The 65,923-nt window shown below is 61.4% G+C and overlaps 6 protein-coding genes across 8 annotated transcripts in view; 4 read left to right on the top strand and 2 right to left on the bottom strand.

Moving 5' to 3' along the window:
* The window catches only part of C1QTNF12 (C1q and TNF related 12), a 3,746-nt gene extending 925 nt beyond the window's left edge, over nt 1–2,821 (top strand). The window contains exons 2-8 of the mRNA XM_063107057.1: nt 779–895; nt 1,016–1,127; nt 1,218–1,369; nt 1,817–1,925; nt 2,215–2,305; nt 2,425–2,503; nt 2,682–2,821. Coding sequence (XP_062963127.1) covers nt 779–895; nt 1,016–1,127; nt 1,218–1,369; nt 1,817–1,925; nt 2,215–2,305; nt 2,425–2,503; nt 2,682–2,780 — 759 coding nt within the window. The 3' untranslated portion in view covers nt 2,781–2,821. The remainder of the gene's footprint in view (nt 1–778; nt 896–1,015; nt 1,128–1,217; nt 1,370–1,816; nt 1,926–2,214; nt 2,306–2,424; nt 2,504–2,681) is intronic.
* Nucleotides 2,822–11,266: 8,445 nt separating this feature from the next.
* On the bottom strand, nt 11,267–12,995 carry B3GALT6 (beta-1,3-galactosyltransferase 6). Its single transcript, XM_063106403.1, has one exon. It carries the CDS (start codon nt 12,960–12,962, stop codon nt 11,988–11,990), a length of 975 nt encoding a protein of 324 aa, XP_062962473.1. The 5' UTR covers nt 12,963–12,995; the 3' UTR covers nt 11,267–11,987.
* A 106-nt stretch (nt 12,996–13,101) lies between these two features.
* Nucleotides 13,102–23,223, top strand: SDF4 (stromal cell derived factor 4). Of its 2 annotated transcripts, XM_063104842.1 has the most exons (7): nt 13,102–13,260; nt 15,003–15,357; nt 17,727–17,863; nt 18,365–18,478; nt 21,018–21,176; nt 21,337–21,512; nt 22,660–23,223. In XM_063104842.1, the coding sequence occupies exons 2-7, from the start codon at nt 15,053–15,055 to the stop codon at nt 22,834–22,836; spliced, it is 1,068 nt and encodes a 355-aa protein (XP_062960912.1). In that variant the 5' UTR covers nt 13,102–13,260; nt 15,003–15,052; the 3' UTR covers nt 22,837–23,223. The 2 variants fall into 2 exon arrangements, with proteins under 2 accessions (XP_062960912.1, XP_062960913.1); XM_063104843.1 differs by lacking the exon at nt 18,365–18,478.
* Nucleotides 23,224–26,492: 3,269 nt separating this feature from the next.
* On the top strand, nt 26,493–29,179 carry TNFRSF4 (TNF receptor superfamily member 4). Of its 2 annotated transcripts, none has more exons than XM_063107159.1 (7): nt 26,493–26,631; nt 26,808–26,930; nt 27,504–27,605; nt 27,970–28,036; nt 28,564–28,760; nt 28,898–29,026; nt 29,109–29,179. In XM_063107159.1, exons 1-7 carry the CDS (start codon nt 26,493–26,495, stop codon nt 29,177–29,179), a joined length of 828 nt encoding a protein of 275 aa, XP_062963229.1. The 2 variants fall into 2 exon arrangements, with proteins under 2 accessions (XP_062963229.1, XP_062963230.1); XM_063107160.1 differs by lacking the exon at nt 29,109–29,179 and adding an exon at nt 29,070–29,074 and having other exon boundaries at nt 28,898–29,038.
* Nucleotides 29,180–32,389: 3,210 nt separating this feature from the next.
* On the top strand, nt 32,390–35,219 carry TNFRSF18 (TNF receptor superfamily member 18). The gene is made up of 5 exons (XM_063106771.1): nt 32,390–32,537; nt 33,251–33,373; nt 34,325–34,412; nt 34,592–34,791; nt 34,858–35,219. Exons 1-5 carry the CDS (start codon nt 32,390–32,392, stop codon nt 34,983–34,985), a joined length of 687 nt encoding a protein of 228 aa, XP_062962841.1. The 3' UTR covers nt 34,986–35,219.
* Nucleotides 35,220–40,224: 5,005 nt separating this feature from the next.
* On the bottom strand, nt 40,225–52,667 carry TTLL10 (tubulin tyrosine ligase like 10). The gene is made up of 12 exons (XM_063104253.1): nt 52,106–52,667; nt 51,325–51,405; nt 51,053–51,200; nt 50,796–50,914; nt 50,487–50,616; nt 49,298–49,383; nt 48,985–49,156; nt 47,943–48,114; nt 47,182–47,322; nt 41,158–41,274; nt 40,715–40,808; nt 40,225–40,484 (listed from the first exon to the last, which is right to left on the bottom strand). The coding sequence occupies exons 1-12, from the start codon at nt 52,665–52,667 to the stop codon at nt 40,225–40,227; spliced, it is 2,082 nt and encodes a 693-aa protein (XP_062960323.1).
* Nucleotides 52,668–65,923: the final 13,256 nt, after the last annotated feature.

Genomic DNA, 65,923 nt, shown 5'->3' with positions numbered 1-65,923 from the left:
AGCCCAGCAGCCACCAGGGGAGGGTAGGGGAGGGGAAGGCCGCCCCTCCAGAGAATGGGCAGGGGGCAGTCTGGGGACCAACAGGCCGGGGAGGGGCCTCTGTCAGGAGGCTGTGGCTGTGATGCTCCAGGCTAGCCCTCCCCAGCTGCCTGAGACCCTGCTCTTCCTGCGGGGGTGGGCTCTCCTCCACCCACTCCCCCTGCCCAGGTAGGAGGCTGAGTCTGTCCCTGGAACCTGGCTGGCCCACCCGGGGAAGAGGCTCCCCAGCAGTGGCCCTCTCCCAGCCAGGCCAGCATTTGCTTGCCCATCTGTGCACTTCAGGCCCAGCTCTCGCGGGCCACATGCTCCAGCCCACACCCTTCTGTCCCCCACTGCCCGGCTGCATTGACCCTCAGAGAGGCCCCGGAAGACTTGCCCCTGCTCTTCCCCACCGCCCCCACCCCTGCCTCAGCCAGGAAGTCCCTTTGCCCCTTGTGCACATGGCTGCGCCCATCCGTATGGGAAGAGGCGCCAGGCCAAGCCCCCGAGGCGGGAGGGTCAGGGCTGCTCTGACAAAGACAGCCCAGTTCCACAGGCGCCCTGGGGCCTTGCCCTGCCCATCAGGATGTCCAGGCTCTGAGGCCCCCACGGTGGCCTGCAATCCTCCTGGCTGCGGTGACCCCACAGCATCTCCCTGTGTCTGCCCCGAGTCCCACCTGCTGCCCTGAGGTTCCCAGCTCTCTGTCAGGACAACGTGCCTGGTAGTCAGCATGCTAGCCCTGTCCACCTGGCCCTTCAGCCGCCTGAAGCCTTGGGGCCTGAACCTTCAGACGCCCACATGACGTGGCTGAACTTTGTCCGTCGGCCAGATGCCAGCGCCTCGAAGAAACGATGCCGAGGCCGGGACAAGAAGTCGGTGAGCCCTGGGCTGCCACGGGGCCAAGATCTCCAGGACACTTTCTGGGGCCTGAGCCCAGGGTAGGGGGTGGCTGTGCACCCACCAGGACCCTCATTTTCTCCTCTTGCCTCCCCCCAGCGAGGCCTCTCGGGTCCCCCAGGGCCTCCTGGGCCGCCTGGCCCCCCAGGGCCTCCTGGTGCAGAAGTTACCCCGGAGGCCCTGCTGCGGGAGTTTCAGGACATGCTGAGAGGTAAGGCTGCGCCCACTGCCTGCCGGGGCCAGGAGGTGCCTAACCCTGTGCTGACCCCTGAGCTGGCCGCCCGTGCCCTCTTCTCCACAGAGGCCACTGAGCGTCGGTTCCCAAGGCTGCTGGACCCACTGCTGCCCCACGGGGTGGGCCTGCGGCTGGTGGCTGAGGCTTTCCACTGCCGGCTGAAGGGCCCCATGCCAGTGGACAAGAAGACGCTGGTGGAGCTGCACAGTTTCCAGGCCGTGAGTAGGGGTCAGAGGCCTGGGCAGGGCATGGGGGCCGGTCGGGGGCAGGATGCTGGGCAGGGCCTCCACAGGCGAGATGGACCTACAGACATCCTAGGATGGGTGTGGGGAGTCGGCACGGAGGCTGAGGGCTGGCCTCAGGTCAGGGTTGGGAGACCCAGTGTGTCCAAACTGGGGCTGGGGTCCAGGGTGGCCAGGAGGCAGGCAGACCCTCCCCTGTGGGGGCTCTTGGGGCCTTGTCCACCCCTTGGGGCTCAAAGCTTGCATCCCGGGGCCCAGGTAGGTGTGGACATAGGGGTAAGTCCTGCCCACCATGAGAGTGTGCACCCCCTGAGAGACCTGCTGGGGTCCAGGGCCATCAGTTGTGGGCACCTTCCCGGGGCTGGGTGTGCAGGGTGAGGGTCCAAGCCCTGCAGCCAGCTGCTCACCCACTGCGCCTTACAGCCCACTGCCCAAGGCACCTTCCTGCGGGGGTCCGGCCTGAGCCTGGCCTCGGGCCGATTCACAGCCCCAGTGTCCGGCATCTTCCAGTTCTCCGCCAGCCTGCACGTGGGTGAGCTGGCCGGGCTTTGGTGTGCGCAGTGAGGAGGTGGGGTTAGCCCCCCACCCCCGGGTGGGTGCCCAATATGGCTTAGCCCCGGGCTGGGTCCCAGCAGAGAGATTCTGCCTGCTCCACTTGGGCTCTGGACCAGGTGGGGGTCAGTGCTGTGCTCTAGGCCTCACACCCACCCTCCCCCAATCCCATCAGCCCCTTCTGGGCCTGTTCTGGGCAGTGTGCCCTGAAGTCCCCTTTAGGACCCCCCCATCCTGTATGCATTGTCTTCCTGAGGCTGTTTCCACAGACCACAGCGAGCTGCAGGGCAGGGCCCGGCTGCGAGCCCGGGACACTGTGCGTGTGCTCATCTGTATCGAGTCCCTGTGCCACGGCCACGCGTGAGTGAGCACCTCCTGTCGGCTCTAGGCGGCAGCCTCTGGGGACCACCCTTGTTGCTGGGTTGGTTGGCCCATGGGAGCTAGCTGCACCCTCAGCTTGCCTATGGTGCTGTGTCCAGGTCCCTGGAGGCCATATCGGGCCTGGAGAGCAACAGCAGGGTCTTCACAGTGCAGGTGCAGGGGCTGCTGCAGCTACAGGTGAGGCCAGGCAGGCAGAGCGCAGGGCAGGAGGGGCCTGGACGCTCGCTTGGGGCGCAGACCACATCATGGGTGGGCTTTGGCTGGGTGTTGCCTAGGGGGCTTGTCCTTAGAGTCAAGTGGGGCATCACCCACCACGTCACCACGGGTGGTGATGTCCACTGTGGGGCGCCTGCAGGCTGGACAGTATGCCTCCGTGTTCGTGGACAACGGCTCCGGGGCAGTCCTCACCATCCACAGTGGCTCCAGCTTTTCCGGGCTGCTCCTGGGCACTTGAGGGCACCAAGGGCGGTCTGGGGAGGACCCCCTCACCTTGTGAATACCTGTCAATAAAGAGCCCCCTGCCCTGTCTGTTGCCCTCGGGCTCTGCCTGGTCATTGTGTTGGTGGATGTGGGGGCCGGGACGCCGAGGTCTGGGCAGGGGGTGGGCAGTGGGGAGAAGTGGGTTGTCCACATGCATCCTCTAGTCTCAGAGTGTGGCCATGAAGGGACCGTGAGCAGAAGTCCCTCACACAGAGGACCTCAGGACAGACTTGTCCAACTGGGTGGGGAGGTGGGAGGGCCTTGTCTAGCCTGAGGACAAGGACAGACGGCCAGTGGGTGCCTGCCCATGGCCTGTGACCTGCCCTCCCGTTGCCCAGAGCCTGTCCAGCATTGGAGGGCAGCAGGCTGTGGATACCCCAGCCTTTTTGTCCTCGGGGCACTGCAAGCCTCAGGCTGGTGAGCAGGATGGTGGCCAGATAGAGGTAGAGGGGCCCGCACCCTGGGGGGGCGGGGTTAACACATGGATGGGGGTGCAGGAAGGTGTGCGGGCCATGAGCCCACGTGGGGAGCTGGACGGCACCCCTGCAGGCCCAGTGTGCTCGGAGCTTCTGGGTGTCATTGGGGTGAGGCTGCCCTGGCTGAGGTGGGGGTGGGGGCCAGCTGGCAGGACCCCCCTTCTTACCACCTTTTCCGGAGATGGGGCCTTCTGGGCCAGAGCTGTACCCTGGAGGGTGGGGTGGGCTATACATCTAACCCACTGCAGCCACCCCTAGAGGCCGAGGCCCTGGCTTCAGGTCCTATGGATTTGGGTACCCCCTCCCTCACCCCGCTTTTGGTTCCAGCAAACCCAGACTGAAGAATGTAAATTGGCCCAACAGGATGTCCCAGCCTCTGCAGAGCTGCCGAGATACCATCTCTGTTTGGCACCCGGGGCCCTTGCAGGTGGTAGCAGCTTCAGGCCTCTTAACTCCTCTGCAGATGCCCCAGGGAGGGGGAGGGGCGTGGAGATCCTGTTTCCAAGGCTGAGCCGGGGGAGGCTTCCCCTTGCTCTGGGGTCATCTCCCAGAGGGAAGGATGGGGGCAGGTGGAGTCTGGAAGAGGCTGTTACCCCTCCCCTAAGACCTTGACCCACCCAGGGTGGGGGGCAATGGGAGGGCCCCATCCCAGGCCCACTGGGCACTGAGGCAGGCTGGCCCAGCCGTCTATGGAACAGTGGGCTTGGCCACTGACCCGTCCCCACCTCTCTCCCTGGTCCCCCCAGGGTGGCGTCAGGGGCTGGAGCTGTCTGGAGGAGTCTCCGCTTCACCATGGGTGTAGTGCTGGCCTGGTCTGATCCGGTCCCCATCAAGGAAGGTGGGAGGGGAGGGGCACGCAGGGGAGGCCTGAGCTTGGGAAGGGGTGACTGCCCCCCACCTCCCAATTCCTGAGGTCCTGATGTGGGGCTGACACGAAAGTCTTGGCTTGGGGAGACTCCTCTGCTCCCTGCTCTAAGCACCCCCCCCTTGTTGGGCACGGCCTGCCTCTTGGGACCGAGGTCTGGAGCTCAGGGGTCTCCCTGTTGCACCCCAGCTTCTCTAGGCCTCCAGCTGATGCACCTTGAGAGGGAGCGGGGCCACTGCCCTATTGTGCAGGGGGGTAGGCTTCGCCCTGGAGGAGCTAACCAGGGCCCGGTCAGTGGGGATGCTGAGGGTCAGGGGCTCGAGAGGGGGCACAGCAGGACCTGGGCAGGGGGGCCGGGGCCGGGGCATGGCCTGCAGAGCCTCCAGGAGCATGACCCCCAGCCGGGTTTCCAGAGGCTCCTTCCTCTGCCTGGCCCAGTCCTGGCTCACAAGCAGCGGCCCCACCCTGTGCGAGACCCTTCAAGCCTGCACGGGGTGGGGGGCTCTCCTGCCGGTCCTTCCCCACAGCAAATTCCTGCACCCTGCCAGCCCAGCATGGGGAGTTCCCGCCTCGTCCTGCTGCTGCCAGGGCTGTGGTGAATGAGATGGAGACCCAGAGAACGGGACCCAGGGCCATGTGGAAAGACAGACAGAGACGAGATGAGAGATGAGAGACAGAACGAGTGGTCCGCCCCAGCCCTCCACGTGGCGTCGGCGCCGCTCCACCTGCCTCCGTCTGTCTCCTCTTCCTCCTGTCTCTGCCCCCTAATCGGAGTCATTAGCCACTTAGCTGTAATTCCCCTGGAATGTGCTGTCTCCATCCGAGCTCCCATGGCGGGGGGCCCAGGAGCAGAAGAGCCGGCAGGCAGGACAGGGTGGGTGGCTGCCCCCAGAGGTCCAGGCCCCAGGCCCAGACCAGCCCTATGCACTGAACCCACCGAGGGCCCAGGCTGGCCCCCCTACCAGCTGGGACCCACTCTCGGCCTCACTGCCCGGAGCCTTGCCGCAAGGGGCAGTGCTAGCCTTTGGGGGAGCCCGGAGCCCCCGAGGGGCCCTGGGCTCCTGGTGTGTGGGAGACACCTATGGTGTTACCCAGCCGAAGCGTGGTGTCCTGTGGGTGGGATGCAGGCCAGGCCAGGGCTGCCGCTCAGGGCAGGCTGGCAGGGGGGTCCCACAGGTGGGGGGATGGTGCTTCTCTCCTGGGCTTTGGGGTGGCTCAAGCATCTGGCTGCTTCCCCGGCCCTGGCTGGGTCCAGAGACAGAGTGGCCAGTGAAATGCTGGATGGCCTTGGATCGACCCCTGACCCTGAGCCTGCCAGAGAGCAGTGGGCGGTGCTGGCTGGCCTCGCTGACCTCTCCCCTGGGCTGACTTCCCAGAACCTTGGTCTGAGCCTGCCGCCTGCCAGGCCAGGGCTGGGGGTGGTGAGAGAGCTCCTGGCCATCCTGGGAGGGGATGCACCCCGCAGCCTCCTGCACAAATGGGATGAATCCTTCCTGAGCCCTGGTCTTGGGGCTGCAGCCTGGCTGGACTGGACCAACCCCTTCTGGCACCGAGGCCTGGCCCTGGGTGCTGGGGGCTGCCTCGCTGTTGGGTCAGAGCCGGCCTCTCCACTGCCCTTGGCGCACTGTCCTGGGCTTGAGTGCAGACAGGAATGTGGACGTCAGGCTCAGGGTGGCTGGAAAGTCCTCTCAGGGGCAAGGAGCAGTGGGCAGCTCAGCGGGAAGCCACCCAGGCCATAGCAGGAGCCACAGCAGGGAGGGCTGGGCGGGGCTGGGGGCTCGAGGCTGGTCCTACCTATTGTGGGTAGACATCTTTGCCAGCGCCACGCCCCATCCCTGTCCACCTGTGGTCCCCTCTGGGACTTGGGTGAGTGGAAGAAGCCTGCCCATGCTGGTCTGGACCCTGGGGGTACCTGCGTGGGGGCCCTGGGGCACAGCCAGACAGGCTGGCCCTTTGAGGCCAGGGCCCAGTTTTAGCATCTGGGGTTTGGTAGTGAAGTCTGCTCCAGGAGCCCCCTGGCTGCCTGTCCCTTGCTAGGCCACTATGAAGGAAGCTCACTTCGAGCTTTCCCAGGTATGGTTATGGGTCCCAGACCCAGACCACCCGTCCTGACTCCTGTTCCCTGGGCCAAGGACCGAGAGTGGCCTGGGGTGTGTGGGGGTGTCTGGGGGCCTGAACAGACCTGTCTGTACTCCTCTGTCTAGGTCTGCATGTACCAGGCGCCCTGTGTTGACCATGTGTTGATGGCTGTGTCCATGTGGGTGGCATGTCTGCTACCTGGCCTTGGGAGCCTGTGGGTGTGTCCTGCCATGTGGCAGTGTGGGGAGCATCCTCACACAGGTGCCCTGAGTGTCTGAGTGTCTCTGTAGGTGGCATGTGTGGGTGGGTCTCTGCCCAGGGACCAGGGCCTACTTTGCAGAGTTATAATCACCAGCTCTCTCTCCCCCAGAGAAACCACAGGGCAGGTGTCCAGGGTGCAGTGGCTGGAGCTGTTGGCTGGCCAGTCAAGGAGCTCAGGAATGGCCGTGGTTGGGTCCTTGGTGTTGGGGGCCCAGTCATGCTGGACAGGGTCAGCTGGTGGGCCAGGGGGCTGGTGCTGCTGCCCAAGGCCTGCAGCTGGACTCCCTGGGGTGACTGCCCAGGCCCTTTGGGCTCCCTGGGCTGGGGAGAAACTCTCTGGGGGGCAGCAGGGGAGCCTCATGTCATCTGTGGCCAGCGTCCTGCCTGCACAGCTGTGGCTGGGCAGCCTTCCTAGGTCGGAGCCAGGCCCCCCACTCTCTGACTGGGTGTGGCACAGCTCAGCTCCATGTGACCTAAGGGCCCTGCACCAGGCAGGACCTCCACAGCTTGGGGTCTCCAGCAGCCTGGTCCTTGGAGTTGGGTCGAAGTGAGCTGGGGAGCATGTCTGGGTGCTGGGAACACGTCCCGACCCTGTCTGTGCCTGCTGCTGCCATCGGCAAGCCTGCCCGCCCTCATGTCTGATGGTTGCACAGGTGGGCCTGGGACAGGAGGGCTTGGGGACAAAGGGTCTTTGTTTGGGAGGATTTGGGGTGCAGCCCTGCTCTGGGGCAGTGACTCACAGGTTCCTCCAGTGCGATAACATCAGTCTTGCAATAGCAGGCATGTCAAACGTATGACCCGGCCTGATGGAGCCTCCTGTCCCGCCCGCATCGCGGCCCCTCGAGTGGGCAAGTAGAGGAGCAGGTTTCTGCACTGGAGCTGCTCCAAATGCAGCTGCTCGACCCCACCGCTGCCAGCCTGTGCCTGCCTCCCGGCCCCTGCTGGACCCCTCCCTGCAGGCCCCCTGCCCCGCTGGCCCCCGCGGGCTGCAGGGCGCCCTCAGCAGCAGGAGATGCTGGCCTCGGCCTCCCAGGCTCTTCCGGCAATCGCTTTGGAGCCGTGTGGATTTTTCCTCTGTGGCTGGAAGGGCCGGTGGGGGGCTGCCTGCTCCTGCCGGCAGGGGCTTGAGCCTGGCTCTGGCCATCCGTCCAACCTCTCGGAACCAGAGGGGGGCGGCTGGGGGGTGTGGGGCCCCTCGGGGGAGGCCAGGCCAGCCGAGACCATCAGACGCCACCAGAGGGAGGGGCTGGGGCTTGGGTTTCCTTCTCCGGCTCGGGTCGCCGGGCCGGGTCAGGCCCTGGGTCAGTGGGGGGCGGAGCTGGACATAGGCCCTACCTGGGCTCCTGTTCTGCCTACTCGTGCGCCCCGGCCTGCGGTGTCACTGTCATCCTGCAGGGACCCCGCTTCTCCCCAGCCTCCATCATCCTTCAGCGGCAGGCCAGCGGAGCTGAGGGGACACTGCCGAGGCCAGCTTCAGATCCTGCCGCTCCACCAGAGCAGGGGCCTGAGGCGGCCAGAGGACCAGGAGAGGCAGACTCAGGTGGGCCTGGGGCCTTCTGGGTTCTTCACCTCCCCGCAGCCCCCTGGGCTCCGGCCCCTCCCAACCACGGTGCTACCTTGGGTGGGACCCCAGGGTGGGAGGGCTCAAGATCCTCGGGGAGGAAGGGGCGAGGTGGGCTCGGGGGACCCGCTGGAGGAGGGACACCAGGGCCCAGCAGGAGCGGCTGGCAGGCCCAGGGATGGGGCTGAGGGGATGAGAGAGAGTGGCTGTGAGCACTGTGGGGCCGGAGCTGAGGGTGGGCCCCCAGGGGCCTCACGCTGGCCATGAGACCATCCTGGGCCCAAAGGAAAGGGGACTGGGTGCCCACAGAGGCCGGGTTGATGGGTGAGGAGGGTCCTCTGGGTAGGGTTTCGGAGAAGTCTCCAAGGGAAGAGACAGCCGTGCAGTTGCTGGGGCTGGGGGTTCCCGGGAACATGAAGAACCTCAGGGGCTCGGGCTGTGACCCCAAAAGCCCTGCATTTGCTTGAGGAGCCCAGAGATGGGCCCAGCCTGGGGACAGGCATATGGGCAGGCACAGCCTTGGGACAGACAGGGAGGACTTTCACCTGCTCCCTCGAGGAAGACAGCAGCCCGAGAGCATTCCCCTAGAAGAAAACAGCAGGAACAAAACCCCTGCCAAGCCCCAGAACCAGAGAGCAGGCTCCCAGGAGCAAGCTGGGTGTCACCGGGGAGCTGGGAGCGGGCCTGGAACGAGGGCCTTGAATGAAGGCTTCCTCTCTCCTGTTCCCGGAGACCCCGCTCTGGCCAGCTTCGGTGGCCAGCCGTGGCCAGGGTGCCTGGTGACTCCTAAGAATGTCAGCGGGCCTTGCCATGCGGTCAGGGTGCCTGTGACAGGCAGGGCCGTGGGAGGAGGCTGGCTGCCCCCATCAGACCCTGTGCCTTCTGACTTGTGAGTCAGCCGGGAGGAGGGGGAAGGGCCAGGGGTGACTCGGGCAGCGGGTCGTTGGCCGGCAGCCCAGAGAGGCCAGTGTGTCCCTGGGACAGTGGTGTCTGCTGAGCACTGGCAGGTGGGAAGGTTTGGGCCCCGTTGGTGGCTGAGTGGTCTGTGATGCCCCAGGGCTGGGGAAGCCAGAGCCCCCTGCCCATGTCTCCAGCCAGTGCCCATGTGGCGTCTAGGATTGGAAAGGACAAAAGGCAAGTGGGCACAAGATGCTGCTGGAGCAAAGTGCCACACGCAAGGCAGCTTAAACAACAGAAATGCATTCTCTCAGTTGCAGAGGCCAGAAGGCTGAGGTCAAGGTCTCAGCAGGGCCACGCTCCATCCTTGCGTCCCCAGTGTGCCTCAGCTTATAGAGGAACCTCATCTCTGCCTCTGCCACACGCTGCTTTCTCCCTGTCTCTGTTTCCTCTTCTTGTAGGGATGCCACCCCAGTGACCTCACCTTAACATGATGACCCCCCAAAGACACTAATTCCAAATGAGGTCACGCTCACAATACAGGGTTAGGACTCATACATACCTGTTTGGGGACACAATTCAGCCCACAATAGGAGCCTTGAGAAGGTCTGAGGGGATGGAGGGTACACCGTATGAGGACCCTGCAAGGCTATGCGCCTGTCTGCAGGTCCCCACAGCTGCCCAGAGAGCCAGAGCCGACTCCAGGTGCCTCCACGCTGGTCTGGGGGTCAGGACAGAGGAGGACAAGTTTGGGGTGACAGGAGAGACCCAGAGCTCATCTCCTCAAAGTCAAGGACCTGTGGCTGCCCATGGGCTCAGGCCCACGGATAAGCAGGTGGCTGTAGCCACTCCACAGAAGGTCCAGGCAGTAGCTCTGACATGTCTCCCGAATCCCAATATCATATTAAGCACAATGTGGATGTGGACTTCAGCCCAGGGTAGGCGTTGTTGTTTTAAAATTTAATGTTTTAGGTTGGATAGTACAAAACTTCCATTTCTGTAAGTTAAACTGGTTGCATGTTGGGACTCTTCTGCCGTCAACCACATCCTGAAGCTTGCAAGCCCCGGCCTGAGGCACACTTCACCAGGCCAAGGACACACCCGATGGGTCTTCTTCGTTAACTGTAAGTTTAAAATTTTCCATAAACAATTGCAAACATGTGCATGGACTTCTAGACCTTCCACCAGAGGAGGTGGGCATTTGTGCTGCATTTTCCATGAGGGATGACCCTCGAGTAATGCAGAACTGGGCGGTGCCAGGTAGACTGGGGAGTCTAGCCCCTGGTTCAAATCCTGGCTCTGCCTCTGGTCATGTGGTCCTTAACAAGCTGTTCCGCCTCTCTAAGCACGTTTTCCTCATCTGAAAAAATGGATACACACATGCCAATTCCTCAAACAATCCTGAGATTCAGAGGGGACATTCCAGGTAGCAATGGTTAGCAGGAAACTGGGGTCCTGGTGCTATCAGCATCCCTCAGGTACCTGTCTCTGCCCACGTTGGCTGCTCAAGGCTGCATCTTCTCAGGAATCCCTGTCTGTGAACAATATGTACACGGGGCAGGGAGTCCTGGCTTCCAGGCGGCAGCCAAAAAGCCCACACCTCGCAATCAGAACTTATCGGACCTCTGGTCCCACCACTACCTTCTGTAGGTGGGAGAATGGCAGCTCAGGTCACTGAGCACAAGACACCCCCACCCTCCTTTCTGGTCTAGGGCTTTACCCTCCAGACCCCAAGTCCTCGATGTTCTTCTACCTTTAAACAAAGACAACCCAAACCTGCCCCTAAAGCTCACAGCCTGAGAACTCAAAAGAATAGTGTGGAAAGGCACACCAGAGCTTGTGCCGTCACACTGGCCCAGAGAGGGACAACAGGACTGGAAGGAACACAACACAGGTTACTCACACAGGAAGCCCCAGTCGGACCCCAGAAGAAGAGTGCACAGCCTCTGCACACAGCTGGGGCGACAAGGGCTCGTGGTCGCTGGAGTGTGCTGGAGCCACTACGCAGCTTTTGCAATGACCAGTGTTCACTTTTCACATTAAATGGGGGTACAGGAAAGCAAACCCCCAGCATGGGGGTGTGTGTCAAGATACAGGAGAGGCCTCCTGCCTGCCAGCAAATCCTGCGTCCTTAAGGCAGAATTTGGGAAACCTCGTCAACACTTCCGAGGGCTTAGATTCCTGGAACTTGGACCCAGCATCTGAAATAATGGGAGCACTGCACCAAGAAGCCTTAAAAGGAAAGTCTTTTCAGAAAGAGACAATGGGGCTGACTTATGTGTAAACTAAAAAGAGAAATGGACAGTTTTAAAATTCTTCCATGTTTAAACACAAATGCAGCAGCGGCGTGAATGACTCAAGTTGCACAAACAGATTAACCGGCACATTCCAAGTTATGATATAAAAATCTTTCCTTAAATAATTTTAAAAACACCAGGACCTGCACACTGCCAACTTAAACTCTTTTCTACACAGATTTACAGTATTTGTAAATAAGTCACAGGCTCACATTCGTTATATTTATCACGAATTCTCTCTAGGGAGACACAGACTGATACCATCAAAGCTAATTAACGTGAACCCAAGTTAAATCTCACTCACACGTGACAAATGATACCAGCAAGACACAAAAAAGACTAATCTATGTGAGCCAGCGATGGTAAATTCTTGGCAATTCTGGTAAAAGCGGATTGGATGAAAACACTTGATTTGCAACATCCGTGCCTGCGGGTCAGTCCGGTTCGCAGCTGTCCAGAGCTCGGTGCAGAGCGGTCTTCCGGCGCACGGTGAGCCCCAGGACGAGTCTCCGAGGGGCGCGGGGTGGGGCTTGTTCCGCCTGCGCACCCAAAGCCTATCTCCGGGCTGGGCACACAGGTCTCCCAAACCCAGAACGAGACACGAGCCGCCGAGGTGCCAGCCCTGGGCACAGCGTGGTGTCGGCATCTGCCCCAAAGCCCCGCATGCCACTGGGTCCACCAGGTCCCCCTCCCGGCCTGGCCTCCCGTGTCCCGCGCCCCCGTGCAGCAGGACGGCGCGGCGGGCTCAGGGGATGCCCTCCCTCCGCTGGCAGCACTGCGAGGGCGGCGCGGACCAGTCGTAGACGTAGGAGAGGCGCAGCTGCACCTCCTTCTGGCACAGGCGGCCCTCGCGCGCCAGCGTCCGGTGCTTCTCCAGCATGTCCTCCGGGCTCTGCTTGTGCGTCACCAAGTACTGGTTGCTGCAGCCGCGCGACCTGTACTCGGTGTCGAAGCGTGGGTCGTGCTCGCGCTGCACGTCCACGGGCGCCAGCCAGGCGCCCAGCGACACGTCCTCGCTGTGCCAGGCGCGCAGGTAGTCGCGGCTGAGGCGCAGGTAGCGCACCAGGTCGGCCGAGAGCACGTAGCCGCCGCCCAGCGCGTAGGGCAGGTAGTAGTCGCAGAGCTGCCAGGCGGCCTCGCGCCAGCGGCCCCCGGGCTTTACGCGCCCGCGGCCCGAGAAGAAGCCCCAGTAAAGGCGGCGGCGACGTGCGGGGTCGCGGGCGCGCAGTTCGGCCAGCAGCGCGTCCAGCCGCACGAACGAGTCGTCGTCCGCCTTGAGCACGAACTCGAAGGCCACGTGCTCGTCCAGCCAGGCCAGCATGGCCAGCACCTTGGCCGTGAGGTTCTCGTAGGCGTCGCGTAGCGCGGGCAGCAGCAGCAGGTCCCCGTGCCGCGCCTGCTCGCGCTCCAGGGCGCGCCGCTGCTCGGGGCCCAAGCCGCCCGTGCCCACCGCGAAGCGCGCCCACACGTCGCCGGGGCCTCCGCGCCGCGACAGCCACGTGCTACGCACCACGCTGCGGCGCTCGGCGGCGCGGGGCGCGCTGGCCACCAGCACGGTCAGGAAGGCTGCGGGGCGTGGGGCCGGGGCGCTGCGGCCGGGCGCGTCGCGCGGACCCTCGGGGCCGCAGCGCGCCAGGAGGAGCACCGCGGCGCCGCACAGAGCCAGGCCGCCCAGGCCCAGCACCGCCCGCCGCCGCCAGACGCGCCGCGGCAGCTTCATGGCGGGCCGGCCGGCGGCGGGTGCGCAGGCGCGTGGCGGGCCGGGCCGGGCCGGGGCGCGGCGGCGCGCGTGCGCACGGAGGCCGGGGCCGCTCGTCACGTGGCCCCGTGCGCCCTTCGCACTGGCCGCCCCCGCCCGGAGGAAAGATGGCGGCGCCGGCACCCGCGCGCTGAGGCCGAGCCGCTCGCGCCTCCCGGCCCGCCCCTTCCCGGAAGAAAGATGGCGGCGGCCTGAGGCGCGTTCCGGCGGCCTCTCGGCGCTCGGCCCAGCTCTCGGACCCCGCGCGGAGGAGGCGGCGGTGAGTGGGGCGGCCGCAGCCGGGCGGGGCTGGCGCGTCTTCCGCCGCCGCGCTCGGGCCGCCCCGCGGCTATGCCCCCAGAGGCCGCCTCGTCGAGGCGAAGCCGGCGCGGGCAGCCAAGGATTTCGGGGCGTCGGGCGGGCTCGGCCACCGCGAGGTGACCTTGGACGCGTCGCCGGACTCCGGTACCTCGGTGTCCCTCGGGAAGGCCGGACGTCTTCGCCGTGGCGCCGGTGTCTGGCGGCCGCTGTCCACTGCGGCGGCACAGCCGGGCGTCCTCAGATTCGCCCTGCTGTGGAGCGCGGAGCGGGTTTCCCTGGGAGGACTCCCGGGGCTCGCGCGGTCCTTTTCGGCCGCCTCTGGCCTGAGGCTTCTCCGAGGTTCTGTCCCACGGGGTTCCCGGGCAGGTGGAGCCGGTGCGCTCCCGCGAGGAGCGAGTGCGGTCTGTCTGTGCACGACGCGTGGTCACGACCCGCCTTAGCGCAGTCGGCGGCGGGAGGGGGCTGTCGAGGGGTCTACGCAGACTGTCCCCAGAGCTGGGACGGCGGGGAGAGGATCACACCCCAGCAAGGACAGAAGCCCTCAGCCGTGCTGGAGAACCAGGCGCACGCCCTGCGCCGGGGCTCCTCCGGGCCCGCCTGCCAGGCCGCCCCCCAGGTGCTGGCTGGGATCCTCCTGAGGCAACCCCTGTGCGGTGCCCACTGTGTGCAGATGAGATGGTAGGCGCTGGGTGGTTAAGGTCCCTGCCCGCCTAGATCCACGGGGCCGCAGAACAGGAGTTTTGGTCAATGTATATTCAGGGAATGGCCGCAACACACACAGGTGGGGCTTCAGCTGCACCTGGAAGACCAGCAGGTGTTTGCCAGGTGGACAGACGACAAGAAGTAGCGGGAAGGGACCAGAGCTCCCTTTGGTATATGTGAGGTTTGAGGCTGCGCGAGCCCCCAGGATGCCGAGACAGGCGTCCCAGGGCACTCCAGCCTTCCTGGTGATCCGGTGGGAGTGTGAGCGTGTGTGTGAGCGTGTGTGTGAGCGTGTGTGTGTGCGTGTGTGTGTGCGTGTGTGTGTGTGTGTGTGTGTGTGGTCATCATGGTGGGAGGGGCGGGTGCCCTGCTGGGCAGTGGGTGTGAGTGTTTGCTGACACCAGCCCTGTACACACTCTGCACTGGAGTCCCCAGTCCTCGTAAAGCCTCGGGGTGGGAGGTGGGGGGCTTCCTGTTTCTTAGGGAGAAACTGAGGACAGGGTGGTCAGGCTACTTAGCCAGGGTCACAGGGCTCGCAAGTGCTTGAGTGGAGATCTGGAGATCAAGTGACCGTAACCCCACAGGTCAGTGCCAGGAGCGGCAGAATCAGGCCGTGCTGGGAGGCTGCACTGTGGGCACTGGGGCGAGGCAGGTCAGGCCCTTGAGGGGGCGACTGCTTTGAATAGGAGAGAGGGAGCTGGAAATCCAGAGCTTTAAAAAAGGAAAAAAGTATTGCCTGGTTTGGCTCTTATAAACCAAGGGCTTCTGTTTCCTCTTACAAAGTAAACATGTTTAGTTAAGTACTTGCTGGGTCCCGCTACCCAATCAGTCTGTGTCTTCTTTGTAGACCATTAACTGCTTCTCTGGGTCCAGAGTCTGTGGCCAACATTGCTTTTGGCCCTTACGGCTGTCCCGGGGACAAAGAGCCCTCTGCAGAGCCTGGGGCTATGATTGGAGCCATGACCACACTTTCTCCTATGCCCTCTCCTCTCTCCGCAGCTCCCAGCACACACCTTGCAGGTTGTCCCACGGCCTGCACCTGGGTGGCGATGGCATCCAGGCAGGCTCCCCTTGGTGGCCTGGCTCCGCACTGCCTCTGTCTCCTGGGGGTTGTCCTTCTGATGGATGCATCTGCGCGACCTGCTAACCACTCATCCACTCGAGAGAGAGTGGCCAACAGGGAAGAGAGTGAGATCCTGCCCCCAGACCATCTGAATGGGGTGAAGCTGGAAATGGATGGGCACCTCAACAAGGACTTCCACCAGGAGGTCTTCCTGGGGAAGGACACGGGTGGGTTTGACGAGGATGTGGAGCCGCGCAGGAGCCGCAGGAAGCTGATGGTCATCTTCTCCAAGTAGGTGCCCCATGCACTCCAGCTGAGGGGCCACTGCCTCTGCTGACCCGTGTGGTCCAATCCTGGCTTTGCACAGTGTGTGTGATGGCCAGGGGGCTGCCCTTCAGGACTTGCTGTGGGGCAGTTGCTGCAGACATGTGCTCTTGACCAGCAGCCTTTGGGAAATTTGCTGCGGTGGAGCTGAGCTTGTGCTAACAGCCCCAAGTTGGTCATTCAGTGCCTGGGTCAGCAGGGGACCCTGAGGGCTGGTGGGGGGTGGTGGGGTGGGACGTGGGTTGTGCTGCCTGGCCGTCCCTAGGACCTTGTAGTAGGGTGGGCTTCAAGACAGCCTGGAGGATGTGTACTGCCTGAGGGCTGTGTGCGTGGCGGCTCCATGCCTGAAGGTTTTTGTTTCTAAAAGGCCTCCAGCCAGGATCTTCTGTGGTGAAGGGCAAACAGTTGGTCACAAGAGTGGCAGAGGGAGTGGCGTGTGAGGTAGGGGCCATCTAGGTGTGGGCACACAGTCGCGGTGAGGACGAGGGAGTTGGTGAAGGGTACAGGGCGCCTTCCATCTCCTTCTTGTGTGTATCTGTTGTGCGTGTCCCTGGGATACATCATTGGAGGGCTGTGTTGTGCGTGTCCATAGACAGAGCACACTGCACTGCTGCCCTGCTGGCTTGCAGCCGTGACGCTTGTGCTTGCTCTCCCTGTCTGTTGAAAGCAGGGCCACATGCGGTGCTGGACAGGCAAGTCCTCGGCAGGTCCCATTCCTGTCTCTGTTCTAGTAACAAGCTCCAACCCTCAACTCTGCCTTGGAAGCCTGGTTTTAGGGTTACGGAATGGGCTGTCCAGGTCATGCAGGCTGGGGGAGCAGGTCCTGCGGTGGTCACCTCATTCCTTAGGGCGCAGCTGTAGGACCCCGGCAGTGTGGCCATTGTCCCTGGAGGCTACCTGGCCGTGGAGCAAGGTTAGGAAGCGCCACGTGTCCTCCAGGGAGCTCATTTCTGCAGCACGGGGAGGGGACCTGTGGGCCCCAGACCCTCTGGGACCTTGCTCAGTGACCTGGGCATGTAGTGGCCCCCGGCCACAACCCCACTGCAGGCTTCACCTTTCCCAACGCTGTCCACGTCGATATGCAGGGAGAGAGGTGGGACCCAGTGGAGGAGCAGGAGATGGGCTGACGGGGCTGCCCTGGTGGATGGTGGGGGGAGGTATGAGGATCAGAATTTAATGAGCTGCTTGTCTAGCGTTTACTGAGTATGCAGCGCATGCAGGCTCTGCTCGCCTGGTTTGGGCTGAGCAGGACACAGCGTGTACTCAGGGCCGCAGGTTGTGGCGGGGGCGGGGGCCATTGCCTCAAGGGCTGACTCGGAAGTGGGGAGCGCAGCACAGCCTGGTGGGTTCCAGGCTCTCGGGTTTGGCGACATGGGGACCTTCCAGGTCCTGGCTGGGTGGACACTGGAGCAGGGGACTCAGTGGTCTGATTCTTGTCCTTGCTGCTGGAGGGGAACATGCCGGAGCTGTGACCCTGGAGGGGCCAGGGCTGTGAGGGAAAAGCGCCACAGGTGATGGCCCGAGTATCTGTACGTTCTGGCACAATAAGATACTCCAGGCCCATCTCATAGGCAGTTTTAACCTGCCGGCCCTGGGATTGGCCACTGCCACGAGGAGCCCTGGTCCCTGTGCTTGGAGCACGGTCTTAGAGACTGAGATCTGGGCCCGGGGTGTCATTGCTTGTGGTTCTCTCAGTGGACAGGGGTGGATGTGGATGGCATATGTGTGTGTGCTGACACGTGTATGTACATGGTGTGCACTAGTCTGTGTATGCACATATGCATGTACGCATGTGTATTTGCTGCTATGTCTCCACTTAGCTGTCTGCATCTGTGTGTGTCCCTCAGGTCTCTGAGTCTCTGTCCCGCAGGTTCCTGGGTCGGTTTCTTCCTTTGACACAATGTTAGGTCCCCCAGTGGTCTTTTTCCTACGTCCTGTAACTTTAGGCTTATGTGGTTTTGTATGCTCATGCTATGGCCTATGAGATAAATTGTGGAGGACGTGCTTGTGAAGCTGTTGTTGGAGGGAGTGGGGTTGGTGGTGACTCTGCCTGTTGTTCTGGGCGGCTTGTCTGCTTTCCTGGTGTTGGGTTGTGACCCCACTACAGCTGCACAAAGAGCCGCCCACCTTCGCTTCCATCCCTGACGGCTCCTCATGTTTTCTGCTGGCCTAGTGAGCCCCTGCGTCCCCCAGCGTTTCTGGTGTCACTATTGGGTGGAGTGTGTCAATGTTCGTGGTGGGTTCCCATTGCCTGTGGAGCCCTCGGGCTGGCATCTGTCTGTCTGTACAGGGTCCTGGGGGTTGTGTCTGATGCCTGCCCATCTGCCTGCCCACAGGGTGGACGTGAACACTGACCGGAGGATCAGTGCCAAAGAGATGCAGCGCTGGATCATGGAGAAGACGGCCGAGCACTTCCAGGAGGCCGTCGAGGAGAACAAGATGCACTTCCGTGCTGTGGACCCAGACGGCGATGGTGCGGGGCTGGGCTGTGGGCCCGCAGGGCATGGAGGGCAGGATGGGCAGGGACCCTGACCCTGCTGATGTGTGGGGGGTGGACCAGGATCCAGGCTGAGGGACGGAGAAGGGAGAAAGCCAGAGCCAGATGGCCTGAGGCATAGGGGCACGTGGGCGATCTTTCCCATTATGGCCGAGGTTTATCAAAGATATATGACATGCAGGGCACATGCTGAGCGTGACCCAAGATTCTAACTGAAAAAATAATAACAGCTCACTAGAAGTTTGTTGCTCCTCTGGCATTGCCTGCTGCGCCTCTCGGTGGCCCCGAGGGACAGATGTCCTGGCTGGCTTCTCGGGTGAGGGGCCAGGCGGGGTGTGGCCTGGAGGACGTGTGGAACTGGGGCCTCTGTGGCTGCTGCGGCACAGGGAGCTCAGCAGTGCCCAAAGGTCCCTGGGATTCGTCTGTTTAGAAAGCGTTCACTGTTGCATGTTCTAGCGGTGTGGTCTGCCCTTCCAGGCCGTGTGTCGTGGGATGAATACAAGGTGAAGTTTCTAGCGAGCAAAGGCCACAACGAGAGAGAGGTCGCCGAGGCCATCAGGAGCAACCAGGAGATCAAGGCGGACGAGGAGGGTGGGTGCTGGGCCCCCCTGGCCAGCGTCTCAGTGCCCCGTTCTGTCCTGCCCTAGCCCTGCACAGTGGATGTCGCCGTTCTCTTCCCAGAGCGTGTGCGTGTGCCTTTTCCCTACTTCTTTCCATCTTGTGTTTCCACAACTTGCCCTGTATTTCACGCTGTCCTCTGAAGGTGTCCTTCAGGGCTGGCAGCCTTGGCAATCCAGGAGCCACCTTTCCTGGCGGAGGTGGATTCAGCACTCACACTGTGGCCTGGGGGTCCCTGCGCCCCTGAGGTACCAGTCCTGGCTCAGCGTGTCTGACCTTGACCTGAACACGCTGAGGGGTCCTGTGGGTTTCTCAGTTTGGGGATCAGAAGCAAAGGGCAGCTGTGGGCGTTGTGCAGGGGGCTGAAGGTCCCCGGCGGGTGCCGCTCCCGTGATCTCTGTTCTCTCTGTGGCTCCTGCGAGGGACGTGCTCAGCACATGGCGTGGGTCTTGGGGCTGCCACTGACCCGCCACAGACTCTGCTCTGGAGGCCGAGAGGGAGGTGAGGGCAGGGCGGGCTCCGCCAGGGTCTCTAAGGAGGAATCACCTCATGTCCCTCTCCAGCTTCTGGTGGCTGCGGGCCCCGCCCTCGCTGTCATGTGGCTCTGCTCTCGTGCCTCTTCTTACAGGCACGCCAGTCGGGGGTAGGCCCAGCCTCATCAAGGATGATCTTCCGAACCAGGTCCAGTTCACAGGTTCCAGGTGGATGTGTTTTGGAGGTTGGGGGCTGGGAAATGGAGAATCTCCCCAGGTCTCAGCACAGCTGGGCATGCGATTGGTGTGCAGGGCTAGGCGGCGCCATCTCCCGAAATGATCCTGCCCAGAGAAAGGGCCTTGGGGCTGGCCTGTCCCAGCGAGTCTGTGCTTATCCTGGTTAGGCCTCAGGGTGGACCCTGTCCCTTTGTCCCTGGGGGGAAAGACAGCCCGTGGTCCCCAAGCCCCATCTCTCTCGTCTTCCTTTAACGAAATCGTCATGTGGAAGTTGTGGCTGTGGGCCCATCTGTGGGTTGGGGAGCAGCAGCAGGCAGAGGCAGCTCAGCTGTGCTGTTGTGACTGGGAGGCTGGGAGGGCTCACAGCAGAGCCGGGGGGTGCCCTGCAGGTTTCTTGGGGCATCTGGGGCTGAGCAACCTGCTTTCTGGTAGAGGCCTTGACACTAGGACTTGATCGATCACTGACCCTAGTGAGTGGCAAGATGGGATGGGTGAGACTTTGTGTTTCTAGCCTGGGGACTCAGACAGGCCTGGGCTCTGTGTTGAGACATGCGGGGATGTCAGGGGACATGCAGAGACATAGGGGGACACAGGGACATCGAGAGCCACGCAGGGGTGTTGGGGGACATGTGGGGACATGCGGGGACATGGGTGGATATGTGGGGGTGTTGGGGGACATGAGGATGTCAGGGGACATGGGGATGTCAGGGGACATGCGGGGGCATTGGGGGCACAGGGGGACACACGGGGATGTGGGGGGACACATGGGGGCATCGGAGGATATGTGGGGGCATCAGGGGATACAGGGATGTTGGGGGACACGCAAGGATGTCAGGACATGGGGATGTTGGGAGACACGGGGATATTGGGGGACATGGGGATGTTGAGGGACATGTGGGGTCATCTGGGGACACACGGGTGCACTGGGGGGACATGGGGACATTAGGAGACATAGGGGTATTGGACACACAGGGATGGGGTACACACAGTGATGTCGGGACATGGGAATGTCAGGGACATAGGGATGTCGGGTATGTTCAGGGATGTTGGGGCACATGGGGACGTCCAGGGACACTTGGGGACTTGCGGGAAGCTGCAGCTCTGGACCTTCCTGTGGGGGAGCATGAGGACCACATGCCCCAAGGCTTGGCTCTGTCAGAGCGAGGATCGTGGGAAGCTCTGCCCAGTCACAACCTCAGTCATATCTGGAAACCGGGTTTTCCTTCAGCATTGTCCTCCGTGTGATGTTGCACGTGAAAGACACGGATAGGAATGAGGTGACGCCTTTGTTCCTACAGACTCTTCTGGTGTAGGATGAGTCACCCACAGCGTGATTTCCATTGCTCCTGAGGGACAGACAGCCTCTAGTGCAGCCAGGGCGGGGTGCCTGAGATGGGGTGGGGGAGTCTGGAGCTGTGTCTGGGGGGGGCACCTGAGATAGGAGGGTCTGGGGCCGTGACTGGGGGGGACATGGACCCTGTCTGGGGGGGCACCTGTGATGGGATTGGGGAGTCCGGGGCCGTGTCTAGGTCTGTGTCCTGTCTGGGGGGATGTGAGATGGGGTGGCGGGGTCTGGGCCTGTGTCTGGGGGGGACACCTGAGATGGGGTGGGGGGATCTGGGTCTTGTCTGGGTGGGTCTTAGCCTGTCTTTGGGGGAGGTCTGTGCATCGCCTCCTTAGGGCTGTGCTCTCCTGGGGTGGCCTGTGCTGGCCCTCTGAGTTGACAGCAGCTCTCGGAACTTTCCGGGCTTGTACGTGGGCGTTCTATCTGCCAATGTGCTTGTGGACGGTACCTCTTTCAGCGCAGGAAGTCCTGGAGAACCTCAAAGACCGCTGGTATCAGGCGGACAGCCCCCCTGCGGACCTGCTGCTGACCGAGGACGAGTTCCTGTCCTTTCTCCACCCTGAGCACAGCCGGGGCATGCTCAAGTTCATGGTCAAGGAGATTGTCCGGGACCTGGGTGAGGCCTGTCTCTCAGTGCAGAGGGACCTCGGGCACCCATGGGCCAGGTGTCTGCAGCTCATGAGCAGGCGGGGGCATCACCTGCAGGTCGGGGTGGGAGGGTGGGCTTTGTGAGAGGCCCGATCTGTGCAGGCATCTGATGCCCCGGTGCCTCACAGACCAGGATGGTGACAAGCAGTTGTCTCTGCCTGAATTCATCTCCCTGCCCGTGGGCACCGTCGAAAACCAGCAGGGCCAGGATGTTGATGACAACTGGGTGAAGGACAGAAAGAAAGAGTTTGAGGAGCTGATAGACTCCAACCACGATGGGATTGTGACCATGGAGGAGCTAGAGGTGAGGGGAGGGCCTGGGGGATGCAGCGTGTCCTTGAGGATGGGGCCAGACCCTGAGGACTCTGGCTGAGCCCCGGAGAGGGCTGCCACGGGAAGGGGAGCCTGCAAGGTGGGCCTGGGCCAGGAAAGCCTCCTGCTCTGACTCAACAGCTTGGCCGTGGTGTCGGCCAAGGCTGGTCACTTGGTCACTTACCTCGCAGCATTTGATTGCATGGATTTTCCTGGGAGGGCCCACCGGGCCAGCATGGGCATCACTGGTGATTATGTTCAGAAAGATGAGGGAGATGGGAAAACCCAGCAAGGTGCTAGTCCCTGTATGGTCGCTTGGCCTCTCCCTGCTCTGAGAAGCTGCTCTAGGCCAGCCCTGCACACGGCAGCTCTGTCCACGGGAGGGGTCGGGTTCTTACAGCTCTTTTTTACGGGACCAGAAGGGAAAGCGTCTCAAGGTGGGGTTGCTTTCTGCCCCATGGACTGGAGCCTGGCTGGCTTCTGCCACCTTCCTCTGAAGTGTTGTCACTGTGTCGCAAGTGACAAGTGTGTTTGGGGCTTGTTTCTTTCCCACTGCCGAATGAGTCATTTTGTTTTATGCCATAGTCCTCTGACCCTTGCTGATTGCCTGGTGGGACACACCCGGGCTTGGGGATCCTGGGCCCAACTCACTCCCGCCGGGTCCTGTGCTTGTGCCCCACTGCAGGCCCCGACAGGCGCTCTGGGGTCCCGGCTTCTCCCTACCCTACGTCCTTCCCATCTGTGGTATCTCCACAAATGTTACAGAAGGTGCCCCCATCCCCGTCCTGTGGCCAATGGGGTGTTTTAAACAAGGACCCGCCTTCTGTGGGCGTTAGAGCTTTGAGGCTTCTCTCCTGAGGAAGAGGCGTGACCTCATGCTGCTCACGCTGACTCGAGTCCACGTGGGGTCTCACCGGGTACAGGCCTGGGCCCTTTTATCTCACAGCTGTGTCTCCAAGTGTGGGGTCAAGCTGGGTAGACCACACGAGGGCCTCCGTATTTGCAGGGTGCAGGTTGGGGGCCTGGCGAGGGGATGGGGACAAAGTGTCCCTTGGATGGACAGACCCCAGCAGGCCCCGGGAGGCCGAAGGGGGTGGGAGGGAGGCTGCCGACCACTGACTGCCCGGCGCCTGTTGCAGAACTACATGGACCCCATGAACGAGTACAGTGCCCTCAACGAGGCCAAGCAGATGATCGCCATTGCTGACGAGAACCAGAACCACCACCTGGAGCCTGAGGAGGTTCTCAAGTACAGCGAGTTCTTCACGGGCAGCAAGCTGGTGGACTATGCCCGCAATGTGCACGAGGAGTTCTGAGCCGCCCGCGGGCACGGCCGCCCGTCCCCCTGCCGCGTGCTGGCCTAGAACCTTCCTCCGTCCTGCTGCCCACAGTCGGGTGCATTAAAGATGTGCTTTAACGGGCCGCGCGTCCCTGTGCAGTGCGTCCTGGGCCGGGCTCGTGTGACGTGCGCTAGGCTGGCAGGGCTGCAGCTGCGGCGCTTGGCCACTTCTCCTGCAGTTCCCCAAACTGCTGCGTCTGGCTTCTGAGAACTGCTGGAGTCGTTCTGCCAGAGGCGCTGACCACATCAGGGCGTGAGGTGCGGGCTGGGCCCCTTCACGGGCACCGTGGGAAATTACCCCACTCCCGCTGTTTCTTTGAAAACTGAAAGATTGAGACAAAATTAAAATGTACTTCGCTGGAAATGAGTAGCCAGGAAGTTCAGGGGAGGGTGTCTGCTCCTTCCTGGGGGTGGCTGAGCCTGGTCGAGGGGTCGGGGGTCATTGGGGTGGGGTCCTCCCCGAGCATATGGTGTGCAGTCCCTGAGACAACGCAGGCATTTCTGTGACGAGAGCCACATTGATTTACTTTAGAAGATGTCACCTCTTCCTCTCAGCTTCATCCTTTTGGTGAAAAACACACACACCCAAAGTGACAATTTGAACAGTTATGGCCAGGGCTTCCAGAGGCAGCTTTCGAGGTGGGCCATTTGGTTGACATACGAATCTGATCTGACAGGCACTGGCTGGGGCAAGGCAGGAGGTGTGAGGCGGCCGGCCCGGGTGGGGGGCTACATGGGGCCAGGGGGCTCCCATAGCTGTGTCGAGTTTGCTGAGTTGGCAGCAGGCGTGCTGTAAAGTTTGGGGTCTGAGCGGGATGTTTAAAAGGGTGTGCTAGGATGGCTGGTGTGTGTCCTCTGTGGCACGTGGGGTCTGTGTCCCAGCTGTCCAGACAGGAACAAGGGGGCTCCTGGGCACACCTCCCACCCATCCTCAGCCTGCCCTGAGCTACCTGTGTAACCTGGCTTTTGCCACAGAGACCCACTTCCAAGCAGTGGGGGGAGGGGGTTCCCGCCAGCCCGCGAAGGCGGGTTGGCACTTGGGCTGGTTTCCAGACAAACAAGAACCGAGCCTGGGGCATGTGCGGGAGGGAGGTCTCCAGCGAGCAGTACCCGCCTGGGCTGTGGGGGTGTAAGTCAGCTTGAGGCCAGCCTGCAGCCTGTTCCCGCCCAGCCCGCGCAGCTGGACATCCCATCACGGCTGCTGTCCCCCTGGACTCTCCCTCCCCCACCTGTGGCCTGAGTCAGGGGGTCACAGTAGCAACAGCCTTAAACTTCCCTGTCCCAGTGCTGCCCCCACCGAGGCTGGGCCGAGCTAGACGCACAGATGATCGCTGGCTCCCTCAGGGCCCACCCCCTTGAGCCCAGTCGGTACCCAGGGGGCAGCAGCCTCTGTCAGCTGCTCTCGGCCACCCCTTGATGCCGCTGTGTCGAGCGGTGAGCTGGGCCCCACCCAGCTCAGTGGATGCAGCGAGGCAGGCTCTCCCTGGCAACTGCCCCGCACGGCCCCACTGGTGCAACTGTGCACCTGGGTTACCTGTGGGTGGATGTGGGCCACTGGTCCAGCTGTGGGTGGCCATGGGTAGTGGGGATGAGCAAGCCCTGGGAAGGAGAGCACCCAGTGTTGCCTGCCAGGATCCCGAGTCCACCTGGACCTCAGAAGAGACCCGCTGGCAAATATAAGTTTTCCTCAGTGAGGGGCAGGGTGTGAAGGCTGGGCCAAGCCTTCCAGAAGATGCCAGAGTGTCGTCCTTTGCATGCCTGTGTCGAGGTGCACACGCTCACACACACCCTGCCTGGGGTGCCTCAAGCCCCTCAGGTCCCTCTCTCTGCACTTTGGAGGCTGGGGAGGGGAACCGTGTTGAGGCCCCTCAGGCACGGGCAGCGGGGGGCCAGAGCTCCCCTGCACTCCACGAGCCTCCAAGGCTTGGAATTTCCCCAAAGGTGGGCCCAGGGGAGCTCAGCTCTTACCTGTGCTCCTGGGGAGGAGGGGAATTTCCAGCCCCCTCCCTGCTCCTCCCTCCTGGGAGGCCCCTCTCCACTTGCAGCTTTTAAGATTAACTTCTGAATAGGTGATCCTGTCATGGTCACAGTTAAAATGTACAAAAGGGACACAGTGAGGTCTCCCCAGCTGCCTCCTCAGGGCGGCCAGTGGTGCCAGAGAGGTGTTTGCGTACAAGGAAAGAGACTGTGCCTGCGCGTGCATCTGTGCATGTGTGTATGTGTGCTCAGGCACGTGCACGCGCGTGTTCTTTCTCCCTTTACATGCCCCAGGGGCCTGGCATGCGTGCTCTGCCTCAGTCGGTCCTGGGACTGCCCAGGTCCGTGCTGCGGGGAGTTCTCCAGGGGTTGTGTCCGTCTTTTCTATTCCTGCAGAAATACCCTAAACCCAGATAGTGGTGGCCTCAGAGGTTGGCCGTCACCTGGGGAGGCAGGGTCGCCTGGCTGTCAGAAGGGACGCAGGCCTCCTTCAGCCCCAGGCCACGGCTGGAATCGGGCCAGGATAGTCATGGCACAGCCCAGGCACTCGTACAGGTAGCCGCACACATAGGTCCTGCAGGCAAGGCAGGACCACAGGACCCGCACACTCATGGACACAGGCACACGCCACACCCAGGAGACATGCAAGGGCCAGTGCCTACCCAGCAGGGCCTGTGCTCCGGGCTGCCACCGCTGAGCACATGTGACAAGCGTGTTTCCTCATAGCCCTGGAGGCTGGAAGCTCGGGATGAAGGGGCCCGCAGGGGTGAAGAGAGTCCTCCAGAGGCCTCTCCCCCCAGCTTGCGGAGGTGGCCTCTCCCTGTGTCCTCACGTCCTCCCTGGGCCATCCCTAGACTCTTCCTTTATCTAAGAGGACACAGATTGGAACAGGAACCACCTAATGACCTCCTTGAACCTCTGTGACCTCCTAAAAAGCCCCATCTCCAAACACAGCCATGTTCGGGGTTAGGGCTTCCACATAGGAGTTTTGGGGGATGCACTTTAGTCCACAGCACCTGCCCTGCTCAGCTGCTCACACACTGGTGCGCGCACACACACACGTGTGCATATCCCATACGTACATGCATATCCGATGTGGGCGTTGGTCACGGGGCGTCTATCTCTTGGTCTGAGCCAGTTTTGGACACTGGGTGGGTGACTGTGTTCTGGTGCCAAACAGCGCCACTGCCCCTAGAAGGTCCAGACTGAGGGTCCCCTCCTGCCCCTGCATCCTGTCTCTGTTTGCCTTTTGCTGAGGTGGTGAAGATGGGCATGAACGTGACCTGCTGGGGGTGGCAGGCACAACCCCAGCTCCTCCCGAGGGGTCCACCTGGTGCAGGGAGAGTTAAGTGCCTGGAGGAGCTCCCAAGACCACCCTGGCCCAGGCATCTTGGCAGGGGCAGCTGGGGCACCCAGCTGGACAAGCTCCACTTCCCAGCCCATGCCAAGGCAGGGAGGGGTTTGTGCTGCTGGCTGGGGGCACCATGCAGAAGAGAAGCCCAAAGCCTGGGGTCAGAGGCAGACAAGCTGCCTTCCTGCCTCCAGCCTGGGTCGGGGTCCCCTCCTCCTCCTGCCACTCTCCGCCCCTCCCCACAGCTCTTATAGCCACATCCTGCAAGGAAAAACCCCAGAGCCCTGTGGCTGGCAGAGGTGAGGATGTGCGTGGGGCCTTGGCGGCTGGGGCCCTGCTCAGCCCTCCTATTCCTGGGGCTTGTGCTCAGCACCACGGCCCAGCTGGACTGTGTCGGCGACACCTACCCCTACGGCGGTAGGTGCTGTCGTGAGTGCCAGCCAGGTGAGTGGCATGGCCTTGGTATGGGGGGAGGCAGGTGGGGGACACCCCAAGGACCCGGTCCCAGGCCTGAGACAGAGAAGCCAGGCAGGAGGCTGGTGCTGGGGAGGGGCAGGCAAGGGGCCTGGCCTGTCAGGACGGGAGTGCCCGGCTGCTGCCTGACCCCTGCCCTGCTGCAGGCAGCGGGATGGTGAGCCGCTGCGACCACACCCGGGACACTGAGTGCCAACCGTGTGAGCCTGGCTTCTACAATGAGGCAGTCAACTACCAGACCTGCAAGCAGTGCACGCAGTGCAACCAGAGTGAGCCCCCACCCTTGACCCCTGCCCCGCCCAGCATGGAGGGTGGCTGTCAGTGGTGCCCAAGTTCTCGTGACGCTGCACAGGCCCCCCACAGCTGCAGACAAAAACCCCAAACTACAGTGGGGCTTGCTATGTCCTGGGGGTCCCTTGAGGAGTCAAGGTATACTGTGGGGCCCCTCCCTCCTCCTGGTGGGCCGAGGCCCAGCCAGGGTCATGTGCTGTCGTCATGGAACACATGTTGGCCACGTGGCCTTCCCAGCCGGCCTGTGCAATGAGGCTCCCCACAGAGGGTCCTGCCTCAGGTGGGCTAAAGGCAGGTGGAGTTGGGCAGGGCCGTCCTGAGGCCAGGTGACCAGGAGGGACAGAGTGTCCAGGGTGAGGATCTCAGGAAGGGAGGGCAAGAACCAGGGGCCTCGGCCCTGCAGAGGGGCCTCAGGGCTGCCAGGGGGCTCCCCATCTGTGGTCCCTCTGCACCTGTACTGTGGGGAAGCGAACCCATCCCTCGAGTCACCCACCTTTCCTGGGGGCCCTGTCCCCCCACCTGATGACCTCCACTCCTGGCCCCCTCACCAGGAAGTGGGAGTGAACCCAAGCAGACATGCACAGCCACACAGGACACCGTCTGCCACTGCAGGCCAGGCACCCAGCCGCTGGACGGCTATAAGCGTGGAGTTGGTGAGCCTCAGGGTGGACCCCGCCTGGGTGGGTACAGCAGGAGGTGGGGAGCTCAAAGGGCTGTGCACGTGCTCGGCCCTCAGAGAGTGGGCCTCAGTAACGGTGTCGCCTCCTTCAGCACCCCCACCCAAGTCAGGTCAGGAGTCCCTTCCACAACAGGTCACAAAGACTGGGGCTGGGGGTCAGCTCCCTGGTTATGGCCAGGGGGTGGGGAATGTGGGCAGGGAGGGGCTTCCAAGGCCAAGCCCCTCCACCCAGCCACCTACCATGGGGGGTGAATGCCCAGCCCGACAGGCCCCACCTCCAGCAGCCTCAGTGTCCAGGGCCTGCCCGGGTGGCTGAGTGCCCTGTGTCTCTGTTGCAGACTGTGCCCCCTGCCCTCCAGGCCACTTCTCTCTGGGCAGCAACCAGTCCTGCAAGCCCTGGACCAAGTGAGTGTCACAGCCCAATGGGGGCCCAGGGCTGGGGGCAGAGGGAGCTCTGGGGCCCTGCCCCAAACAGTGGCCCCTGCCCAGCTCAGCCCAGGCCTAGCCTCTTCCCACTGGCTTCCTGCCCAGCCCTGCTGGCTATGGTGCCAGCCCCTCCCCGTGGGTGGAGTGGTGGCTAGGAGACCTCTGCCCAGGCCTGGGAGTGTGTGTGACCCGTGGGACCCTCACTCATCCCAAGCAGGGGCTGCCAACCTCATGGGGTTTCTGTTCTGGGGGTTTTGGAAGCTCAGAAGCCCCAGGTGCAGGCAGCACAGGGAAGGTGAGGTCATGGAGGTGGGGCAGGCACGTGGCCTCGGAGGACCCTGCAGGGTGGGGATGGGTGGGGGGCTGGGCAGGGATCTTCAGCTGCCTTTGGTCTGGAGTCTGAGGAGGTTGCTGCTGGGGGTGACCCCGTGTAGACCCCGCTCGCTCCCCACAACTCCCTGTCCCTGGGGTCTCTGGCCTGACCAGCAGCCCTGCCCCTCCCTCAGCTGCTCCTTGGCTGGGAAGCGCACCCTGCGACCCGCCAGCAACAGCTCTGATGCTGTCTGTGAGGACACGATCCCCCCGGCCACACAGCTCTGGGAGACCCAGGCCCCCTCCACCAGGCCTGCCATGGCCCAGCCCACTACAACCAGGCCCAGGACTTCACAAGGGCCCTCCATACCCCCCTCGGAGGCCCCCAGAGGTAAGGGGGCCTGGCCTCACCCCAGCAGGGCCCCCCAAGCCCAAATTGGGGGAGGGAGGGAGAAGTGGGGGGAGCTGCCCTCTGGCCTCGTTGGCCTCCCCCTCCCCAGACTTCACTCAGCAGGCTGCTCCCCGCAGGCCCTGCAGTCGCTGCAGCCCTGGGCCTGGGCCTGGGCCTGGGCCTGCTGGCCCCGCTGGCCACCCTGCTGGCTCTGTACCTCTATCGAAGGGCCTGGAGGCCGCCCACCCACATCCCCAAGCCCCCCGGTGAGTGCCCCTGTATGCCGCAGCCTAGACCACCTCCTGGAAGGGTGAGACCCCCCACCTCACCTCTCCCTGTTCTCCCCAGGGGGAAACAGCTTCCGGACCCCCATCCAAGAGGAGCAGCCGGATGCGCACTGCGCCCTGGCGAAGATCTGAGCGGTGTCCATGGGTGGGAGCTGCACCTCCTCCCCAGGCTGGAGCCCTAGAGGTCCGCTGACTGCAGGAGGCAGTGGGGGTGCCCCCAGTTGCAGGCCGCACCCCACTGCCCTCCCGCACCCATCTGCGCCGTTTTAGGTGCCCCTGGGCTGTCTCCTGGGCTCTGCTACGTATGCTGTGCATACTCCCTGCCTGGGCAGCGCCCCAATAAACACGCTGGCAAATCTGGATCTCTCGTTGGGCACAGTGGGCTGGTGGGGCTGCACACCCACGGTGGGGGCTGGCTGGGGAGGGGTCTCGGGCCAAGTTAGGAGTGGGGGATGGGGGCTCTTGGAGACTCGTCTGTGGACACAGTGCGTTCCAGTTTGAGTGGGAGTCGGGATGACTGAAAAGGCCAGAATCCATGTACTGGGGACTCGGGCCCTGAAGCCTGTTGAGTGAGTCCAGAGGGAGGGGCTTTGGCCAGGTGCTGACAGCAGGGACAGCCCTGAGCACCTTGTCGCCAAAGGGGGCCTCTGTGTACCTTGGCGATAGAACCTACCTGCTCCTTCCTTCTCTCCAGCTCCCAGACCCCCAACCCTACTACCCTGAGTGGGCGGTGGCCCCGGGACTCTCCCCCCAAGTGCCACCCCAGAGTCCCTGGTGGTGGACGACCCATAGTCCCCGCATCTCTGCAGTGGGGGCATCCAATGGGCAGCCACTTTGGATAACTGGAGGTTTCTGACTGAGCTGACCTTTCGTCCACCCTGAAACTGGCCATTCCAGTCCTGGGCACTTGCCCCACAGAATCAAGTGGCCCTGGGTGGGGACAAGAGTATCTACAGCAACTTCACATACAAGAAGCCCAAGGTGGGAAACGCAAACGTCGCCGACAGCAGAGTGGACAGATGAACGCAGCGTGTTCAGACGGGCTCGCCGGCTGGCACCGATTAGTGCTGAGGGAAGAGGAGTGGGCAATGACCCCACCCCGAGGTCCCAGGGTCCCAGAGCTGCCCTCGGACACGTGGGGGTCCTCTAGGGTCAGGGTCTGGGAGGAGGAGTGTCCCTCAGAAAGCTGTCCAGTCCCACTGACGGGGACTTGCCTCTCAGAGCCGAGAGATGCCTTCTCTGCCCCGGTGACCCCCTCTGGCTCGGCCGGGACATCGTGCCCAACCACAAGCACCTCCTGTTACCTGCAGCCAAAGGCACCGCGGCCGACAGGAGGCGGCGAGCACGAATGCCACCTCCTGTTTCTGCCACGGCTTCCTGCCCCTTCTCTCCTCAAACCGCTGACTCCCCCTGCCCACCCCCTTCTCTGTTGACCATGAACCGCCTCTTGCCGCACGTTTGTTCCCGTGGGGGACTTGCCCATGGACAAGATAGTGGGCAGTTCCTGCCCCCGTGAGCCTGCGGCATGGGCAGCAGGCAGGAACCAGCACCAGGGAGGTGGCCCCCAGGATGGGCAGGGAAGGCCGGACCTGGAGGAGGGGCTGGGCCAGGAGGCCACGGGGAGGGTGCAGGTGGCCAGGGCCAGGTGGGGCCAGATCCTGTAGGGCCCAGGGGCTTCCTCTCCAAACCTCGCAGCTCACACCCACCACCTCCTCCCTCTGGGCACGGCCCTCCACCCCTTGGATTCCCCCTGCCCACTTCAGGCCAACTCGTGCCTCCCCCAGCCAGGACAACCCTGCTACATATGCTGTCCCTGAGCACACTCCCCACACCTGGCCCCCCAACGCCATCTCTGCTGCCAACTCCAAACTGTCCAGTTTGCCCAGGCCCTGCTGAGCTCCAGGCCTGGTGTCCGGCTCTGCCCTCCCCTGGGCCCCCACTTCACCTCCCATCCAGTCCTGCTGGGTGCACTGAATGGCTGCCAGGCCCTGTCCCTCCACCCCCATGGCCCTCCTAGATAATGTCTGGATTACCCTCTGCTGCCCCGGCCCTGCAGCTCCTCTGCTGTGAACATGCATGACTCACGTCACCTGAGACAGAGATATGACGTCCTGTTCATAAGACGCTGGAAAATACACATGAGACAAAAGTCGTTTTTTGCTCAACTGCCGAACTACAGAAATCACTCACTCGCTGGATCCCACAGCAGAGCAGGGTGCACAGGAGGGGCCTTCTGGAGGGCAGGAAAGGAAGGGTGTGACACCTGCCAGCGTCACTAAGTCCTTCTTCCCGGGCGCATGACCTGTGTCCTCTGGTTTCCCAAAGGGCCAACAGACACAGGACGTGTTCTGATAAGCATCATTTGTAGGATGTCCGGATTTGTATGGAGCAGTGAATAAAAATGGCTCCAGAAAGAGGGAGAGTCAGGGAGGTCTGGGTCAGGAAGCCCCTCTGCCCTGGGTGCAGGTGCTTGCTGGGGGGGTTGATGGTGACCCTCATTTGCTTAGAGCTCAGCCTTGTAACACGAAGGTCAGGGGTTTGCTTTCCACACCGGCCAGGCCAGTGGCTGGGGAAAAAAAAAAAAAGACCTTTGCGAGCAGGGTCAACACGTGCCACGCTCTGCGTCCTCCCGGCCCTTCCTCGGGCCCCCTCCCAAGCCCAGAGGACAGAGGCGCCCCCTGGGCTGGGAGCTGCGAAGAGCGTCCCCTGGGGCTTTAAGCAACAGCGAGGATGCTCACGGGGAAGCGGGGGCTGCATCCAGAGCCTGGTCAGGCTGCGGGGCCAGTGGGACGCTGTACCCTAATTCCCCAGACAGGTCCCCAGGCTCCTCAGAGCTGGGGCTCCTGGGCTGAGATTCTCTGGGCGTGGCCACAGCCCTGCCAAGGTTTCTGCAGACTTTCCGGAGGGTGAGCGACTTCATTCCACTCCTTGGAGCCGTGGAGATCTTTAAAGCCTGTGGGGCACCCCTGGGAAAGCTGGAGGCAGAAAAGGGGCTCCTCCGGGGACAGCCCCCTGCCGCGCTCTGCCCTCAAGGGGTGGCCCCCAGGGGACAAGCCTGGGGGCCCCCCAAAGCCCACCCCGAATCCCAGGCCCACCAGGCCACAGGTTTTGCATAGAAACATTTCTGATGCCTGGGCCGGCGACGTCGCCAAGGATGCAGGTTGTGTCCGCAGCGTTTCCACCCCCGCCCACACACGTTTCGGGGGCATGTGCAGCGCTGGCTTTGGAACCCCGGCTCGGCTCGGAGGCCGCGCTGTAGGAGTGGCCGGGGCGGGGCGGGGCGGGGCGGGGCGAGTCGGGGCGCGTCCGGGCGCGCGCGGGCTCCTGAAATCCTGGGGCGCGATGGGCGCGCGCGGGGCCTTGTGCGGGGTCGCGCTGCTCTGCGCGCTGGGCCTGGGTCAGGGCCCCGCCGGGGGCTCCAGCTGCGGCCCCGGCCGCTTCCTGCGCGGGACCGGGACGGACGCGCGCTGCTGCCGCCTGTGCGCCCCGGGTAAGGCGCGGCGCGGGGGCTCCTCCCCGTGCCCAGGCGGGCCGCTGTCGCCTAAGGAGGGTGGCACTGGGCAGCAGCGGCCGGTGCGTTTCCAGTCTCGGAGGCTCCAGTCTAGGCGCGACCCCGGAGGGAGGCTGAGGCGTCCACTGGGGCCACTGGCTCGACGGGACGGGGTGGAAGGAGTGGGGCCGAGGGGTGCGGGAGCCGCCTCCAAGAGGGGTCTGGGGTCCCGAGCTGGAGGAAGGCTGTCTCAGGTCCTGCTGGGTGGGCCGAAGTGAGCCCTTGGCCAGCTGCCAGGCCACGTCCTGCCCAGTGTGGGGTCCCAGCACCCCCTTCCTCCCATGCCCGGCAGCTGCGGCCGAGGCAGTTGAAATGTGAGTCTGGGGATGGAGATGGCCTGGGAGACACCTCAGAGCTTCACCCTGGGTCCTCGGGAAGCCCAGATGGCTCCCACGTCCAGCAGAGACAGCTCCTGGTCACGTGCAAAGTCACAGCCTCCCTGTGTGGGAGCAGCTTCTGGGGGGAGGTGTTGCAGCCAGGCCATGTGGGCTGAGGAGCTGGACCCCCGGGAGGGACAGATGAGCTGGACAAAGCCCTCTAGGGCTGGCTGGGGCTGGGCGCCTGTCACCACTATTCCCCTGGAGGGCCGGGAGCAGCTCTGAAGAGGGAGGGCCTCAGCCCAGCTGCTGAGAGCCTGCCTTGTCTGCACCCAGATGAGAAGCTCTGTTCTGAGACGGACTGCGTGTGTGTCCAGCCTGAATTCCACTGCGGAGACCCTCAGTGCGACAGCTGTGAGCACCACCCCTGCCCGCCAGGCCAGGGCGTGCGGGCTCAAGGTGAGTCCCGGGGGGTCTCTGGAGGCAGCAACGAAGCCTGAGCAGGCCGGGGGTTTGACCGGGGGAGCAGGTTTTGTACGGATGCGTGCGCGTGCGTGCGTGTGCGTGCGCGTGCGCGTGTGCATGCGCGTGTGGGGGGTGCAGGCACCTTCTCAGGCTAGTAGCACTAGTGTCCCGGGCACCGCAGGGCCTGGTGGGCCGGGCCATCCTCAAGGGCACCCATTGGCTCTGCTGCTCTGAGGGAGTCCTTCCCTCTCTCCATCCAGAACCATGGCACTGATGACCCCTCAGGGCTGGTCAGTAGGGCCAGTGGGGGGTGTCCGGGGCTGTCTGACTCTCAGGCTGTAGCTCTGACTGTGGCCCAGGTCCTAGCAGCTACCTGCATGGGGACAGGTGGATAGAGCCAGCCCTACGTCCCCAGGAGTCTGGGGTCTGGACCCCTTTTCCGGAAAGCACAGCTCAAGTCCCCTTGGAAGTCTGTTGGCCTGAAGGGAGGGGTCAGGTTGAGCAGCAGGGGCTAGGGAGGGAGAACTGAGAGGGGTGTGTGGGGTTGGGCAGTGCCCGGGCTCCGCTGGGACCCAGCCCCACCATCTCTCCAGGACCCTCTGCCCTTCAGTCTCGGACCCAGGCTCGGCCTCGCTTGCTCCCGGCCTCCCCCAGCCTCCAGTGGGCAGCTCCTCCCATCTTCTCCCCCATGGCCCCCAGGGAACCTCCACCCACCCCAGGCCTCGCAGCCTCTAGGTCCCCCTAACTCTGCCAACTCCCAGATGCCCATCCTGGAACGGGCACCCTTGGGCAACTAGTTATCCTGGAGACCTCTGTTGAATGGACGACGTCGGGGGAGGTGTCATTCTGCTGCAGACCCTGACCCCAGACAGACCTCTGCACTGGCTCGACTCCATCATTGCCACCACAGGAACCTCCACAGCCTGTCTGTCTGTCTGTCCCCAGGGAAGATCAGTTTTGGCTTCGAGTGCATTGACTGTGCCTGGGGAACCTTCTCTGCGGACCGCAAGGGCCACTGCAAACCTTGGGCAGAGTGAGTCCTGGTTGGGCCTTCTGGTGGCTGGGCAGTCCAGGCATGCCTTGAGGGAGGCCTCTCCGGTACCTCCCAGTGTGGCAACCCCTGAGGGTCCCCTACCACCCCCAAACAGCTCAGAGGACAGTGGGGCCGCTTTGGTGGCCGAGGGCTGATGCCTCTGTGTCCATGTGTCCCAGCTGCCCCCAGTTTGGGTTTCTCACCATGTTCCCTGGGAACAAGACCCACAACGCCGTGTGCATCCCGGGTCTGCTGCCCGCTGAGCCGCAGGGCTGGCTGACCATCGTCCTCCTGGCCGTGGCCACCTGCATCCTTGTCCTGACCACAGCCCAGCTTGGCCTGCACATCTGGCAACTGAGGAGACAGCACGTGTGGCCCCGAGATCAGCTGTGTCCTGGGGGTGGAGAGGTGGGTCCTTGGCCTCCTGCGGACCATGGCCCTCCTGCAGAGACCCAGCTGCTCCTGGAGGTGCCGCCCGTGGTCGATGATGCCTGCAGCTGCCAGTTCCCTGAGGAGGAGCGGGGGGATCCAGTGGCCGAGGAGAAGGGCCAGCTGGGGGACCCATGGGTGTGAGGCCTGGCCATCCTCGGGGACAGCCAGACCCTGAGCCAGACCCTCCACAGGAGCTCACCCAGGCCGATCCTCAGGAGCAAGGGCTCTGCATGCTGCCCTGGGCCCGGCCCTGCTCCCCTCGACGGTGGAAGTGGGTTTAGGGTGATGACATTGCAGAGTCCCCCAGACCATGCAGAGGGGCAAGAACAGACGGAGCTGTGGCTGCCTCCTTTGCCGGCCCTGCCAGGGTGGGGTGTGTGGGCCCCTCATCCCCAGGACTGGAAGCAGGTGGCGTTCAATAAACACTTGTCCAGTGATCTGAGTGGATGTATACTGAGGACAGGGGCGAAGGACAGGGAGTACGGGGCTGGACTTTGGGCAGCTCCATGACCTGCGCCCACGGTCTCCTCCATAGGGTGCAAAGGGGAGGGGGCAGCCAAGGCCTGTCCTCTGAGTGCCCAGCCTGGGTGGGGGTGGGGCACAAGTTGGGGGCCATTGCAGTCCTGGGCACAAGTGCTTGGCACGGACCACCAGGCTCAGAAGTCTTCCTGAAGGAGGCAAGCTGTGCCAGACATCCATCCCCTGGGCCTCTGTATCCAACCACCCCTCGACTGTCTGCCTGGCATGTGTCCTGGGCCTGTGGTCTCTGGGCCACCGCTGCTCTGGATGCCTGTGGGGACTCTGGGGTCTGGCCGCACAGCCTGCTGGTCTCTTGGAGCACCTGCCCTTGCCTCGCTCTGTCCCATGCCCAGGCTTGGTCAATTTCCACGTTATCCAGTGGGAGCAGGGCAGCTCAGAGTGGCCTGGCTTCAGTCCCCGGCCCTCTCTCCTGGCCCAGTCCTGCTGCCTGTCTTCCTGGGTCCTGCCCAGCTGCAGCGCTGGCTCTTGGTGAGATCTGATAGGACTCCTTGGCACAGCGTCCAGGGAGTGGCAGCCAGGCAGGCCAGTGGAGACCAGTCTGCCGCAGAACCCTGGAGCACCGCACCCCTGGTCACCGCCCAGGGGCCCAGAGCTCCAGTCCCCCACGATGATCCCCCATCTCAGCTGCCTTCACACAGGTCAGCTGCGGACGGGCAGTGGGTGGTGAGCTCACAGCAAGCAGACGGAGGAGAGAGATCTGTTGCCCCCACTGCCCCCCAGCCCCCAGGCTCGTATGGGAGAGACTGGAGAGGGCGCATCTAGTCTGATGGGGGTGGAGGACGTTGGGATCCCAGAATTTGAAGAGCCCAAAGGCCACCTGGGAACGGGCTGGACGGTGGACAGCCAACTTCCACCCCTGCAAGGAGGGGACTCCGCCATGCTCATGACTTTACAGAGCGCCCTCTGTGTGCCCGCTGGGGCCCGGGGCCCGGGCTCCGGGAGGCACCGAAGTTCGCTGGCTCTGGGCGGGCTGGACCCAAAGGAGGGGACAGCAGCCAGGGCGCGGGAACGCGTCTCGGCGGCACACCGGCGTGCCCGCAGCCGCCCCGGACTTTCCCCAGAAAGCACCCGTGGGCGCCCAGGCGCAGGCCGGCGGGCTGACTCAGCGCGGAAACTTCTCGTGGGCGGCCCGCGTGGGGCGCGGCGCAGAGACGTCAGCGCGGGGGCGAGGGGCCGGGCGGAGGGTGGGGGGACGCCCGCGGAGCGCGGGGCTTCGGGCGGGGTCGGGAGCCGCTGGACGCCACCCCGCGGTCCCCCGTCCCTCCCTCCCCGCGGCCGCCCCAGCCCCCCCAGCCATTTGGTTTGAGCGGGACCCCCTGCGCCTGCCCCACCGCACCCCAGGGCCCGGCCAGCGCCGGGAGCGCCTGTGCTGAGCCCGGGGTCACAGGGGCCCAGGCTGGAGGCGGGGCGGGGACCCCAGGCGCGGCGTGCAAGAGGCTCCCACCGGCTCCCACCAGGGGTTTCAGGCAGGGAAGGGGCCACGCGGTGGAAGTGGGGGGTGGGGACGCAGGGGACACAGAAGTGCTGGGCTGTGGGGGAAGGGGATGGGGGCCGGGTGCCAAAAACAGCCGCTGTGGAGGCCCCAGACCCCCTCCCACTCAGCACAGACCCGCTGCAGGCCTCAGCTTGCTGGGGTGGGCGCAGGTGCAGGGAGTCCCGCCTGTAGAGCCTGGCAGCCGAGACACCAAAGTGAGACCCTGCCTTACCCAGGCCAGCTCCAGCCCCTCACTGCCCTCCCTGGAAACCCCACAGGAGCGGCTCTTCAGCTGCTCCGGAAAACCACAGCCCCTGCCCCTCCTTCTGGGGTCAGAGTTCAGCCTCAGATAAGAGCCCAGAGGCCACCTTTGTTCCCAGAAGCGCTTCCGGCTGCAGCAGTGGTCCCCACCCCCTCACTCTGCTGGAAAAGACTCCTCCCTTCACGGAGAAATGGACTCAGCCAGGGTGGGAACCCCCCCCACTGGCTATGGTGGGGGCAGGGACCTATGGTGGGGGCAGGGAAGGGGTTTCTTCCCAGACAGAGCTGGACACCAGCCCCTCCCAGCCCAAGTCCCAGGACAGCTGCAGGGGGACCTTGCGGGGCAGGTAGTCCCTGGCTGCCTTCAGCTGCTGGGATGTGGCTCCGCTGACCGGGTAGGCACAGATGCTAGGCCTGGCCACTCAGGGCTCCTGACCGGGACCTGGGCCATCTCTCCTGTCCGCCTTCCCTGGGGACAGGAAAGGGCCCCCTCCTGGAGGGGCTGCCCCTCAGCCGGTCCCCAACCCCCATGGAAATCAGCTGGGTCTGGAGTGAAGAGGAAGTAGACAAGCAAGCCCACATAGCTCATCTGCCCAGGAAGCTTCGGGACGGGGAGCTTTCCAGAGATGCTAATTCAGGCCAGAGGCTGTTCCCCGGCCCCTTCTCAGAGACGCGTACCAAGGGGAAAAGGGAGCCCCACGAAGCCTCACCCTCCGAATCCTCAGGGCTCCATGGGCTCTTTGTTCGAAACAAAAGCTGCCGAAGGCGTTCCCCAGACCCCAGGCCCTGGCTGGTGAGGGTCTGTGCCCCAAAGATGGAGGCTGCGGGGACGAGGGGGTGGGGGTGCCTGGGTCTGAGCTGGGGCAGGTGGCAGGCACCGCTGAGTCCGCCGCCAGCAGCCGTCCCCCAATCCTCCCCTGAGGGAGAGAGAAGGAGAGAAATGGGGAGAGGCAGAGGATGGAGGCTCTCAGCTCCCGGGATGTCCATTCACCCTGATCACAAACTGTGAAGCCATCCCTGGCCCCACTGCTGGCTCCTCGAGCCCCCCCGAGGGTCCTGACCCTTTGCTGTGGTCACATTGTGTGAATATTGGGGAGCACCTTGTATTTGCAGGATACCCAGGGCCCCAGGTATTCCAGGTACCAGGTGCCCCGCAGCCCGCTTCCCCCAGTGGTCCATGCTGTTCTGGCCTCGTGGACGCGGGCACCTCAGATGGAGCCTGCATGTGGATGGGTGGGTCCGGGGAGGACCCAGATGGGGGTGGGGATATCGCTGGGGGGTGAGTGAACAGCCATGGATTTCGGGGAAACCTTCTTTAATCATTGCTATTCGGGCTCTTGGAGGACACCTGGGAACTGAGCAGCAGATACGGGCCAGGCTCTGGGGCGCCCCGGGTTGGGGCAGGCTGTCAGGACAGCGCAGGCCACTGCCAACAGGCACTTCTCATGCTGCAGAACCCCAGCGGTCATCACATCCACTCGGAGCCCAGTGTGGAGGCTCCATGGTCCCCAAGGCAGCAGGGAGGCATGTCCCCCGGCACTCATGTCACCTCTGCTGGTGCAGCTCCACCATAGGGGGTGAGGAGACCTGGAATGTGCCATGACATTACTGATGGCTCCATGAGTCACAGCCCTGAGCAGGGCCACAGGGTGACAGCTAGAGCCATGAGGCACCTGAGTAGGGCAGGGCACCTGGGGGGAGGCCCATGGAACACAGAGGGCCTGGGGGGTGGCAGGAGCAGAGGGAGATACTGGGAGGTGACCCAAGGTGACATGGCTGTGTAGCAGCATTAGATGCAGCAGGAAATGTGGCCCTGACCCCGAAGGGTGGGTGTGAATTTACCAAGACCTGGGTTGTTGGCCCACCCAGGAGGCTGGTGGTCACCCCTCCTTGGCCTCAGTGGGATACAGACCAAGCAGTGGCTGAGCCTGGCCCTCCACAGAGGGACCAGCACACCTGCTGGGAGGGGACTCAGGGCTCCTGGGCCTTGTTGCATAGTGACAGGGACCCCACACTTCAGGCCACAGCAGCAGAATGAGGGGGTGGGAGGGCTGTCCTTGGCCCCAGGCTGGGCTCCTCACTGGCTCTGTGACCTGGGAGGTGGGGGGGCTGGCACTTCGCTACCTCTTTGAGCCCCATTTCCTCTCCAGCCGTCCCCTTCTCCAAATGCTGCGGTGGACTGCGCCCTCTAGTGGCGCCAGGGCCATCGCAGCACTAACAGTGCAGCGGTGGGGTGGCCATGTGGCCCAGGACAGGGTCCCTTGGCCCCTTCAGGTCCCACCATTGCTCCAAGTCAGAGTGGGCACAGGGTCCCACCAACTCTTCCCATCTGCGGTGGAGCCGACTTTGATGTCTGGGACAATGAGGATCAGGAGGAGCTTGTGACTTGGTGGGGACTGTTTGGAGAGTTAGGGACAGGGCACGAGGGAGGAGAGTGGGCAAGCTGGGGTGAGCCTAGGGTTGCGTGCGTGTGTGTCGCGCGGGGGAGGGGTAGGTCTCAGAGGCCCTGAGGTGTCAGAGCTCCCGTCCCAACCCCAGGCCCACAGGGAGCAGGCGCACCAGAGGCCCCCTGGGGGTTGGTGACGGCCCAGCCAGTGCCCGTTCAGCAGGTCCTTCGCGGGAGTGTCCTGTCAGGCCAGCAGCACTGTACCCCTCGCCCCTGGCCAAAGTCCTGGGGCTTGTGCAGGCAAGCTGGGGATTGGCCAGGCTGTGGACTGGACGGGTGCTCGGTGCCCGGCAGGGTGGGCGAGCCCCCGGGACTGGCCCAGGGGAGCGATCCTGGGTTTGGGTGGGGGGAGCCCTCCTTGGGAGACCCAGAGGACTTCTGAGGGGTCCATGGGGATCCAATGGTGGGTCACAGTGCCAGGCTGGGGGTCATGGCGGCTGTGGGGCCACAGGAGGGTCCATGGCTATCAGCAACACAGAGTGTCCCTTAGCCCCATCTTCCCCCGAGGACTGGTCTCAGCAGTGGCGTGGGGCAGAGGGAAGGGCACGTGGGGAGCCCCGGTGAGCGAGCTGGCGGGTGGGCCGTGACCACGCGGAGCCGTGTTTGTGACAAAGTAGCCTTTATGGCGTCCGGGGGACGCGGGGCGCTGGTGGCCGCCACTAGGAGCTGCTCCGGCTGGCGTCCTTCCGCTCCTCGCGCTCCTCCTCGGCCGTGCCCGGGCCGTGGGCGCCGCCGGGGTCCCGGGGTGTCGCGGGCCTGCGCGCGCGGGGTGGCAGCGGGCGGAGGAGGCTGCTCAGGGCCCCCGGGCGCGGCCCCGGGTCCTCCTCCCCGTTGTGCAGGAGCACGAAGCGGCGCTGCGACAGCAGCGGCAGCATCTTCTGGCTTCGCAAGCTCTTCTGGAAGGTCTCAAGTGCCAGGTCTGGGGGTGGGGGTAAGTGGGGGGCATTGGCACCGTGTCTGCGGGGCTGGGGTGGGGGAGGACAGGAAGGTCGCCAGGGGTGGGGCCCCGGTGGGGTGAGGAGTGGGGGGGACACCGCCTTAGCGGGGAGGCTGGATGTTGGAGACCCAGACTTGGGGAGCCTGAACTACCCATGACCGGGCAGGCAGTACTTGGACGGTTGTGGCTGTGGGGGCTGCCCAGGCGCTCACCCAGGGTCTCGCTGACCACGCCTGGGATCACCTCCTTCAGGACGGCACAGTTGGTGTGCAGGGCGGGGTTGGAGTTCATCTCCAGCAGCCACACCTGGGCGGGACACTGGTGAGCATCCCTCCCCACACCGTAGCCAAAGCTCACTTGGCCAGCAGAAGGCTGAGCCTCTGACCCTATTAAGCCAGGTGACTGGCCAGGTCGCTTCTTTTCTGTGCACTAACTCCCCGTGTTTGCTCAGGGGCTGAGGCTCTGAGGGTCTGGTCTGGGGGCTGCAGATCTGCCCCTGCTGCAGTAGGAGCTGAGCCTCGGGGACACCCCCTCCCTGCAGGGCTGGGTGCAGGCAGGGTGGGATCTGAATGCGGAGTCCACCCCGGGGCCCTCCTGTGTGGTCAGAGCGTGCGGATGGCCCCTGCCTACCAGGCCCAGCCACCCAGGACAGCACCTTGAAGTTCTCATCAATCAGGAAGTCACAGCCAATGAGGTCGAAGTAACCCAGCTTGCACTGGAGCTTGGATTTGACGGCCAGGAAACAGTGGGCCATGATCTGCTGCATCCGCTTCTGTGAGGGAGGCAGGGAGGGCATCTTGCTGTCACCTGTGGGCCCTGATTACACCAGGCTTGAACAACCACAGTCACCATCCCTCGCCTACACCCTCACCTGCACTCCCACCTGCTCACTCACCTGTATCCTCACCTGCACAGTCACCTGCACTCCTGCCTGCACAGTCACCTGCACACCCACCTGCATATTCACCTGCACTCCCACCTGCACCCCCAACTGCACACCCACCTGCACTCCCACCCGTACCCTTACCGGCACTCCCACTTGCACACTCACCTGTATCCTCTCCTGCACTCCCACCTGCACCCTCACCTCTATCCTCACCTGCACCCTCACCTGTATCCTCACCTGCACCCCCAACTGCGCACCCACCTGCACACTCACCTGTATCCTCACCTGCACTCCCACCTATACCCTCGCTGCACAGCCACACCTGCCCATACTTTCGCACTCTCAGAATCACAGGCTGACAGCCAGAAACTCATTCAGCAAGCTCATGGAGCCCCTACTGCGTGGTAGAAACTGGGAGTACAAGAGTGAAGAAAACTTATAAGTTCTGCCCCCGAGCAGCCCACTCATATCAGGAGAGCCAAGCAACGAGCGGGACACATAAAATCCTGGATCCTGGGAAGAACAGTGAGCTTTGTGGCACCTTAACTTGCTGCAGTTAGTTTCACCCCCTGCTTCCCAGCTCCGCGGCAGCCTCGAAAAACAACAGGCCGCACTCCCGGTACCGGAGGCAGCAGAGCAGACTCACGTGCCACGGACTAGAATTGTCTGTTTTTATACGTCTGGTGGTTCCTTGGAAGACCCCACTTGAAAGGACGACAGGAAAGTGTGAGGACATCACCTCACAAAGTGGAGAATATCAGGAAAAGGAACGAAATCGTAAAAGGGGACCAAATAGAAAATCAAGATAAAAAGTATAATGATTGAAATTAAGAATTCTCTAGAGGAGTTCAAAGCGGATTTCAGTTGTTTGAAGACAGATCAATTGAGATTATTCAATCTGAGGAACAAAGCGGAAAAGGAATGAAGGCAAGAAAAGCCTCAGAGATCTGCGGGTGGGACCGATGCGTGCACAATGGGAGCTGCGGAGGGGAGGCGAGGAAGGGGCAGCGATGCCGGAAAACCTCCCGAGTCTGATAAAAAAAATATGAATTTACACATATGAGAAGCTCAGTCAACTCCAAACACGACAAACTCAGAGACTGACCACATCATAATACACTTTCATTTCAAGACAAAGAGAAAATGTTGAAATCAGCAAGAGAGAAGGGACTGATCCCATGCAGGGACCCTCAAAGATTAATAGCGACTTTCTCATCAGAATCAGAGGCCAGAAAGCAGTGGGGTGATATATTCAAAGTGCTGAAAGAAAAAATACTGTTAAGCAAGAATTCTACATACAGCAAAACCATTCTTCAAACGTGAGGAAGAAACCAGGACATCTTCAGATGAGCAGAGACAGGCAGGCCCGCCCCCCAGTCCTGTGCTTTGGGCCGAAATGAAAGGACACTAGATAGGAACTTGAATTCACATGAACAATTAAAGAGCTGCAGCAAAGGGAACTATATAAATGTAAAAGACAGCATAAATGCATTTTTTGTTTGTATTTGATTTTTTTCTAAAAGAGAACTGCTTAAAACTAATTATAAATCTATGCTGACGGGCACAAACGTATAGAGCTGTAACGTGAGAACAGTAGCGTGTGGGGGTGACGGAGCTCTGAAAGAGCAATATTTTTGTATACTACTGAAATTGGTATTAATCTGAACTAAATTATTATGAATTAAGATGTTAATGATAACCCCCAGGATAACCACTAAGAAAATAACTAAAAATATATATAGTAAAAGAAATCACAAGGTAATTAAAATGATACCCCAGAAAATATCTATTTAACATAATAGGAAAGCTGTACTCAGAGGGAAATTTATAGCTATAAACATCTACATTAAATGAGGAGAAAGATCTCAAATCAATAACCTAACCTTTGACCTTAAGAAATTGGAAAAAGAAGAGAAAAACTAAACCCAAAACAAGCAGAAGGAAGGAAATAATAAAGACTAGAGTAGAAACAAATAGAATCGAGAACAGAAAACAGTAGAGGAAATCAATGAAACCAGAAATCGGTTCATGCAAAGATCAACAAAATTGCTAAACCCTTAGCTAGACTGACCAAGAAAAAAGAAAAGACTCAAATTACTAACATCAGAAAAGAAAGACCTTATATAGATAAACGGGGTTATGAGGAAATACTATGAATAACTGTACACCAAGCAAATCAGATAACTTAGAAGAAATGGACAAATTTCTAGAAAGACAAACAAACCAGACTAAAGAATAGAAAGTCTGAGTAGACATATAACAAGATTGAGTTAGTGATAAAAGTTCTAATAAACCTTCCCACAAAGAAAAGTTCAGGTGGCTTCACTGGTGAATGCTTCGAAACATTTAGAGAATTAACATCAACCCTTCACAAACCCTCCAGAAAACAGAACATGTCTACACTCATTCCATGAGGCCAGTATCATCCTGAAACCATAACCAGACAAGGACATACAGGGGGAAAATTCTGTAGACCAATATCACTTATGAGCAAAGACACAAAAATCTTCAATGAAATACAGGCAAACCAAATCCAACAGCAGCTCTAAATGGTTATGTACCATCACCCGGCAGGATTTACCCCAGAAATGCAAGTGACTCAACATCTGGAAGTAAATGTGACACATTAATAACATGCTCACATGATCGTCTGAACTGATGCGGAGAAAGCATCCGACAACTCTCGACATCCTTTCATAATGAAAAACACATAACCAGGAATAGGAAGGAACTTCCTCCACCTGATAAGGGCATTTTTGAAAAACCCACAGCCTTCCCCATCAGATCAGGAACACGAGAAGGCTGCCGGCTTTTGCCATTTCTATGCAACACTGTTCTGGAAGTTCTAGCTGGAGCAATTAGGCAAGAAAAGAAATAAAATGCATCCAAATTTGAAAGGAAGCGGTAACACTATTCCTATTCTCAGATGACATGATCTTATATATAAAAATCCTGAAGAATCCACACACTCACAAAATTAGAGCTCATAAACAAATTCAGCAAAGTATCAGGATACAAAATCAACACACAAAAATTAGTTTTATTTCAATATGCCAGCAATAGACAATCCCAAAAGGAAATTAAGAAAATAATTCCATTCACAACATTCCAAAAGAATAAAATACCTAGGAATAATATTTACCAAGGAGGTGAAAGACTTGTATGACGACAACTATAAAACATTGCTGAAATAAATTAAAGAAGACCTAAAAAAATGGAAAGACATCCTGTGTTCATGGGTTGGAAGACTATTGCTAACATGTTAGTACTACCCAAAGTGATCTCCAGATTCAATGCAATCCCTACTAAAATTTCAATGGATTCTTTTTTCAGAAATGAAAAAGCAGGTCCTGAAATTCATATGGAATTGCAAGAGGCCCCTGAATAGCCACCATCTGGAAATGAACAATGTTGAAGGATTCACACATTTCAATATTAAGATCTACTGCAAAGCTACAGTGATCCAAACAACGTGGTATTGGCATAAAAATAGACATATACACTAATGGAATAAAATTGAGAGTCCAGGAATAAACCCACATATATCTGGTCAATTGATTTTCAATAACATGCCATGACCATTTAACAGGGGAAAGAACAGTCTCTTCAACAAATGTTGCTGGGGCCGAGCCTGTGGCGCACTCGGGAGAGTGCAGCGCTGGGAGCGCAGCAACGCTCCCGCTGCGGGTTCGGATCCTATATAGGAATGGCCGGTGCACTCACTGGCTGAGTGCCGGTCACGGAAAAGACAAAAAAAAAAAAAAATGTTGCTGGAACAACTGGATATCCACATGCAAAAGAATGAAGTTGGATCCCTACCTCACACCACATACCAACATGAACTCAAAATGGATCAGTGGCCTAAATGTAAGAGCTAAAACTACAACACTTTTAGAAGTATCCAGTATGTATGTATCTAGTATATATTCCGTGTATATTCAGTAAAACAAAGGAACAATAAAGAATGGATGAAGGACATGAACACACACATCTCCGAAGGCACGCAGATGGCAGTATGCACAGGAGACGATGCTCAGCATCACTAGTCACCGAGGAAATGCAAATGGAAACCGCAGGAGACACCACCACACACCGACGGGCGGTCATTCACGAAAATAACAAGTGCTGGCAAGAACATGGAGAAACTGAAGCCCTTACACATTGCTGGTGGGAACGTGGAAAATTGTTTGTGGTTGCTATGGGTTAAATGTTATCCCCAAATTTCATGTGTTGGAGACTTACCCCTCATTGTAACAGTGGTAAGAGGGTAGGAAAGGTGGGGCCTTTGAGAGGATTGTGAGGACTCTGTCCTTATGAATAGATTAATCCAATCATGGGTTAATGCATTAATGGTTTAGTGGGTTATAATGGGTGTGGACGGGTGGCTTTATAAGGAGAGCACACGAGAAGCTCTTGCCATTCTCGCCATGTGACACTCTGGTCACCATGGACCCTGTAGAGAGTTCCCACCCAGAGGAAGGTCCTCACCAGATGCACCTCCCTGGACCATGGAATTTCCAGCTTCCAAAACTAAGAAATAAATTTCACTTTCTTATAAATTACCCAGTTTCAGATATTCTGTTATAAACGACAGAAAACAGACTAATACAGTCGTTCCTCAAAGAGTTAAACCTAAGGTTGCCATACGACCCCACAACTCCATTCCTAGGTATCTTCCCAGGAGAACTGAAATATATGTTCACACAAAAACTCGTACCTGAATATCCATTATTCATAAGTGACAAAAAATAGAAACAGCCCAAATGTCCATCGACAGACGAACCTGTCAAATGTTCGTCCATGTGATGGAACATTGTAGAAAACGGAACGAAGCGCAGATACAGGCCGCGGCCTGGAGGAGCCCGAAAGCCTACGTGAAGCGAGAGCAGCCAGGAAAGCCACTTGCATGAAATATCCCGAGTAGGGAAATCCAGAGATAGAAGGTGGATTAACGGTCATCAGGAGCTGAGGGGAGGTGCTGAGGGCTGGTGGCTGACGAGTACAGGGCTTCTTTTTCAGGGGGACGAAAACGTTCCGGAGTCAGACAGTGGTGATAATTGCGCAACTGCGAAAGTACCGAAAACCACTAACTACACGGCGTAAAGTGGCAAATTTTGCGTTATGTGCATTATCTCGGGGAAGAGAGCGAGGAAGAGCAGCTGGAGGCCCCTCGAGGTGGCCGGCTTCACGCCCGCAGCCCCACGCGGTCTTAGGAGCGACGGAGAAGCCGCAGTCACTGCTGCCCGCTTCATGCCACACCGCTCAGCTGCCCTTGCCACCAAGGTTGTGCCAAGTAGCCCAGAGAGAGTAACTCGCAAAGTTAGCTTCGCCCATCGCGAATGACCCTCGAATGGGGAAGTCCTCCCCTGCGTGTGGTGGCAGCTGCCGCGACAGGAGACCTGCCCCTTTCTTGTCACCCTGCCTAGGTCAAGGATCTGTAACAAAGTCTTAAAGTTTCACATCATGGTTGTTGTTGAAGCTGGGCCTACAACCTGCCCCGATGGCGAGGCTGCCTCCGAGAGACCCGTGCGGGTGGCTTTCCTGCTGGCGCTCTGCTGGCGACTACCAGCTAAGTTTATAGAGAAACTTGCAGAGATTTGTTCAAAACATACGTGAAGACACACGTGCTTGAGTGCAGTCACACACACACTCTGAGGACAGCTGGCAAAGCTCGTGCCCAGCCTAGCCCAGCTGGGAACACACACACGCACGCACCCTAAGGGAATGTGACCCTTGGCTCCCGAACCGAGTGCCCCTGCCCCTGCCCCCAGCTGGCGTGGGCAGCGGACGGACCGTGAAGGTGGTGAAGACCCAGTCTCTGGGGAGGCCCTTGGTCTTTCTGAAGTTGTCATTGATGTAGCGGTTGAGGTGGTCCATGCTCCACACTGTGTCCTCTTTGAGCAGCACATACAGGGAACTCTTCTTCTGCATGAACTGGTTGGTGGGGGGCACGTGCAGTGCCTGGAGACCACCACTCCAGGATGCCCAGAGGTCCTGCCCTCACTGAGGGTCCCCTAAAGAGAGCCTCACCCTAACCCAGCTACCCCCGGAGATGCCCCACTCCCACCAGGTCTGCAGTGACCTGCCTGCATAGGCCCTCCCCCAAATACCTTCATCCACCGTGACCCCCTCAGTCATCAAGTCCCCCACAGATTCTCACGGAGGAGCCCCTGCCCTGGATTCTTCCCATGAAGACTGTTCCCTAGAGACCTCTGCCCACAGAAGACCACTGAGGTCATCACAGACCCTCCTCAGCTCCTGCCCCCAGCCCTACCCCATCCACAGCACACCCACTGGGAGCCTAATTGGGGCCTGGGAGATGCAGGGCTCTGAGTCACTTCACCAGGACACAGGGTCCCTGCTACGCCCTTCTTCTGCCATGGCTGAAAGTGAGAAGCTAGAGGCAGTGCCCACTGTACGCAGTGCCAGCCCAGGTCATCTCCAGGCCCAGGGCACGTCTACAGCTGGACCCTTCTGCGTTCCCAAGCAGTGACAGCCTTCCTCTAATCTCATCCTAAGGCTGCAGGGAAGGCCCTCACGTGGAGCGCCCTTACCTGGTTGGTCAAATGGATACTGAGGTCACTGGAATGGGGGTCATAGAGGCTGAGGGTGAGGCGGGCATAGCCATGGCCAAAGAAGACCATGTAGGGCATGGCGCAGGCGATGAGCAGGTAAGAGCGCACATCAAACTTCTTCCCGTCCAGCAGCAGCGGGTTCTGGATGTACCTGGGAGGGTGCATCACCTGGGCGCTGCCGGGGCTGAGCTGTATGGCCAGCCTGGTCTGCATCCCCTCGCCCCCACCTGGCCTGGCCATTCCTGCCATCTGTCCCAGGTGTGACCTCTGGGTGTGCACAGTGTCCACGGTGAGGGGACATTTCTGAGACTGAACAGGTCAGGGCAATTGGGAAGAGACTGGCTCCCAGATCTCAGCCCCACTGCATGTGTTCCAGGCACCCCAGGGTGCAATTCTAAGTAGGAACCTAGAGGGTGGGAGCAGATTGGGTCCCCGGAGCAGGGAGGGCTGCCTAGAGGAGGAAGGAAGCTGATGGTTTTGGGGAGGAAGGGAGAGAACATTCCAAGTGCAGGGACCTGTGGGTCTAAAGACCCAGGGCAAGGAGCAGCCACTTGGGAGGGCTGATGGAAGGGGCTGGACAGCAGACAGCGTCTGTGGCCAGGGCGGGGTCTAGTGGTGGAAGGTGAGGTCCGGCGGGACCTTTCTGAGGCCAGACCGACCTGCCCACTCCCGTACTAGGCCCAGGGCCTGGGCCCCGCCTGGAGGCGGACAGAGCCGTGGGGCATTTCTGAGCAAGGCAGGAGTGGTCAGCCCTGGGCTTCAGGCTTGAAGCCTGTGGCTGGCGGGCTGGGCTGAGGAGCCCAGGCCAGGCCTCCTGCAGGGTAGGGGAGTAGGGCCCCAGCTGGGGACAAGCTGACCAGGCCTCCCCGCCTCCCCCCCCCCCCCGTCTTAGAGCCTGTATCTGGCGGCCACTGTGTCTGCCACCCGTGCCAGATGAGACACCTCCCTCCTGCCGACCGCCGCGAGCCCTCCCAGGCACCCGCGGGGCCCTGGTCAGCTGCGCTCAGACCCACGCCCACACCTCTGCACGACCCGCGTCTGCGGCGACCGGAAAGGCGCCTTGCGGTACGTGGGGTCGTCCTCGACGCGCCGGGTGCTGGCCTGCAGGGCGGCGACTTCCTCCTGGTTCCTGAGCAGAAAGATGCCTTTGCCCTGGTTGGAGGCCGAGGGCTTGCAGATCCACATCTGGGTTTCTGCGGGGAGAGCGGCCTGAGCCCCCGCCCCGCCCTCCCTTCTGGCCCCGCCCCCGACGTGCCCCGCCCTCATTGACTCCGCCCCTCCTCCTCTGGCCCCGCCCTCAACGTGCCCCCCTTGACCCCGCCCGACCCCCGCACCATCGAACAGGGCGGAGAAGGCTTCCCTCTCGTTCCTGATGTCCAGACGGTAGGTTTCTGGGAAAAACTCTTCCATTTGCAGGACCCTGGGCGGCAGGGGGGTGGGGAGGACCTGAGGACTGTCCCCTGCCCCGGGCTTGGCCGCTGTCCTCGGGCCTGACTGGGCGGAGAGGAGGGGTCCCCCGCTGCTCGGCCGCAGGCTCTGCACCGCCCGGCCCGGGGCCAGCAGCGCTTTCCCGGGCCCCTTGCCCGCCTTCGCCCTCCCGGCCCTGCTCCCGAGGCGCCGCCGGCCCGCACCGTCTAGGGCGTCCGTGCACCGCGGCTCCGAGCTGCGTCCCCCGGGCCGGCGCGGTGGCCCCGGGCTGGTCCAGACCTCTGACCGGAGCTCACGCCTCGTTCTTGACTGGGGATGCCCTGGGTCCCCTTTTGCATCGGTCACCAGCCCGTCCTTCAGTGTAGGCCGATTATAAGGGGATCTACCTCTGCGGCCCGAGGCGTCCTGAGCTGGTCCATGTGAGCTCATCAAGGGTGGGTCCTGTGTCCTTTCCAAACCTGCACCTCAGGGGACACAGTCTGGCCTGAGTGGCCGTTCAGCAGTGTCTGGAGAGATGGGGGACAGGCGTGAGCAGACAGGCGGGTGTGTGGATGGGCGGGTGGTTAGGAACACGAACTTTGGATGGACATGTGTAGATGGGCAGGCGGGTGGTCGGGTGGCCAGACTGATGCCTGAGCTGCTGCTGGAAGCGGGTGTGGTGGGGGTGCACAGCGGGACGCATAGATGGGAAGATGGCATCATAGGCGACCCAGGGGTGGGTGGACACGGCTGCGGCCTGCTTGGTGGGTGGGTGGATGGGGGCACATGAATACAGGAGCAGCTCAGGCGCAGCGGTGTGGGGGGACGCGTGTAGACAGATGTGGGAGAGGGGACGGTGGCCAGTGTTGAGCCAGCATGACTGCACATGGGACACCCGTGGGTAACTGTGGGGGTCTGGTGTGAGGACTGCTGGGGGGCAGGTGGGGGATGGTGCGTGAAAGGTAGGATGGGTGGGCAGGGGGTGGATTCCACAGAGGGTGGATGTGAAGGTGGGGGGTGGTCAGGGCCATGGATGGGAGTGCACACGGTGGAGTGGCCGGGTGGGGGAGGAGTGGGTGGGCTTATGGAGTGGGTGGGCAGTGGGGCTGGGCTCACTTGGTGGGGCTGCACAGGGACATCTTCTTGGCCTTGTCCATGAGCCGTGCGTACCCCCTCAGGGCGCCAAGCAGCCCGATCTTGGTGGTGAGGAGTCTGTTGTTGGGAAGCTGGAACAGCAGCTGCTCACCTGGGACAGCAGAGACCTGAGCAGCATGTGGACACCTGTGCAGGACCACGGCCACCACTGCCTCCGAAACCCTCGTGGCCTCGCAGTGCTGTCAGAGGCCCCTGCAGGCTGTGAGTCTTGAGCCCACTGGGCCCCCGGCTGGGTGGTAGGAGGGGGGCCCCGCCCCTACCCCCAGCTACCTTCCCGGAAGCTGCAGTAGCTGTCGCGACCCTTGACCTCACACCACTTCAGCGTGTAGTCCCCCTGGCGGCTGTCCCAGGTACGCTGCCAGCCCTTGCTCTCACAGTAGGAGCTGATTCTGCAGGGTAGGGGGCAGCAGTGACCCTGGGGTGCAGAGGTCCCTAGGGGAGGGCCGTGGATGCTACAGACAGCAGAATGGAGGCTGGGCCACGCCCTGGGGGGGGATGGGGTGGGCACGAAGGAGGCCCCCACTCACATTGAAGCCCCGTTGGTGCCTCCAATATAGTAGAAGGGACCCTGCCCGGTGCAGGGCACAGTGCTGTGTGGCCCCTTCTCCCCCCGCAGCAGGAGCTCCTCCAGGAGGGCAGCTGGGGACCTGGCAGCATCAGCATCGTCCAGGAGATCTGTGGCAGGCTGGTGGTCAGAGGTCTAGGAGGTCCTGGCCTGGCCAAGGTTTTCCCCAGCCCCTCCTGGCCCTGCCTGGAATGCAACAGGTCCCCTCCTGCAACCCGCTCCTGCAACCCCCACCTGCATCTTGGTCCAGTGGGCTCAGCTGATGCAGGAGCCCCTCCTCTTGGCCACTCCCCATCAGTCTCTCATGGGCCCAGCCTGTGAGCGGGCAGGGTCAGGATGAGGTGACCCCACAGAGTCCTGCCCTAGCTCAGCCCCAGGTGGGCTCCAGCCTATTTCCAGCAGCGGCTGGGCAGTCACCCCAACCTGTCTTGGCCCAATCGCAGCCCAGACTCAGAGCTGACCGGGCAGCCTAGGGACCACCACTTATTATCCTTTGGGGCCAGCCTTTGAGTACGTGGGATCCAGATGGGACAGGAGGCATGGAGGGCGGCCCCACCCTCACCCTCCTTACTAACAGGGCAGGGGCTGGAGTGTGAGGCTGGGGCTGGGGACAGACATGGTGCCAGGACACTCTGGGGGCCAGGAGTCACAATGTTCATCATGATGTCATAGGTGACCCAAACCCAAGGGGCCATTGTCAGGCAGAGGAGATGGGGGCTGTGCTGGGCGTGGGGGGGGGTGTCAGGGCAGCAGGGACAGTGCCCACGGTGGCCCAAGGGGGTGGCACTGGCCAGGCAGAGCTCTCAGGTGTGGAGCAGTGTTGTCCCCTCTCCGTGCCTGTCAGATCCCTGTCTGCTCAATGGGCCCAGCCCCTCCCCCAGCACCTGATCTCCCGCTGGTTCTTCTCCCAGAGCGGGTGCCTTTGTGGCTGGGGCCGGGCCCTCCCTGTGAGAGCCCCTCCCTGGGAGGCCCTGGCAGGAAAAGAGCGGAGCAGTCGCAGGCTGCCCAGCTTCACCTGGTGCCCGTGCACGGCGCCGCCGGATCCTTGGCCGCTTGCTTCTCTTGGAGCCGGCTTGGGTCCGAGTGGGTGGTCTCTGGCGGTGGATGAACCGGCTGCGGCTGCGGGCCACTGTCATGGGGGCACCTGGGCGGCGGCCCCGCTGGGAAGATGCTGCCCCTGCCCCCCCGTGGGACCTTCGGGAAGCCCGAGGTCCTAGCCCTCGGATGGAGCATGCGGTCAGGCCCACCCTGCCCGGGGAAGGGCACCTTCCCGGGTCCTGGACTTGGACATCTGCCTGTAGCTGGCCCCCTTTTCCATGGTGGCTGTGGGGCCTGGTTCCCTGCAGGGGTGAGGCCATCTCTGCATCCTGTCTCTGCCGGGCGAGTCTTCCCCTGCCAGGGCTGTCCGTCCGGCGTCGCTGGGCTCGGCCTGGGTGCCTGCTGGAATGAGGACAGCCGTGAGGCATGCTGGGGCGGGGGTGCCCACCTGGAGGGTCAGAGGGTTGGAGGGGCTTCCTGGCCGTGGAGCCTGGCTGTCCTGCAGTGGCTGCTGCCAGCTTTTGCCCCTCCCCTAGCATGTTGCCCACCTTTGGGCATCTTTCCCTGAGTTGCCCAGTTTGGAACATTTCAGGGAATTTTTAGCTGATTCCTTGACGGGTACTTCTGCCTCAATTTCAAGCAAACAAGCCCATTTTGGGGCTGCATGGGAGGCAAGGACTTTTCTGAAGGAAATAATACACCCAGGAGAAAGGCCAGTACCAGGCAGCGGTGGGACATAGGGATGGCGTTGAGGGCTCTGTGCCCAGAAGCCGAGGGGACATGAGGCTCCAGGGGGAGCAGATCATCCTCCAAAGAGGAACTCAGCTCCTAAACAAACCAGCCGGTTGCCAGGAAACGCCATGAGGTCGGTGCCACCCACCTGCCTGCCCAGCCCTGGAAGCTGCAGAGAGGAGTGGACAGGGGTGGGCCGCAGGATGGAGAGAGGAGGGGACCGAGGGCTGTCTACAGAATCGGAGCCGAGGTGGGGAGGGGTCTCTGGGGCTGCAGCTGGTGCGGGGCCTCACGCCTCTGCCGAGGGCTGAGCGAGACTAGAAGCAGCTGGGAGCCCCTCGCCCTAAGCACCTCCCCTCTCAGAACGCAGCGCTCCTTGGAAGAGGCTGAGTGTGAGAGCTGACCTGGCCCGGCACAGTGGGGTCTTGAGCCTGCAGAGAACGGAGCAGGAGTGTGTGGGAGACCCTCGCACTGGCTGGGTGGCCCAGCCCCTTCCCGTTTGGCTCCTAGCACCCGGCGGCAGGTCTGAGGAGTCCTGCTGGGGACCCCCTGCGAAACTGACAGTGTCACCACAACCCAGTCCACTGCCTGGCTTCACAGGCATGTGAGCAGAACCTCTCAGGAGTGAGCCAGAGAGCAACATGCAGACACACGCACAGACATGTGTGCAGACATGTAGACACACACACACATGCAGACACAAGCAAAGACAGACCCACTCATGGACACGCACACACACACACACACATGCAGACACACACACATGCAGACACAAGGACACACACATGGACACACATAGACATGCAGCTACATGCAGACACAGATATAGAGACACAAGCACAGACAGACACAGACATGCAGACACACACACATGCAGACACAAGCACAGACACACTCGTGGACATACATAAAGGAACAGAAAGAAAGGGATAGATGGGGATGACACAGAAGCCGAAGGAAGCCAGCCCACCCCTAGAAGACTCCACTGCACCCAAGAGAGCTGGATGCCGCTGGACTACAGAGTGCGAGAGAGCTCATGAAACTACAAATTCAGTGCAAGGGTTGGGATTCCGGAACTTGTCCAGAAAGGAGAGCACGGGAGGGGGTGCAGGAGAGGAGCCCCACTGGAGCCACAGGGTGTGGGACGAGGGAGGTGGTGCCCAGCTGTGCAACGCTTCCCAGAGCAGAAGGCTGCAGCCCTGCAGGCGCCTCCAGCCTCCCTGCCGGACGCCCAGAGCTGGAGGCAGAGCAGGCGGTGTCTGGCTGGGGATTCCCGGAGCTCCATGCCTCGCCAACCAGGCGTAGAGGTGGGCAAAGGTCTCCAGACGTTCCCTGAGGGAAGTCCTGAGAATGACTCTCGCAGGAGTGAGGTGGCTGGAAAAAGGAGACCTGGTTTCTCTGTGACTCAGTTTCTTCATCTACAAAATGGGCTGGGGGTAACCGCAGCCTGGCAGGGGCTGTGAGGAGGGGGGGTTCCTGCAAACAACTTGCCAGGACAGGAGGAGGGTGGCCTTGAGGCGACGGCAGAGCTCGGGGACTCTAGGGACAAGCAAGTGCAGAAACAAGCGAAGACAGTGCTGGCACACGCTGTTTGCACGGATGCTGTAAACGCGTGCGCGAGAGCAAACCCTCATTCAAAGTCCGGAGTCGACAGATGACTTCCGCGGAGGACATTCAAATCCAGCAGCGGCAGGGCGCTGGTAAGGACAGTGGAACGGAGAAACAGCATCCCCTGCCCCTCCCCTGGCCAGGGCGACTTCCGGGTCCTCTGCCACGGAAGAAACTTTTTTTTTTTTTTTTTTTTTAATTTTATTTTGTCGATATACATTGTAGCTGATTAATGCTCCCCATCACCAAAACCTCCCTCCCTTCTCCCTCCCCCCCCAACAATGTCCTTTCTGTTTGCTTGTTGTATCAACTTCAAGTAATTGTGGTTGTTATATCTTCTTCCCTCCCCCCCCCGATTTGTGTGTGTGTGTGTGTATGTGTGTGTGGGAATTTATATATTAATGTTTAGCTCCCTCCAATAAGTGAGAACATGTGGTATTTCTCTTTCTGTGCCTGACTTGTTTCACTTAATATAATTCTCTCAAGGTCCATCCATGTTGTTGCAAATGGCAGTATTTCATTCGTTTTTATAGCTGAGTAGTATTCCATTGTGTAGATGTACCACATTTTCCGTATCCACTCATCTGATGATGGGCATTTGGGCTGGTTCCAACTCTTGGCTATTGTAAAGAGTGCTGCGATGAACATTGGGGAACAGGTATACCTTCGACTTGATGATTTCCATTCCTCTGGGTATATTCCCAACAGTGGGATGGCTGGGTCGTATGGTAGATCTATTTGCAATTGTTTAAGGAACCTCCATACCATTTTCCATAGAGGCTGCACCATTTTGCAGTCCCACCAACAATGTATGAGAGTTCCTTTTTCTCCGCAGCCTCGCCAGCATTTATCGTTCATAGTCTTTTGGATTTTAGCCATCCTAACTGGGGTTAGATGGTATCTCAATGTGGTTTTGATTTGCATTTCCCGGATGCTGAGTGAAACGGAAGAAACTTCTAGAAGAGCTGGCAGCGTGTGTGTGTGTGTGTGTGTGTGTGTGTGTGTGTGTGTGTGCGTGTGTGTGTGTGGCGGTGGTTTCATTATCAGCCTTACCTTTCTGTTTGATGTTCTTAACTTTATATATTTATTATTTTCACAAAGAACTAAGCCACGAGTTACTACTTTTTGGCATTTGAATTAAAGACTTTTCTGAAGGCCCCGGGCCATGCGTGTGGCGGATGTGGTGTCCGCATGCTGCCGGCAGAAACACGATGGGAGAGCCGCGGGCTCTGATCTAGCAAGTGCGCTGCATGGGTCTCTCTGGAGGGCGCAATTCTTAATCCAGAAACCAAGCTCTCTGCTCAGAGATGTTGGTCGGTGCCGTATGTATAACGGTGGGACGTGGGGGGCGAGCCCTCCCCAGAGCAGAGGAGCTCCCAAATCTCCCCCTGGGATGCTACGAAAAGGGCAGGCAAGAACTCGGTGTGGGGGGCCAGGCAGGAGGCTCGCAACTTTATCATTAATTTTAAAATAAACTTTTTACCTGGTCAGATAAAAAGACCGGCAGGAAGCCACACACTGGTATGATGAACAGAAGATACTTTTAAACCTGAAGAAGACATCCAAGAAAAATGACAGCAGGTCAGTGTCCTGCCATGAGTTTCCCCCCCAAATATATGTTTGGTGACACTGGGCACTTGAAGGTGCTGACATCGTTTGAAGGCTGAAGCCTTCTGGCCAGGGGCAAGCTGTCGGGGGTAGGGGGGACGCCGGGCCCTGTGGATTTCCAGAGGCCACCCTTCTGGGGCTCCGTTCTGGGGAGACAGACCTGGTCCCAGGTGCCCAGCCCTCCCCAGACCCCAGTCACCCACTCAGGACTCGCCCCCTCCCCAAGAGACACGCCCTTTCCCAGACCAGCCTGGGGGTCTGTACCCCTCACACAGCAGTGCTAGGGTCTGGGACCCAAGGGTGGCCTTGCAGAGAAGGCTCAGCCCAGCCAAGCCACCCCCACACCTTCCCCCAAGTCTCTGTCCAGTCCCTTCCCCCGCTTTCCTTCTGTTCCTGGGCAGAGTCCTAAGAGGAACCATAAGGGCCAGGCCTGGTGGCTGGGAGGGGCACAGGAAGGCAGTGTCAAGCCTTACGGCCTGGCCAGGACCTCTGGCTGGTGGCCTGCCTGTTCCTCTCACCTGCCCGACAAGGTTGCGGGAGCCTCTGCTGGGAAACAACAGTGGTGAACTGGCAACTGTCCCCCCAGCAACCGTTGCCTGGCAACCGTGATCCAGGGGAGCCCAGAGGTAAACATGGGTTTTAGGTGGAGGGGGATGGGGCCTTGGTCTGAGCCCAGGGGCAGCCAGGCAGGGAAGCTGTGCAGGGGCAGGGCAGGGCAGGGGCAGTGGGGTCAAGCTAGAGAATTTGGGCAGCAGGAAGCTAGCTAGGGGGCCGCTGAGGCTGGAGGAGGAAGGGGCCTGTGAGTACAGCCCCTTCACTACGGGGCTTGAGCCCGGAGTCACTGCCCCCTGCACTTCCCCATCCTCTTCCCGACCCTCCCAGGATTGTCTCTGTGCCTTCTCCCGGACCCCCAGTCTGTGCTCAGGCCCTGCCCCCGCCTGCTTGGAGTGGCCCTGGAGATGGTTTCTGAAGGGGTGGTAGAGGGGGCCCCACTGGGTCTGGGGGACCAGGGACTCCAGGTGCCTGGCCCAGGCCGGCAGGATACAGTCTGATCCTGAGCCTCCAGCCTCTAGCCAGGTACCCTGCATGCCCCTGTTGTCTTTCAGAGCCTGTGTGGACATGAGGGTATCTGCTTAGGGTCCCCTTGCAGGAGCTACATGGGCCCTAAAGATATGACCATGTCCTTGGTCCCGTGCTTGCAATGGGACCTTATTTAGAAAAGGGTCTTTGCAGGTGGAATTAAGTCAGGATCTCAGATGAGATCGTCTTGCATTACCCAGGTGGGCCCTAAACCCAGTGACCAGCATCCTCCCAAGGGGGGCAGAGAGAAGAGGAGGAGGCCGTGTGAGCGGGAGCCCGGGGCTGGCAGGGGCGGGAGGCGCCCGCCCTGGAGCCTCGGAGGGCGCGGCCTGCCCACACCTTGACTTGGGACTTCTGACCTCAGAACAGTGAGAGAATAAAGTTGTTGTTTTAAGCCACCTGGTTTGTTGTAATGTTTTAAGGCAGCCCCGGGAAGTCAATACACCGCTGAAACCCCTCTTCACCCTGGAGTCTCAGCTGCCCAGGGCAGGATGTCGCCCCTGCCAGAGCTTGGCGGGGGATGGGAGGGGCCCCACCTGTCGGGTAGAGGGAGCACTTGGAGGCCGGGGATTGGGATTTTACAGCCCTTCCTCCCTTTTCTGTCTGTGGGGGCTGCTTCTTGTCCCTGACCCCAGCCCAACTGTGCCTGCTCACGCCAGGTGCTGGGGCCTTCAGAGTCGGTTCTCCTGGAGCATGGTCCAGAGCAGGCCCAGGGTCCCCTCTGCCCTGCAGTGGCCATAGGTCAGCCTGGCAGGGTGGGGGCTGAAGCTGGGCCAGGGCAGGGAGCCCCTCCACCAGCCCTGGACTGAGCAATTGGGGCATCCTGACCCTAGGAGCTGACGGCCCCCAGCCTGAGCCTGCGGGGTGCAGGGGCCACCTGGTAGGGGTGACCGGGGGCCCTTGTGTGGCTCCTGCTGCCCTCTCGGCCCAGGGGCTCTCTGTATGTCCCTTCCTCCCTGAGGGCCACAGCCATGCCCACTTCTGGCCCGGGGAGGTCCTGGTCAGGTAGCCCAGCAGCAGCCGGCCTTGGCTGAGAAGGACTTCCCAGCTCCCACCCCAGTGCTGACCCTTCCCAGACCAGAGCTGGAGCGGGGGTCCTGGCCTCTGGGCTGGGAGGAGGAGCCCCATCTGCACAGAGCACCTGACCTTTGGCGGGTGTGTTCTGGGGTGTAAACTGCAAAGGACTTCCTCATGTCCCTGCACAGCTTGTGTGGCAGCTGAGGCGGGGCCACAGGCCCGTCCCCTGCCTCCTGCAGACCTCTCCTCTCTGGGGCTACGCACGGACCCTGGGAGCCACCACTGCTATCCCCCTCCCTGAGTCACTTCGAGGGGCCTGGACCCCTGGGAGGCTCCTGGGCTCCTGGGCCAGGCCACCGGGTGCTGAGAGCTCAAACTCAAGACCTGCCTCATAACCCAAAACGCTGGGTGCTGAGGCTGCTGACCAGGCATCTGCAGCCTCAAGTGAAGCATCCCCAAGGGGCTCGTGGGCAGCGGGCAGGGTCTCCGGCCATAAGTGTGCTCAGCCTTTGTATCAAGGAGGGGGTGGACGGTCTTGCACCCACAGGGCCAGGTGAAGTGGGGAGAGTCCTGGCACCCCCTCCTGCATCAGTGGGTGGGGGTCTCCAGGCAGGTCAGGCCCTGCCCCTCATGGGGAGTGGGTCCCTTTGCTCGCTGTCTTGAAGCTTGGTCACTGGGGCTGCCTTGGACAGCTGGACCTCATGGCCTCCCTGCTGGCCCCTGTGCTGCCTCCAGTCTCTGACCCACTGCTGGTGTCCACAAGGCCCCCTGTCAGTCATCTGCTCAGGGAGGCCCTCCCAGCCCATCTGGAATGGCCGTCCCTGCCCCTTGGCTTCCTGCAGCACAGACTGCCCACCTGACATGTCCTGTCCTTCCTGCTCAGGGTCTTTCCTCCTTCCCCCAATGTCTAGAACTGAGCTGGCCACGGAAGATTCAGGAAAGACAAGGTGAGCGAGGGGAAGCGGGGAGGGGGCAGAGAGGGACGGGGGGAGGCTCCGTCCTCAGCCCGGTCCTTTGCAAAGCAGTGGGTCAGTGTTTTATGTAGTTAAAATAAGCAGATGATCAAAACATGGCTCACAAATCATGGTTTATTTTCACCACGCGGCACAGGGAGCAGGTGAGAACCAGTCTCGCTGGGCAGACGCGCCACACGGCCGTGCAGCGAGCGGCTCCAGAGCCCGGACACGCACATCTGGTCGCGGTCAGGATGGAAGCGCCAGGTTCTCGGGACAGACTGGCTGGTGACCAACAGCAGCATCTGCGAGGACAGGTGAGGACCCTCGACGCTAGAGGGCGATGCCCGTGTGGCCAGTGAGGCCGGCAAGGCATGGGAGAGAGTTCACAGGTGACACAGTGTGGCCCTGCCCGAGCCTGAGCTCTCAAAGGGTCTGTGGAACTCGGGTTCATAAGTACTTTGGAGTCCAAGAGTGGAGGTCAGCAGCTCACGCCGGGGTCTGATAGGGGCGACCTCACGTCTTGCGGGGAGGGGGAGCCCACTCCGACTTCTTATTACAGCAAAACATGTCGCTCACGCAGCAAAGCGCATGCTTGGAGTCATTTCAAAGCTGCATTAACAGTCACTTCGCAAGGACCTGCCTGCTTCACACTCCCGGGGGAACTGAGGGGCTGGTGGGTAGCTTAGCATCTAGAGTTTGGTTTTGGGGACAGCTTCAGACAGAGGACATCTCAGTGAGCCTCTGTGGGGAGGAATTGGGGGCTGCTGAGTGGGGGCCCAGGGGTAGTCACCTGCCTGACACCTGGGCAACACGCCTGACCACCTAAGCCTCAGAGATGGGCCTGTGGGGACCTGGAGGATGAGCCCTCTGGGGCTGAGGCACGGGGCCTGCATCTGGCACCTCCCAGGGGTCTGGGTCCTGGTGTGGCCATGGGTGGGGACGGCTGGGATGCCCCCCCGCCTGCCACGCCTGCACTTTCCCTCTTGGGCTTGGGCACTAAGGGTGCTGGGGCTGTTTCTGCCTCCTCCTGTTTGGGCCCCAGCCTCATACAGATGGGGAGGGGGATGAGGGTTGAGGCCACCTCCATGGCGAGGTTCCAGGGCGGAGCTCTGGGACATCTCTGGCTGCAGTCCCCGGGTCCCCTAGCCTGGTGGCAGTGCCCACAGGCCACTGGCTACAGCATCTACAGGAGCCTGGTGACCACTGTCACCGTCTGTGTGGGGCCCGCTGGGTGCTGTGGGGGCCCGGCTGCACCTTGACGGCCCCCACTGCCTTTGTGCCTGAGGTGGGCAGATGCAGACCCCATGCCTCACACCCTTAATCACACCCACCGTCCGCCATGGCTGCGACAGAAAGCCACCACGAGGTCAGAGGGAGGCATTCAGGGGCCTGGGGTGGGGAGGTCCTGGCCGGCTCAGGCCATGGCCAGGGCAGTTGTGCACCAATGGACCCCAAGCTGCGTCCTCCACCCAGTGTCCAGCGAGGGTCCCAGAGGAGCCGGGCGAGGGGGCCTCTTTCAGTGGTGATCAGGCCATGGATGGACGGCATTACCAGACAGTATTAGACAGAAGGATCCAGATCTAACTGTGTCTGGTAAGACGCCCATCGGCAGGCAGCATGTGGGCAACCCTCTGGTCCTGGGCTGGCGAGTGGGGTGCCTGCTGAGGGAAGGTCCTGGGTGGCCCTCCCCCCACTTTCCTACAGCTGTCCCAGGACCCCCCGAGTCTGCCTGTCCCTGGGGTTGGGCTGGAGCCTCCCAGGACTCTCCTTGCCCCAGGCTGCACTGAGAAGGGTTTTCCTGCTTGACCCAATCCCAGCCCCCAGCCCCCAGGTGCAGTGTTTTGGGGTGCAGCCGGGGAGTGGTCAGGTTGTCCTGCCCTTGATCTTGGGCACATGCTCAGTGCAGCACCTCGTGGGCTCCTGAATGACTCTCGGTCAGGTTAATGAGTAACAGCAAGGCCAGTGGCAGACATCCTCCCCCACAGCCTCTCCCCAGCCCCGTCTTCCTCCCCATCCCCCCAGAGGCTGGCTGGGGCCTTGTGCAGGTGGAGGTCCTGGGGTGGAGGTCCTGGGGCTGCGTCCTGGCTTCAGATCAAAAAGATAAAACAATGGGTAATCCCGGGTCCATCTCGCTGGCAGGGGAGGGAACGGACACTCCTTGTGCTTGGTCAGGACAGTGTGGGACGGTTCCACACACCCTGTGTGTTGGGCTCAGGCATCCAAACCCACTGTAGTCCCTCCCTGCGTCCCCCAGTGGGCCCTGATGCTGTGAGAGGCACGGTGACTGGGCTGCTCCTCCCCCAGCCCCAGAGTCCTGGCCCTGATGGTCTCTCCTGGGGTTACATCACCCCAAAACCTGGCCTGGGAGGGAGCTCGGGGCAGGAGGGGGGAGCAGGATGCCCCTTTCCCCAGTGGAGGCACTGAGAGGTCCCCAGTGTAGTGGAACTAGCTCTTCCCCAGGCTTGCAGTGGCAGTGGGGTGCCCACGCCAGGCAGAGCCCAGCCCCATGCTGACTTCTGGGTCCAGAGCTGAGACAGGCCCACTGCCCGGCCCTCAGCCTGGCCTCCAGCCCTGTGTGGAGTCCAGGAGCTCCGGGTGGCACATCCTCAGGCATCTCGGCGAGCGGCGGGTCACCTTTGAACATCGTTACCAGACAGTGTTAGAGTCAAGATGAGAATTCCAGCACTGTCCAGTAAGATGCCCACAGAGGCCCAGGACAATGACCCTTGGGGTTGGCAGGGGCAGCCATGGAAGCTCAGTGAAGACTTGGCATGGTGAGCAGCGGGGGCTGTGCCTGGATGGACAGGGGCCACAGGGAGAGGTGCATAGGTATACCCTCCCTGCTTTCTCCAGGGCAAGGGAGCCTGGGGGCCACTGACCTGCGACCAGGGATGGAAGTGCTGCTGTCTGCATGGCATCCACCACCCTGGGTGGCAGGAAGGGCAGGTGGTTGGTGGCCAGGAGGAGGCAGCCAGGCAGTGCTGACCACACGGAGGCCCCGGCCTGGGTGGGCTCCACGGTGGGTCGTCTTCCTTCTCCTGGCTCAGGGCGAGGTGCTTCTGTGTGAGGCTCTCTGAGCCCAGTGGCTCCAGGCTGGGCCCTTGCCCTCTGGGGCCTTTGTTGCAGTTCTTCTCTGCCCCCACCTGCCAGGTGTGGTGGCAGCACCTGCCCGGGCGCCGTGGGCAGGACCCAGATACCCGAGCGTCCTAATCCCCAGATTGCTGTCTGGGGGGCCGCCCACAGTGCAGCTGCAGGAAGCCTTTTATTCCAGGGGGCTGAGCTGGGGCTCTGAGATGCCCAGGTCTGGGGGAGGGGCTGCCTCAATAGCCCCCCATTCCCAAGGTCAAGTTTCTTCCCCACAGCCCCACCAGAAGCAAGACGGCGGGTGGGATTGCATGGGCAGGTGTGGGTGGGGGAGGCACAGGGCGGCTTGCTGGCATGAGGCCTGGGTTCTGGGTCAGGGGGCGGCCCCTGGCTGCGTGCAGGGCCCCGCGGTCATCATTACCAGGCAGTATTAGAGACCAGACACCATCCAATGCTGCCCAGTAAGATGGCCACGGCCGCCCGAATCGGGTCTGGGGGCCGCCCGGCTGGTCAAGCAGGGACGCGATGGGGGGCGCTTGGCAGCCTGAGGTGGAGCTGTGTCCTCGTTGGGTGCTGAGGTGGGGCTGCCCCAGGAGGGACAGGGGCTGGGGTGAGGGTCCTGTGCACCCAGAGGCCTTGGCCTGCTCATGGGGGCTGAATCAGGAAGGCTGGGACCATGGGGGAGCCCCCTGCCTGGCCAGCCCTGCCTAGCCCAGCAGTGCCACTGGCCTGTGGATCGGGGTGGGCGTCTGAGGGACAAAGGAGTCTTCTCAGAGGAGGCTGGTGGCCCAAGGATGGCAGTGGCTGAGGGCTCAGGGACAGATCGGGTCTGGTCAGAGCCAGACCCTTCCTCCAGGCCTTCCCACAGAAAGGCCTGGACACCAGGCCAGCCCCTCGGGGTCCCAGGTGTGCGTGAGTGTGTGTACGTGCATGTGTCTGAGGCCGGGGGGGCAGCAGCCGCTGGACAATGGGCCTCTGTCTCCAGGATGCCGCCCCAACTGCCGCTTCCCTGCCTGGCCCTCTCCTGCCCTTCTCAAGGGCCAAGGAGGGGTGTTGAGATGAGGAGCAGGGGCACCCACACCCCCCAGAGCCCAGGGTCCTCCTTGCCCTGCCTGGCTGCACCTGCCCATCATGCAGTTTGCAAGCCTACTGGTCTAGAGCCGACTCCAGAGCAGATGGGACAGCAGCCCCAAACACAGAATGCCCAACGCCAACACCGAGGTGCCAATGGGGGGAGCTATCCCTGGGGGGTGGGGGTCAAGGAAGTGGGTGGCTCTGTGGCTTCTCCCTGCTCAGGGCCACACCTGCCCCTGCATGGAGCCAAGAGACCCTGGGCACCCTGTCCTGGGGATCCTCGGGTCTGAGGGAGGGCCCAGCCCAGCCGGGCCTGTTTTTCCTCCCGTCCCTCCTCCGTCCCTACACAGGCATTGCCTGGGCCTGGAGAGCTGGACAGAGCAGCTCCCCAAGTTTTCTGGCACCTTCTACCCACAGAGGCTGCGGGCAGGAAGCTTAGGCCCTGTACTGGTCCCCCCCAGGCCACCAGCAGACGAAAACAAAGGCCACATCCACGGGTAGCTGCCTGGTCCACCCGGTTCTCCAGCCTCCTCCAAGTGCTAGCACTTCTCGGAGGACCTGACCCAAGCATAGGCCCAGCAGGCAGGGACAGGGGCTTCACAGGCACCTGGACTGCCTCAGGAGACTGTGTCTCAGCCCAGGGGATTGAGACCACAGCTAGGCTCCCTGCCCCGTGCCCCTCAGATCCCTCTTCCCTCTGCCTTCCCAGGTCTACCCCCCAACCATGGTCCCATGAAGTCAGTGCCTCAGGAAAGCCATGTCACTTGCTTCTGAGCTCAGGGAGACTAAGACTCCCCCCCTTTCAGAACTGAGTTTAAATTTCAGCTGCACTCCCTCTTCCCTCTGCCTTCCCAGGTCTACCCCCCAACCATGGTCCCATGAAGTCAGTGCCTCAGGAAAGCCATGTCACTTGCTTCTGAGCTCAGGGAGACTAAGACTCCCCCCCTTTCAGAACTGAGTTTAAATTTCAGCTGCACTCCGGCTGCCAGGACGCAGGGGGATGGCGTGGGGGGCTGGGTGGGGATGGCGTGGGGGGCTGGGTGGGGATGAGGGTAGGTGCTCTGTGTCTGTCCCTCGTAGCTGGGGCCAAACACCTTCCTCAACCCACTGGGTGGTTGGGCCAGCTTCCCACTGCAAGGCCTCTGGAGCCAGGACCCGGAGTTCCCAGTGCCCTTGGCCACTCGGGGCCAGCACTTCTTGGGGAGCACTGAGGGGCTGGGGGACCCTGCAGGGCCCAACCGTGTCACACTGCAAACCAGATGGACAGGTCACCGCACTGTCCACGGCCCACCAGGTTCATCAGCCATCCTGTTCTCACCTGGGAGGCTGAGAGGGGCACAAACAGACACACAGACCCACGGACCGACCACGGGGCAGGCGGACAGAGTCCCAGGCTCTTCTTCAGTGCAGAACAGGAAGTTCACAGAGCAAGACCCCACAAGCAAAGGCCCACAGTGAGCGGGGGGCCTCAACCTCAGGCGCAGCTCGGCATGGGGGGGCCGAGGGGTCGCCCAGTGCGGGTCCGGGCAGAGGACGAGTCTTACCATGCCACAGGTCAGGAAATGAAAAGCTGACACAGCCGCTCCCCGGCTCCCGAGTGCCCCACAGGGTCCTCCCTCGGTCAGTGGAGCGGGCGTCACGGTCCTGGGTGCGGGCCTCTGGTTAATCATCGCCGTCGCCATCCGGCTCAGTTGGAAAAGTGAGGAACGTCAGGAGGCCGGGGCCCCCGGCTCCTCCTGGCAGAGAGACCCCCCTTGGAGGCGCCTGCGCCTGCGCTCACCTGGCCTCCCTCCTGCGGGCCAGGCCGGGTCCCACCTGCACAGGCCCGGGTGGGAGGGAGGGAGCGGCCTGGCGGGAATGCGATCCCAGCGTGAAAAGCTAACTCGTCGGTGAACCTGCCCGACGGGCCTTAATCAATGGCAAGGCCGCGCCGAGAACAAAGCGCTGAAACCCAACCCCTGTCGCCCGCGGACCAGCCAAACCTAGACGCCAGGGGCGGCGGGGCGGGGGCGGCAGAGGCTTGGCCTGTCTACACTCCGGTTGTTCTTCAGCGTTCGCTCGAGCTCCGTGTCTGCAAGGCACAGCCGCCATTTCCCGCACGGCGGGCATCGTCCCTCAGCCCTTGCCACAGGGCCACGCACACTCACGGCCACAGACACTGTGCCACAGACAATGATCCGGGCTTCTCGCGGGGCAGGTAACCTCCTTAGGCCATCTCCTCTGCTCCCAAACGAAAGCATTCTGACAAACTGATTTTGCAAATCAGGTATTTGCAAATCACCAGAATGTCTGAAAATTAACAGTGGACTGCATCCGTGTTCATGGTCGATTTGCATTTTCATAAATGCAAAGCTTATTTTGCCTAACTCAGCATGTTGCCAGTCGCCGCAACTTTTAAATGTTTCCTCTAGGTTAACTAGGTAAAGAAACAAAACAAAGCCAACCTATTTTCCCAGGTGCTCGGCCTAGAAATGGCCTAAAATGCTCACAGTGGATTAATTAGAACATCGTATTCTTACGCCCTGACGTTGTGTTCGTCAAGAATAATGAAAGTTAACTTTCACCCCATCAACATCGTCCGCTCCTGGACTTTAAGACGCTAAGAAAGCCGGCGACCCGGGCTGAGGAAGCAGCTC

Source organism: Cynocephalus volans, chromosome 8 (genome assembly GCF_027409185.1).
Source record: "Cynocephalus volans isolate mCynVol1 chromosome 8, mCynVol1.pri, whole genome shotgun sequence".
NCBI classification, from domain to species: Eukaryota; Metazoa; Chordata; class Mammalia; order Dermoptera; family Cynocephalidae; genus Cynocephalus; species Cynocephalus volans.
Note: the sequence above shows the minus strand (reverse complement) of the source record. Positions and strands in the feature narration are given on the sequence as shown.

Excerpts from the sequence above, each read along its gene's own strand:
- TNFRSF4 (XM_063107159.1), top strand. The coding sequence starts at position 26,493 with ATGTGCGTGGGGCCTTGGCGGCTGGGGCCCTGCTCAGCCCTCCTATTC. Across the intron at positions 27,606-27,969 it reads CGGCTATAAGCGTGGAGTTG|ACTGTGCCCCCTGCCCTCCA; the intron begins GTGAGCCTCAGG and ends TCTCTGTTGCAG. Across the intron at positions 28,037-28,563 it reads TCCTGCAAGCCCTGGACCAA|CTGCTCCTTGGCTGGGAAGC; the intron begins GTGAGTGTCACA and ends CCCCTCCCTCAG.
- TNFRSF18 (XM_063106771.1), top strand. The coding sequence starts at position 32,390 with ATGGGCGCGCGCGGGGCCTTGTGCGGGGTCGCGCTGCTCTGCGCGCTG. Across the intron at positions 32,538-33,250 it reads CTGCCGCCTGTGCGCCCCGG|ATGAGAAGCTCTGTTCTGAG; the intron begins GTAAGGCGCGGC and ends GTCTGCACCCAG. Across the intron at positions 34,413-34,591 it reads CACTGCAAACCTTGGGCAGA|CTGCCCCCAGTTTGGGTTTC; the intron begins GTGAGTCCTGGT and ends CATGTGTCCCAG.
- TTLL10 (XM_063104253.1), bottom strand. The coding sequence starts at position 52,667 with ATGCTAGGGGAGGGGCAAAAGCTGGCAGCAGCCACTGCAGGACAGCCA. Across the intron at positions 50,617-50,795 it reads CTACTGCAGCTTCCGGGAAG|GTGAGCAGCTGCTGTTCCAG; the intron begins GTAGCTGGGGGT and ends CTGCTGTCCCAG. Across the intron at positions 40,809-41,157 it reads TGATTGATGAGAACTTCAAG|GTGTGGCTGCTGGAGATGAA; the intron begins GTGCTGTCCTGG and ends TGTCCCGCCCAG.
- B3GALT6 (XM_063106403.1), bottom strand. The coding sequence starts at position 12,962 with ATGAAGCTGCCGCGGCGCGTCTGGCGGCGGCGGGCGGTGCTGGGCCTG.
- SDF4 (XM_063104842.1), top strand. The coding sequence starts at position 15,053 with ATGGCATCCAGGCAGGCTCCCCTTGGTGGCCTGGCTCCGCACTGCCTC. Across the intron at positions 17,864-18,364 it reads TGTGGACCCAGACGGCGATG|GCCGTGTGTCGTGGGATGAA; the intron begins GTGCGGGGCTGG and ends CTGCCCTTCCAG. Across the intron at positions 18,479-21,017 it reads GATCAAGGCGGACGAGGAGG|CGCAGGAAGTCCTGGAGAAC; the intron begins GTGGGTGCTGGG and ends TACCTCTTTCAG.